Here is a 71,632-nt window from a genome sequence, read left to right on the forward strand (position 1 = left end):
TCACGGGTGTGAGGGGTGTGCGCGAGCGCATAATGCGTATGCGGGACATTGCGGCGCAGCTGAAAAGCTTAGAGGTGAGCCATGTTTGAGACCTTTCTTGTCCATTACATCTTGTGCACTTTACCTCATTAGTACGGTCCATATCCTATAACACACATAAAGATAAATGGTCCATTAATGAATTGATGACCATGTGTGTTCAAGAGGAGGAGAGACTGTTGATGGAGGAAGGTGAGAAAGTGAACCTAACGGTCCATGGCAAGAAGAGAAAACATGATACAAAGGGGAAGGGACCTGTGCCAGCTGAGCGGGTTATAAAGAAGAAGTCTACGTGTTCTTTCTGTAAAAAAAAAAAGGACACATGAAGAAAGACTGCATTAAGTTCAAAACCTGGCTCGAAAAGAAAGGTATCCCTTCTTTATTTGTCTGTTATGAATCCAATATGGTTAATATTAATTATAACACATGGTGGATTGATTCTGGTTCTACAATCTATGTTTCCAATACCTTGCAGGGTATGAAAAGCCTAAGGAAACCAATGGGAAGTGAACAGTTCATCTATTCCGGTAGTCGGATGCGTTCGCCTGTGGAAGCCATTGGGACGTGCAGTTTAGTGCTAGTAGTGGTTTTGTTTTGAAGTTGGAAAAGACTTTTTATGTTCCTAGTTTTTCCAAAAATTTAATTTCTGTATCGAGACTATCATGTTTGGGTTTTTCATTTCACTTTATGGATTCTAGTTTTGTTTTGGATTTTGAATCTAGAACCGTTGGTTGTGGTGAAATTAATGATGGTCTTTATTCAATCAAATTGAAAAACGACACTACTTTTGATTCACTGCATGTCACAGCTGGTTTAAAGCGATGTGTTATGAATGAGAACTCATATATGTTATGGCATCGTCGGTTGGGACATATCTCAATTGACAGAATTAAGAGATTAGTGAATGAAGGGATACTTGGTACCCTGGATTACACTGATTTTGAGACTTGTGTCAGTTGCATTAAAAGAAAACAAACTAACAAGTCCATAAAGGGTGCACAAAGGAGTTCGAATCTTTTGGAAATTATTCATACAGACATTTGTTGTCCAGACATGAATGCAAGTAGTCCGAGATACTTCATCACCTTTATTGACGATTATTCACGGTATATATATCTTTACTTACTTCATTCTAAGGATGAAGCTTTAGAAGCCTTTAAAGTTTGCAAGGCTGAAGTAGAGAAACAATGTGGAGAACAGATCAAAATCGTCAGATCTGATAGAGGTGGTGAGTACTATGGCAGATACACAGAAAATGGACAAGCTGCCGGTCCATTTGCTATATTTCTTCAAGAGAATGGGATTGTTGCCCAATACACTATGCCTGGTTTTCCGGACCAAAATGGTGTTTCAGAACGAAGAAATCGAACATTAATGGACATGGTAAGGAGTATGATGAGTAATGTGAAACTTCCTCAGTTCTTGTGGACTGAAGCACTAAAGACGGCTGCGTATATATTGAACCGGGTACCAACCAAGGCTGTCTCAAGGACACCTTTTGAATTATTTAAGGGTTGGAAGCCGAGTTTGCGACATATACGTGTTTGGGGATGCCCGTCTGAGGTAAGAATTTATAATCCACAAGAAAAGAAGCTAGATCCGAGGACTATTAGTGGGTATTTCATTGGATACACCGAAAAGTCCAAAGGATATAGATTCTATTGTCCATCTCATAGCACTAGAATTGTGGAATCAAGAAATGCGAAATTTCTCGAGAATGACTTAGTTGGTGGGAGTGATCGTTTTCCAGATACTCATTCTGAAAGAGATCACTATAATGATCAACCTACTGAGTCGAGTGATAGATTGATTGTCTTCCACGATCCTCAAGTTCCAACGCGTGTTAGACGATTAACTAATGAAGTTCCACAAACTGATGAAAATGGTCACGTAGATCAAGTTGTTAATGAGGAACATCAAGAAAATGTTGAACAACATGTTGTTGAATCAGTTGGTCAGCAAGTTCTTCATGATAATGATGAGACAACATTGAGAAGATCTACACGAGTCAGAAAATCAACTATTTCTAGTGACTTTATGGTGTATCTTCAAGAATCGGATTATGATATAAAAGCCGCAAATGATCCTGAAACGTTTTCACAAGCCATGAATTCTAAAGAATCCGATTTATGGCATGGTGCTATGAAAGACGAGATGGACTCTATGGCATCAAACAAGGTATGGGATCTTGTCGAGTTGCCTGATGGTGTAAAAGCCATTGGATGCAGATGGGTCTTCAAAACCAAAATAGACTCTGATGGCAACATCGAAAGACATAAAGTAAGACTTGTTGCTAAGGGATTCACTCAAAGGGAATGAATCGATTACATCGAGACGTTTTCTCCGGTATCTAAGAAAGATTCCCTCTGTGTGATCATGGCATTAGTAGCTCAGTTTGATTTTGAGTTACATCAAATGGATGTGAAAACAACATTCCTGAATGGTGATCTAGAGGAGAAGGTTTATATGAAACAACCTGAAGGATTTACCTCTAGTGGTGGAAAAAATTTAGTTTGTAAGCTTAATAAATCAATATATGGATTGAAGCAAGCCTCCCGTCAGTGGTATTTGAAATTTCATGATGTTATCTCTTCATTCGGCTTTGAAGAAAACTTCATGGATCACTGTACATACCAGAAGGTTAGTGGGAGTCATATTTGCTTCCTTGTGTTGTACGTGGATGACATTTTGCTTGCAACTAATGATAAAGGGATGTTATATGAGGTGAAACAATTTCTCTCAAGGAACTTTGATATGAAAGATATGGGAGAGGCATCTTATGTCATTGGCATTAAGATCCATAGAGATAGAAATCGAGGCATTTTGGGTTTGTCTCAAGAAGCCTATATCAAGAAAGTTCTAAAAAGATTTAATATGAAAGATTGTTCACCGAGTGTAGCTCCCATTGTGAAGGGCGACAGGCTTGATTTAAGTCAGTGTTCGAAAAATGACTTTGAAATGGAACACATGAGCAATACCCCTTATGCTTCAGCAGTAGGAAGTCTTATGTATGCTCAGGTTTGCACCAGACCTGACATAGCATATGCTGTTGGAGTATTAGGGAGATATCAGAGTAATCCAGGTGTTGACCACTGGAGAGCTGCAAAGAAAATGATGAGGTACCTTCAAGGTACGAAGGACTTCATGCTCATGTATAAACAAACTGATGTCCTGAAAGTGATTGGCTACTCCGATTCGGACAACGCTGGCTGCATTGACACTCGGAAATCCACATCGGGTTATATGTTCATGTTGGCTGGTGGAGCTATCTCTTGGAGAAGTGCGAAGCAGTCTATCACTGCTACTTCCACTATGGAGGCTGAGTTTGTTTCATGTTTCGAGGCTAGCTCGCATGGTGTATGGTTGAAGAGTTTCATATCCAAGCTTAGAGTCGTTGACTCTATTTCCAGACCGATTAAGTTGTACTGTGACAACTCTGCTGCGGTGTTTATGGCTAAAAACAATAAGAGTGGGAGTCGAAGTAAACACATCAACATCAAATATTTAGCCTTAAGAGAACGTGTCAAGGAAAATAAAGTGGTCATTGAACACGTAAATACATAGTTGATGCTTGCTGATCCCTTGACTAAAGGCATGCCACTAAAGAGTTTCAGGGATTACGTAGCAAGTATGGGACTTGATTCTACAATGTAGTTTGTTTGCACACATTGTTATTTGAGACTCTTATTCAGTTTGATGTTTTCTCGTTTTATTGTGCACATATTTGTTTATTATTGAGAAAACTCGCTTAAGTTTAACCCGGAATAAATATAAGATTTATTCATTAAGTTATGAATTTAGTTTGAAATGTTTGACATATTGTAATACATGGAAGATAACATTCATTTATAGAAGACCTACCGCCATGATTCGTATGTAAGGTTTCTCGTTATGTTGTGATGGTTTGAGTCGGCCAAGTGGGAGAATGTTAGTTTAATTAATTCATTAATCATATTTGAATTTTGATTATTTTGAATTATCTTGTATAATTAAACTAACCTAAAATTGTGGCCCACTTTTCTCCCATTAAGTCTATCACATTCAAAATATACGTGAGAAGTGCCAGAAAAATCGTGATGGACGATTTCTCTTTTTTATTATAAATACTCTCACATACTGGTTACTAAACCTACTCTCAGAAAATCAGAATACACCATCGCTATTTGAGAGCCAGGGTTTGGCAACATCGTCCTAGGGTTCCACGATCTGGTGCTATCTTCGGAGGTTTCCAAAATTTGGCAACATTCTCCCAAGGGTTCCAAAGCCTGACAACACCATCTTCCCACGGTTCCAATCTACTGTTCTTGAAGAAGATCCCAAGAACGATCCTAAGAACAAATCTAATTTTTAGCAATAGCTGGGGGTTTGTTTAAATTCCGCTTCCGCTAACATATTTGATTATATGTTTATTTTGTAATGTTCGAAAATTCCGAAATTATTGAATATATTAAAATACGTATTTTTTATAGCTTCAAAATAAAACATGTTTTTGGATTTCTACTTCACAAAAACATTATTATCTCAAGTGGGGAGCCAGTCGCTCGGCTATGAAGCCGGTCCCTTTACATAGACATAATAGACAGTTTTTTTGAAGTAGTTGAAATTGAATCGGCTGATGAAAAAAGATCGGATTGATAGAGGAGGATCACACCAAGTGCAACTGTGCATATTTGTTGTAAATAATACATAAATAAATTGTCTTGAAAATTTCGATGCAATTTTTTTAATTAAAAAATAATATATATAAAAAATCTTCGGAATTTTTGAGATTATTTTAATAATTAAATATAAATAATATATTATAAATTGCTTTGAAAATTCCGAGACCATTTATAATGGACTCGGAAAATTCCGAATCTTGTAGCAATAGTCACGGAATGGCTTCCGTGTCTTTTAAATTAAATAACATTATATAAAAAATTGTCTCGTAATTTTTGAAACTATTGAAATAAAAAATATTTAATATTATTTTTAATAACTTCAGAATTATTTCCGAAGCTTTTCTCTAAGCCGATTTCCAAATTTTTGGCAGTATTTTTAATGGAAATATTTGTGTAGATAAATATTGAATAAATATTAATAATTAAATATATTTTTTTTTTAATTTTCAAAATATAGTGTAAATGAGATAAAAATAACAGATGGAACCCAAAAAAAAAATAGAAATAAATATTTCTAAATTTAACGAGAGAAAGCAATGAACATTACACATGTTACTTTCGGATTCGACCGTGCAGTATGAGGAAAAACGGTGACTCAGAGAAAATAAATGTGTAACTATGATGTTCTGAAACAAAATATTTCTTCCTTTCCTTTATATTTTTAAATACATGGTGTGAGATTATGCTCAAACGGGGACAGGGAGGAACAATTTCTCCCACATACGTTGTATACATGGATATGATGAGTATATACTTCCCAGTTGAAGCATACAAATTGTAAAATTAAAAACTAAAATTTAAAATTGAATACTTAGATTGTGAGTTTGGGATTTGAATAGTAAAAATTTTGAATTTGAATAGTTGTATAATGTGATATAAATAGGAGTTGATGTGATGTTTTGAATGTAAAATTGATTTTTAGTATAATATAAAAAATATAAAATAAGTGTTTAATTTGATTTTTGGGGGAAAAAAATTGGATGAATATACAAACGAATGGATAAGAAAAAATTATATTCCCTCTTGACTTTTTTTTTTTTTATTTTTTGTCTGATGATTTTTTTTTTATTTTTAATAAATTTAATATATTAACAAATATAAATCAATTTAATTATAATTTTAATTTTTTTTATCACGTCCTCTTGCTACTTTTGTCCTCTTTTTATTTTTAATAAATTTATTCCTCTTAAATATATTTAAAAAAATCGATTTAATTATATTTCTAACTTAGATCAATTTAATCATATTTTTAACTTCTTACACTCTCATTCTCTTAAATATATTTTAAAAAATCGATTTAATTATATTTCTAACTTATAAAACAAATATAGATCAATTTAATTATATTTTTAACTTCTTACCCTAACTCTTTTATTTTTATTTTCTCGTTAATTAATAAATAAATATTCGATGGTAATTATAAATAAATAAATAAAATTTTATTATCGCATACATTTTCTTAGAAACATAGTCTTAAAAAAATTAAAATATCCATATAAAAAGTAATAAACTCATATAATAATTTATCAATCCACATAAAAAATTGTGTCAAACGTGTCTAACAAAAGAGGACATCCCTCTAACAAAAAAGCGCTTAAAAAAAATGTGTCAAACGTGTCCTAAAAAAAGAGGGCATCCCTCTTAACAAGAATAAAAATTAATATTTGGTGGATGTAGAAAGAAACATAAAAAATTGTAAAAATATTTATCTAAAATGAACCATAGATTTGGACACAATGTAAAGAACTAAGTGACATTGCACTAAAGAAACAACCACAGCCACAACCGGTACGGTACATACATTAAACAAACATAGTAGTAGTCCATGTCCATGTCCATCTCAAGATCATCATCATACACAAATTTCAAATTAACAAAGCACCACCACAATTTATTATTATGACATTACAATCCTCATCCTATCATTAATTCTCACTTCACCCCATCCCTTCATGTCCGCACGCCGCCGCCGCCGCCCTCCTGCGCCTTGCTCTTAATCGTCTCCCCGGCCTGCTTCGTCTTCTCCCCCATCATTTCTCCCATCTGCTTCGTCTTCTCCCCCACCGTCACCGTTGCCTCCTGCGCCCGCCGCCTCGCATACTCCAGCGGATCCTCGCCGGTCGCCCGCCGGAACGAATTCACCACCCACGAGAACGACGACAGTCCGGTCAACCCGAAAGCCCCCGACGTCAGGATTCCGGCAACCGCCCCGGCGAGGAGAATCGCCGCCGGCACCAGAACTGGGCTGAAGATCACAAATAGCGGGGTGGCCACCGCCAGCCCAATTAGGGTTCCGACCATGGTCACTCCGGCGAGCCCCAGAAGTGAGGCGCCGATTGGGAGGAACATCACTATCGCCAGAATCTGGCCGGCGGACGGACCGCCGCCGGCGCCCTTCTGCTGGAAGATGGCCGGCCTCACACCGCCCTCGTAGCGCGGCTGCGCCGTCACTTGGAGCTGCTGGTACGGACGGTCGCGCTCCGCCATGTCGATCGGAATTATCCTATGCAAGATATTAATTAATTACTATTTTTTTTAAAAAAAAAAAGTTATCGATATATTTTTGATGGAGGTGTGAAGAGAATTATGGAGGTGGAGCTTTAAAAAGAGAATCCACAGTGCAACGTGTTGAATTGCATGTTCAATTCAATCTGACGAGGCTTTGCATGAGGTACAAGTTGCACTATTTGCTGCCACAACATTATTTTCTTTAAAAAAATATAATAATCATATATATATCTTATTGGGCCTAGGAGGCCCAATAAAGAAGCCCGGCCCACTCCAGTTGATTGCTCCTCAAAAAGGATGGCGCGATCGTGGCCGTTGATCTAAAGGCGCCATACCCCAAATTCCAAACTTTGTCGAAAAAACACACAAATCTACGCCATCCATTTATTAGGTCAAGATTTTTCCCCAAAGGAATTCTTTCCCTCTAATAATAAAACCCCTCTTTCTTCAAATCCCAAATTCACATCTCCTTTTGCCGCCATCCATTGCAATAAATTAAAACTTTCTGCAATTTGCAAGATCCACCTTCAAATCAAATAGGATTTCTCATTTCTTCTTCTTCATTCTTCTCGCCATAAAATGGGGTTTTCGAAGAATCATCATCAAATCCAAATGGGGTTGAGCAAAGAGTCTGAAGAATGGGTTACAGCTGCTGCAATAAGGTCGCCATTGAAGCCGCTCAAGTCTGTAAGTAGAGACAGAGAAGAGGAGAATAACAATAACGTCGTCGACGAAGAAGCCACTACCCCGACGGCGCGTGGGTCGAGGATACCGGGAAAGCTGGCCTGCCCGCCGCCGCCGCGGAAGCGCCGCCCTGCTTCGAGCAAGTGGCACTACAATAATGGAGTAAGAGAGTTCTTTAACCCTCCGGACTTGGAATCAGTGTTCGTGTGCCACGCCGGCAGAGCCAACTAAATAATCCCTCCATTCTCTCAGGGCAGATATACAATCGATCATTCCTCCCTTTAATTTAATTTAGATTCTTATTACCAAGTTAAACTTAGGGTTTTCATTAATTAGTTAAGATCGTGTCATAGCTGTGTGGTATATTTCTTATATAAGTTCTTAGGCTTTCAATTCAATCTTCCACTGTTCTATAACAGATTAATTACTTCTATTTAATATATATTTTATTTTTTCTCGATGTTTGATTCTTTTTTTCCAATGCCATAGCCATCTATTCATGTTTGTCTGGGGTTGGAGTCCCGGGCGCTCCCAAGAATTAATCAATTCCAATTATTACATTACGCCACTAAAACCCTAAACACACCACAACCCAAAGAACCCATTTTGGGGTCCTTATGCAATAAGCAGACACAACACGTGCGTGCATAGAAATTGCTAATTCCGAAACACAAATAATTAATTTTAATTATTTATTTCTATTCAATCAGTAGATAATACTTATCATTCCTTGGGCACCAAGAACCAAGAATCAACTACACTGTATATATATATATATATATTAATGGCAGAAACCCCAACCAGCAGTGTGATTTTCCAGAATACATAAGCCCCGTAGAATCACACACCTCTCAATCCCATTGTAATAATAAATATATATGTACTAAAATTAAATAAGGTGAGGTTGGTGCTGGAAAATGAGAGAATCCTATGTGGGTTTCTGATCTCACAGAAATGTCGATATATGATGATGATGATGAAGAAGAAGAAGAAGAAAAGCTTTGGAATTATCGTATACTACAAAATTATAAATGTGTTGTAGTTAGTGCTGGACGTCAGTACACTACAGTGGTGATGAAAACGGATAATTATCACATATATATATATATGAATGTATGTATGTATATATAATCTGGTCTGGGACAGTACACCCAATAAGAATAACTGGATAAGGAAGAATCTTTAATTACATAATACAGAACGGTGCGATTATTACATTTAGATAAGAGTCTAGACTCTAGAGGGAGTCCATTGTTTTTATTTGTTGTCTTATTTTGGGGGAGTTTATTTTAGGGTGAGTTTTGGTTGGGGAATTGGATTAGATTTCTGTTATTTATCCTATTTCTTTGTTTTAAAAATATCAAATTAAATACTTATTTTTTATTTTTTATATTATTATAAAAATTAATTTTATATTCAAAATATCACATCAGCACCTATTTATATCACATCATACAACTATTCAAATTCAAAAATTTTACTATTCAAATCCCAACTTAAAATCCAAACCCTCGAACAAACACACCCTAATGATTTTGGAAAAATTTTGAGTTTTGATTTGGATTATAGTTAAATTTTAAAGACGAGTTTTGATTTTTGTGTTGTTTTAAGATTGTAAATTTGGATTGGGTTTTGGAGGTTTAATGTGTATTGATTTAAATTTAAGAAATCACTAAAAAAATAATAATAATAATAATAATAAAAATTGAAATTTAGTTTAAAAAAATGTAGCGAAAGGTAATAATTTTTAGCAAAAAAATTTTTGCGACGAAAGTTTCGTCGCCTATACCGTATTAGTAAAGATCATATGATTTTCGTAACAAAAAATAATTTTGTTGCTATGAAAATTAAGAAAAATGATTGTATGATTTTGTAACTAAAGTTCTTTTGCTATAAATTTAAAATTCATAACAAAACAATTTTAACATCAAAATCTATATGATTTTTTTTAGCCATGAAAAATAATTATGTAGTTAAAACTTTTTTGCTATGGAAATATAATTTTTTAGCAAAAAATATTAGCAATGAAATAAATTTTGTAGGACATAATTTGTTTTTAGCAATGAAATTAATTTTTTGCAGCTAAATGACACGTTATAACAAAAAAATATTTCGTAGTTAAAAATATTGTATAGCTAGTTAAATATTTTTTTAGTGAATTAATAATGGTGTGATTTGAATATTTATTTGTGATAATTAATTAATTAGAAGTAAATATTTATATTTTTTTATTATTGATAATATATAATATTGTATTATTTTAAAAATTACATATATATATATATTGTATTAAATTATATTTAATAAAACAACCAAACAATTAATTTGATGGAGTTTTGCTTGGTTTGGCACGCAATCCGAACCGTACACAGTGCCAAACTTCGAATCGGTGAAAAAAAAAAAAACACATCTTTTGTAAATTTAAAAAATAAAAATATATTCAATTAATTTTTTTAAAAACATCAAATAATTATTTATTTACTTTAAGTTATTAAATCAATTTATATTAATATCATATTAATAGTTATTTAAATTCAAATTTTTATTACTGAAAAATCTAAATACAAAGAATTATATTTATTCATAATTTTATTATTTATATTTTAACAAATAATAATCAATTTGTTATTATTTTTTGTATTTATCACATTATATATATATTTTTTTATCAAATTTTAACAAATTTTTTATAATATATATATATATATTTAATCTCTTATCTATATATTTCACTTTTACGTTAAAATATTATTATTTTTAATTGTCATGACCAATTAAAAAAACATAATTACAGATTTAGGCTCGTTTAGATATAGTTTGTGGAGTATTGTAATTTTTAAAATTTTTTAAAATAATAAAAAGTTAAAGCTATATTAATACGAATATCTTTAGAATTTTTGACCCGTCCTATCATAGATGATCCATTTTTTTTTTATTCATCCTACAAAAGATGATTCATTTCCATTTTTAGTAATTTTATCAATCTTAAATATATTTAATAAATATAAATCAATTTAATTATTTTTATTTAGTATTGCATATATTTTTTCTAAATATAATTTTTAAAATTTTTTAAAATACCAATAATATTATTTATATAAAAAATTAATAAACTAATATCAGAACTTATTATTAATAATTTTCTAATTTACAATAACTAAAAACTCGTGTCTCTAATAAACGGATTCATCCCTCGTGGGACGAAGGGAATACCTTTTACTAAAAATCGTATGAATACATTTTTTTTATAGATAATCTAAAATAGTAAAACTAGCTAAGTTTTTAAAAAATAAAGACATAATATAATTTTTTTGGTACTATTTTTCAAAAATTTCAAATATACTCCCTCCGTCCACGGATAAAGTATATATTTACTTTTGGCACGGAGTTTAAGAAATAATAATATTTTAATTATAGTAGGTAAGTAAAAGTAGTGTAATGACATTTTTGCTCTTACTTTTTTTTTATAAAAGTAATGATGTGATGTAAAGTAAGAGTATTTGTGTGAAAAAGTAGAGTATTTAATAAAATAGTTACTTTGTAATTGGACGTCCCAAAATAGAAATATGTATACTTTATATTTGGACGGAGGAAATATAAAAATTTAAAAATTTATGTCTATCAAAAAAAAAAAAAAAAAATTCTCCTCCATTAACGAAAGCATAGCCATATTAGTACTATTCCATGTGGGTTTTGCTTCATAGGATTCCTCTGACAGAGGTGGAAATTATTTATGGGTGCTATAAATATAAATATAAATATACTTATTTTACTGTCGGTATTAATTAGTTTTAACTGAGGCTGTTTCCTTGCAGGAAGCACCTACTGCTGTCACTTGGTCTCACTTTACTTGGCTTACCATTAAATAAATATGCATGCATACATCTATATCCATTTTTTTTATTTAAAAATTAAAAATTTAAAAATAAAATTGAATGGGATTAAAAAATGCTTTCATACAAATTTAATTTTAAATTTTGGAATTTGCTGCTTTGAAATTGGTTGAATGAATGAATGTGTTATGTGTGGTCTGCAATTGGGTGATTAAATAAATATTTATACTAATTTATTTTATTATGTTTTGAATCCACAAAAAAAATAAATATTTATATTTATATATATATATTTAGATCGTGATGAAAACTTTAGTGGGCGGGAAAGATTGGTGGATTTTTTTGGAGGTGCCGCTGAACCGTTGGAGTGGTGTGTCGGTTCCAGGAGTTGAGGTCCGGTTTGGCTTACACCATTCGTTAATGTGGGTCCCACAGAAGAAACTTCTCATGATTGGTGCATGTCTTCTGGGTCCCGGAGCAATAATCACCGACTTGTGAAATTTGAAACGGGTGGTGGATTTCGTATTTATTGTTTCCTTTGGGTGTGATTTTTGTGAGGATTTTATTATTTTAATTTTTTTTTATTATTTTTTTAAATAGTATTGAATTATATACTAATTTGTCTCATATATATAATGTTACAATTTTTTTTTTCTCATTCAAACATACTATGTTATTTTTTTAAAAAAATATTTTATTTTTTAATCATATTTTAAATTTTATAATTTATAATTTTATAATTTTTATTAAACTAATTAATTATTTCAATTTTAATCTATAATTATTTGTATTATATTTTAATTAATTTTATTAATATATTTTTAATTCTTTATTAATCATATCTTTTCTAAATTATCGTGTTTATAGTAACCCTAACACTATATATTGATGAGAATATTTATTTTTATTTATTATATTAAATTAAAATTTTAATTTTATAATTAAAATATTTCATCAATATATATATTTATATCATGTCAATCAATTATTTCAATTCAAAATTTTACCGTTAAAAAATAAAATTCAAAATCAAAACCCCCACTAATAAACACATCCTTATTTATTTTAGTGACTCAAGCCAATCTCTCTACACACAAATAAATGTATGCAGTTATTTTATTAAACTAGCTTAAAAATTGTTACTATGCAAAATAATAAATGAACAAAACATAGATTTACTGTAACATTAAATACTTACAGATAAATTTTATACTAGATTCAGGAGTAGCATATATAATTGGTGAGTAACTTTATACATCATCCATCTGTCTCAGTGTATTTTGTAAAATTTGTCCCACTTAAATATTACTCACTCTCTATCTCAAACAATGTGCAACGTTTTACTTTTAACACGGGTTTTTAGATAGATAGTATTAAGTAGGATAAATTAGAAATTAAGTGATATGATGGAGAGAAAAATATATATTTTATTTTTTTATTTGGATGATGTGAGGGGATAAAAGTGTGGGATAGAGATTAAGTATAATTAATTATTTCATATTTTAAAAATGTTTCAGGATGTTTGGGACATATCAAAAATGAAATATTGCAAGGTGTTCGTGATAGAGGGAATACTAATTTTCTATTATAGTAAAATAATTATATATATATAAATATAAAAATATCTCTAATTTTTACAAAATTATTATCTTTTGAATTTGCAATGACAAAAATACTAAATTCATATTACACTTTTTTTAATTAATAAAATAGTACACTCCCCCTCTACACATAAAATATACAATTACTTTTGGGGCGATATTTAAGAAATAATAGTATTTTAATTATAACGGGTAGTTAAAAGTAGTATAATTTTTACCTTTATTTTTTTGGTATAAAAGTAATGGTGTGATGTAAATTAGGGGTATTTGTGAAAAAAATGAGGTGTTTAATGAAATATTTACTTGTAATTGGATGTCCCAAAATAAAAACATCTATATTTTCTAATTGGACGAAAGGAGTATTATTTATTACTCTAATACTCCTTCCATCCCAATTGAAACTGTCCTAATCCAAATGAGTTTTTGGAATTTTATTGTAGATTAAAAAATAATGATGTTTTATTATAGCAGATGTGTGTATGAAATTTGACATTTTTGTCTTTAAGTTTATGTATAAAGTAATTGCAAGTATAATGATATATTTGTAATATAAATAAAAATTAAAGAATATTTTGATATTAATATATGATTAATTTTTCTAAATAGAAAATAAATATTTTGAATGAGAAAAACAAAAATAGTTAAAAAAATTATTTTAAATAGAGACAGAGAGAGTATGAAAAGACAAATGACTACTTTCAATTGAGATAAATGAAGTATAATACTCCCACCATCCCATAAGTAAGTATTTGTTTGCTTTTTGTATAGAGTTTAACGTATATATTGATATGTAGTAGAAATAAATAGAAATGACTAAAACAACATTTATTAATATTGTATAATATAAAAATAGTGACATTTGTATATATATATTAGAAGTAATCTACTTTCATCCCTTAACAAATTATCAACTTTTCGGTACTTGCTGAAATTCGGTGGATAATATTTTTATATACTACTTGCTCTCGGTTGATAATATTTTTATCCACCGAATTTCTGCAAGTACCAAAGGTAAGAGGACCAAACCAATGGCCCAAAGAAATGAGAGAGTCCAAAGTATTTTTAAACCCAAATAATGTAGTCCATAAGTTGAAATATGATACAAATCACGATTAGAACGTTGGAAGTGAAATAAAGGAATGTAAATTGAGAAAATAGCAAAAGAAAAAAAAGTGGATAACTGAAGAAAATTTGGATATAAAAGGAGACAAGAAACAATGAAGACAAGGAGAGAATATTGCAAAAAATATCTCATACTTATACTCTATTATCACTTTTATCCTGTATTTATCTCCCTAGCAAAATATATCCTACATGTTTACAAAAGTCGCTATTTATGTCCTTTGCCCGCTCGTGGAATTCACACCACGCGCCCTTACGCGCAATCACCCGCGGCCACGTGCGGCCAAAGGATAAAAATAACGACTTTTGCAAACATATGGGATATATTTTGCCAGCGAGATAAATACAGGATAAAAGTGATAATGGGGTATACGTGTGGAATATTTTTTGCAATATTGCCAAGACAAGGATGTCAACACAATACAATACAACCCATATTCCATAATCATATTTTTCTTTCTCTGTTTTTCTTTTTTCTTTCATTTTAATATTATATTCTTGTTCCTATATTTTGGCATTTATAATTCCTATAAAGTTATTGTCTTCATTCTTATTTAGGTGTTATTATTTTTTTTTCTGCTGTTTTATTTATGCTTCGATTATTTTCTGCCCTTATTTTCTCAATTTCATTCTTATTTTGGTTAAAAAAATTTAGATTATTATTGTATTATTTTTTAGCCTAATTTCATATACTATTGTCCGATATAATTTGATTTCGTGGCAATTAATTATTATATTTTTATTATGAATTTATTGCAGTTATTATCAATTGCGAGATAGTTCAAATATTTTCTTGAGGAAGCCGAGAAATTTAATTTACATCGATCGATAGGCCCAAATTTATTCGGTGATTCTTTGGGTGTACGAATTTCGCTACTATACATGGGATAAATCTTCTTGATAGGTCTATCTTCGCTACCACAAACTTTGGATAGTTTTGTGGTTAATGGCAATACATGTCCGATATTCATATGATTAATTGACACACTTCTATTATTTGTACCTTGCTGGTTATGCATGTTGGGGTTGAATGTCTATCTGGTTGTATAAGACTTTTTATATTATTTCTCGAGAGACATATTGTTTTGTCTTTTTTCGTGCTACTGAGGTCATCTCCAACCCATTACTTTATTTTGTAGCAGCTATAGTAAAAATTCAGTTGGTCTACAATCATTTTACTCCAACCATATTTCAATTTTTACTCTAAAAAATATATTCTTTTTTTATAGAACTTTTCATATTTATAATTACATCCTAACTTTAATTTATTTTTTCATTATCACTAAAAATATATAATTCATATTGTATTTATAAAATTATATGTCATTTTTTAAAAAATAGATTATATATTATTTTTTACAAAAAAAAATTATATATCACTTTCCAAAAAATAAAATTTTATATTAATTTTCAAAAAAAAATTATATATTACTTTTTTAAAAATAAAGTATATAAAACACCCCAAAACTAACAAAAATACACAAAATACTCCACCCCAAAAATGGAGTGGAGCTACAATGTTACTTCATTTTTGGAGTAACACTGTAGTTATCCAAAAAAATGGGGGAGAAAATGAGGTTGGGTTGAAGCTTCAACCCCTCAATTTTCAGGATGGTCTGATGATATTCAAGGGTATTATGAATAATGTCAATTGTTGTCAGATGGTTTTACTTGCTGCCAATATTAAATAATAGAACATTTAGATTGAAAGAATAAGAGAAACTCTTATACAATGCACAATATCACAAATATATATAAAATCAAATCTTACTTGTTCTATGATGAAGTTTTTCTTCAATGACTTATCATATATTTAAACGGACTAAATATAACGGAAAACAATGAGATAATCATAACACATGTATCATCAATTTTATGAAAATGAATGATTTAAATTGTATTTACTTGTATAATTTTGCTTTATTTACTCAATATATCATTGATGTTAAATCCATATTTTGTAGGTAATTTAGGTGAGAAACACTCGCCCTGTGCATCATGATGGGATTCATGCGGGATTGAGAGCACTTAATTAATTATTACTATTTTAATTTTAATGGTCAAATCATTTTAATTGCAAGTAGAAATACTAACATGTGTTTTATTTTAATGCATTTATAAAAAAAAAAAAGATATTTATTTAGCATGTCGGATTTTATATTTATATTATATAAGCCTTAACATCGCATTAGGCGGGTCGGCTCGGTAAAACCAATCCTTTAGTTCGATGTGGTGGTAATATTCTTGTTTGAGCCAACTGGGATATTATAGAAAAAGACCAAGCCTCTCATTCGAATGTAAAGGTGGAGGAGACAACGTCGGCGTTGAACAACTGAGTATGGATGAGGGGAGTTGGAGCAGCATGATGGGCAGCTCCGGACATGCCACATGGAAGCAGACTTGGATAAAAAGATAAAAAAAAATAATTTGTGATACCAACTTCGGATGCATAAGGAATGGAGGCTGAAGCGGGTACTTCCAGACAACAAGGTTGCCCCCGAACAACGACCTCTTCCGAAGGACTTTGTTAAAAGAAGCAACACTATATCAAAATTTATTTATTTATTTTTATATATACCTTTTGTTTATTTATTCTCTTTTTTTGTTTGACTTGGTATTGTGTTAGTTTCAAGAGTTTGTTCCTATTTTGTTAGCATTAGTTCATTTTTGTGAGTATGTTTGGTTCATCGAGTTTTCAAGGAGTTGATCACTCGATAAGTATCTTTCTCTCTTTGTTTTATTTTTTTTTATATAATAAGAACTTCAAGTTGCAGTAATTTGCACAAAAACCTCTCTACATTTATCTGTTTTGGTATGTTCTCAATCTGGTGTGTAAGCTTCCTATTTAGTTGTTTAACAATCTGGTATCAGAGCCAAATATGTCTGACATTCAAATAGTTGGAGGAATCAAGAAGCTTAACAACAATAATTATAATACATAGGCTACATGTATGAAGTCGTACTTGCAAGGGCAAGATCTCTGAGAGGTTGTGAAGGGAAACGAGATTGAGAAACCAAAAGATTATGTGAACGGTGCGGTTCGCAAGTGGAAAATAAAGGCTGGAAAAACTATGTTCTCTTTGAAGACCACGGTTGAAGATGATGTGTTGGAGCATATTTGGGATGCTGAAACTCCAAATGATGCATGAGAAACGTTGGCTACTCTTTTCTTTAAAAGGAACGATACGTGATTGCAATTGCTTGAAAGTGAGTTATTGTCCATTGCACAACGTGACACATCGTTCACTCAATACTCCCATAAAGTGAAGACAATGTGTCGTGAGATTTCAGAACTCGATCCTGAAAATCCAATTGGAGAAACCAGGATGAAGAAAATAATATGTTTTGCGACCGAAATTCAGGGGCTTCATTGTTGCAGTACAAGGATGGTTTACATAACCATCACTTGTTAAATTCAAGAACCTTCTTGCTGGTCAAGAAACATTGAGTATTCAAATGGGATGAGCTTTATTGAAAGACAATAAAGAAGCACTCTATGCCAATAAAAGAAAAGGAAACTCCAAGCAACACACAGTTGGTGAATTGAAAATTTATGATAGCAAAGAGAGACACCATAATGAGGGAAGCTCTCGTTAGAAGTTTCAACAAAATCGGCCTAACGGAAAGAAGTTCAAAGGAAAATGTTACAATTGCGGAAAGAAATGTCACATGGCAAGGGACTGCTGGTTAAAGAAAAAGAATATGGAAAGCAATGTTGCAGCCTCTAAAGTTGAAGAAGAATGGGATGCCGATGCGTGCTTAATCGTAGAAGAGGAAACGGCCTTCACGGAATCATCAAAATCGTGCAATTATGAGAAAGATTGGATAGTAGATTCTTGGTGTTCAAATCACATGATTGGAGATAAAGGAAAATTAGTGAATCTGTCCGACTACAAAGGAAACCGAGTTGTAGTGACGGCAAATAACACAAAATTACCAATAGCCCACATTGGTGATACCATGGTTCCCTCACAATGTAATACAAACCAGGTTTCATTCCAAGGTGTATATCATGTTTTAGGCATGAAAAAAAATCTCATGTTTGTAGCACAATTTACATCATCAGGGCATTTTGTATTGTTTGGTCCAAATGATGTAAAAGTGTATCGCAATGTCACGATGTCTGGAGAACCTGTTATGGAGGGGCGTCGACTAGAGTCGGTGTATGTGATGTTTGTAAAAATTGCATACATTGACAAGGCAAGGTCAAATGAAACTTTTGAGTTGTGGCATATGCGATTGAGGCATGTTAGTTATTCCAAGCTAGACATGATGATGAAAAAATTAATGGTAAGAGGGCTTCCCCAACTTGAATCGAAGGAAAATATTGTGTGTGAAGGGTGTCAATACGGCAAGACGCATCAGCTGCCATATGAAGAGTAAAAATTTAAAGCAAAGAATCCATTGGAATTAATCCATCGGAAAGGGTGGAAATGTTGTGATCCTAGAGGAGGAAAGTGCTATACATCACAAAATGTCGTGTTCGATTAGGCGTTTTCTTGGTGGTCGTCTGAACAGAAAGAACTATCCGATTCTATAAGCCTTAAAGATGAGGTAGAGTCTGCTCAATTCAGTTTATCATAAATGCAGATACAAAATCAAGTAATGATGGTGATATGGAAGAAATTCAGCCACAAAGTCCATGGAATTCTGGAGTATATCACCAATCAAGCTCAAAATCTGTGGATGATACAGATGAAGCACCGCCTTCGCTCCGAAGATTGACAAAAATTAAGTAGTTGAATCCCAAGTATGCAAATACAGCACTAATAGAGGCAAAATAGCATAAAATCCCCCTGTAATTTTTCAAATTTGCTAAAAACCCCCTATAGTTCGAAAATTCCAGAAAACCTATTCTTGGTTTTTGAAACATTGCATAAAAACCCCATTCCGTTAAGAATTAACTGCGGTTGTATGTCACGCGTCTGAAATGCGATTTTTTATTCATAAATTGATATATATTTGTGTGAAGTTACTAAAATACCCTCGTAATTTTATTAAATCTACCAATTTTCTCATCCACTTACTTCTAAGTTTTATCATGTATTTCTTTCCCCCTATGCTTTTGCAACATTTTAGAGTGCCCGCCGTCGTGAATTTAGTGTCACCAAAAATTACCGAAGAAACAGCCGCCAACGACGTTCAGCCTCGGCCGGAATCTGAATTCCGGCAACTTCAATTCCCCCAAAATCAGCAGATTTCGAAACTAGATCTATTGGCAAACACTATTTCGATAACCGGAATCAAAATTGACGACCTTCTCCACGTCGTCTTCAAACTCCGTTCATATTAAGCCTCCAGAAAAGAGGAAATTACAGCGGCAACCACCGAAGAGGCCGTTCAGAGAGATCCGAATAAGTGGGGTAAATGGGTCTCCGAGATCCAGGAACCCAACAAGCGCTCCAGGATCTTACACCTCCCCCGTTGCTGCCGCGTTGGCCTACGACACGGACGTCTTCCACCTCCGGGGTCCCTACACCTGCCTCAACTTTCCCGAGCGTGTGCTTGAGGATGTCGTTGCCAACGAGCCGCTCGATTTCTCCGATGCCGCCATCAGAAAGAAGGCGACGGAGGTGGGGTATGGGTCGACGCACTGTAGAGCACCGCCGCAGATGCCGCTTCAAAGCCGGGCGGTGGATCTGAGAGGTTTCAGGGCTCTATGTAATATGATTTGAGTGACTATCTAAGTTTAGAAAAGTCCAAGGAAAATTGAATCACCATTTTTTTTTATCTGTAATTGTGTTTCAATTTGTGTAATGAAATAAAATGAAATTAAATTAAATTAATGGAAAAGGGTTTGTCACACTATAAATGTAATTCACGATTAAAAGAAAAATAAATAAAAAAATAAGGAAGAAAAAAAAAAGAGTGGACAAATGGAAGAAAGAAGAGAAGGCAGAAGAGTCTAACAGAGAAAGGAATTGAGAGAAGAAAGAAGAAACAGAAGAGAGATAAAGTAGAGATAATATTAAAAAAAATATATATATAAGGGTATAATGGTCAATTGTGGTAAAATTTAACGTCCGTTAGTGAGATTTAGAGAGGAGGGCGACTGTGCAATATTTCATAAACCACAAGTAAGTTTTTTGCAATTTCGAACCATAGAGGGTTTTTAGCAAATTCGAAAAATCACAAGGAAATTTTATGCTATTTTTCCAATAATAGAAGAAGAAGTGGATGAACCACAAACTTTTGAAGAAACAACTTCAAGTTTTGCATGGATTAACGCCATGGAAAAATAAATTGACGCCTTAAAGAGAAATCAAACTTGGGAGATTGTGCCAAAACCTACCGACCTAACTCCAATCTCTTGTAAATGGATTTACAAAATCAAACGCCGAGCAAATGGTTCAGTGGATAGACACAAAGCTCATCTGGTTGCTCGAGGATTTTATCAGCAATATGGACTCGATTATGATGAAACATTTAGCCCAGTTGATAAACTTACAACAGTTCGGGTTTTGTTAGCACTTGCGGCTAATAAAGGTTGGAACTTGTGGCAATTGGATGTAAAGAATGCATTTCTTCGTGGTGAACTAGACAAGGATATCTACATGAATCAACCAAAAGGCTTTGAAGGGAAAAGCCATTCAGAACACGTCTGCAAGCTTCGAAAAATACTTTATGGTTTAAAGCAAGCACCGAGAACTTAGTACGGGAAAATTGCTGAATTTCTAATCTTTTGTGGTTTTTCTCTAACACCTTCAAATCATAGCCAATTTGTTAAAGCTAATGGACAAGGACTCGCCATTGTGCTAGTATTTGTCGATCATTTAATCATTACAGGTGACTTAGAAGAAGAAACCCAACAAATAAAGAAGAACTTGGAAATACACTTTCATATGAAGGAGCTGAGACAATTAAAATACTTTCTGGGTCTTGAGATTGATTATACAGATCAAGGAATATTTCTCCATCAACAGAAATACTCTATTGATTTGCTAAAAAATTTTGGAATATTTGAATGCAAGTCTTTTTCAACTCCGATTGAAGAAAATGCAAAGCTTTGCAGATATGATGGAAGACAACTAGAAGATGCAACAATGTATCGGAAATTGGTTGGCAGCCTAATCTACTTGACCTTGACTTGTCCAAATATCTCATTTGCAGTTGGGGTGATAAGCCAATACATGCAAAATCCAATGAAATCTCATTGGATGTTGTTCGGAAATTACTGAGATAAATAAAGCATTCAATGGGAAATGGTATATTGTATGGAAAAGTTAAAAATTGAACTATTTTGGGATTTTACGATTTCTTAGAGCAGCAACAGGCAATCGACGGTGTCATTGTTAACGACGGAAGCTGAGTATAAAACTGCAATAGTTGCAGCTCAAGAAAGTGCTTGACTTGTGGAACTCATGAAAAATCTGTACCAAAATTTTTTATGATGCAGTTCCTTTATATTGTGATAATCAATCAACACTCGGGTTGGCAGAAAATCCGTGTTTTCATGCAAGATCAAAACATGTGGAGGTGCAATATCATTTCATAAGAGAAAAAGTTCTAAAAGGAGAAGTGGATTTTAGGTACATCAACACTGAAAATCAAGAAGCAGGCATGTTCACAAAATGACTGTACAGAAAGAAGCTTGAAGACTTCTGTGGACGTATAGGCATGGTTAATAGAGATGATGTTGGTGTTGAGAGAGATGTTAAAAGAAGCAACACCTTATCAAAATTTATTTATTATTTTATATTTACCCTTTGTTTATTTATTCTATGTTTTTGTTTGACTTGGTATTGTGTTAGTTTCAAGAGTTTGTTCTTATTTTGTTGGCATTAGTTCCTTTTAGTGGATATGTTTGGTTCATCGTGTCTTCAAGAAGTTGATAACTCGACAAGTATCTTCCTCCCTTTGTTTTACTTTTTATATAATAAAAAGAACTTCAAGTTGTAGTAATTTGCACAAAAACTTCTCTGCATTTATATGTCTTGGTCTGTTCTCAATCTGGTGTGTAAGCTTCCTATTTTGACTGTTTAATAGACTTGACAGCTCCAACTTTGGAGGACGAACCTACGATTGAGACTCTTGTTGATGATGGAACTCAGAGGCCAGTCTCGATATTATAGCCAACGATCGAGACTTGAAGCGAGCCCCATGGTACGAAAATGACTTCAAGGTCGACGCCATTGATTTTTGCCAAAAACATCGAGATCCTTCAAACAAAACCTTCATACTTCCTAAGGGGACCCATATTAGCTCTTCGTTGAATTCGAAAGAGAATGAGCTATCGGACAGAACTATTGTTCAAGATAAAAAAATAAATTGCGGAAAAAACTGAAGAACCAGTTCAAGCATTCCAAAATACAATGAGCTGCTGTAATGAAATTTTCGTACAAAGAGCCGAGGTACCCTCAATATCTCATACAAATATATTGTGCTTTAAAATTTGATATCTTATATTAATTTTCGCCCTTATTTTTGCGGAGGATATTTGTTATTCACCAAATTTTGGCAAGTATCCAAGTTGGAGGACCAAACCGGTGGCCCAAAGAAAGAAGGGAGCCCAATGTATTTATTGGCCCAAATGATGTAGTTCATAAGTTCAAATCTTGTCATAATCACGATCAAAATGTGAGAAAAGATGTAAGAACCGGAGTAAAAGAATGTAAGTTGAGAAAATAGTGAAAGAAAGAAGTGAAAAATTGAAAAGAAAAAATGGATATAAAAGGAGGATGTAACCATGGAGACAAGGACCTCCAACACCACCCAATTCAAATTTCATAATGATATTTTTCTTTTCCATTTCCTTTTATTTTATTTTCTTTCTTTTTAATGTTCTATTCTTAGTGCTAGATTTTGGCATTTATAATTGGGTAAATTATATAACACCTTCTTGTATTTTAGTAAAAATGAACAGAACATTCTACATTTTATTTATTGCGTGAAACCCTCTTATGTTATTGTAAAGTTTGCAGGAAACACCCTTATTATATAAAACTGATGTTTGGTTCTAAATAAATACCTAAGTTACGCGTATTTTATACAAATAAAAAATGTAAAATATTTTAATAATTTTTTGAATAAAATAAATAAATAATAATTTTTTGGAGAGAAATTGTTATCTGATTTTTACAAAAACTATAAAATAAATAATTGATCAATTATTTATTTATTTATTTTATTCAAAAAAAATATTTAAAATATTTCACATTTTTTATTTGTATAAAATATGTGTAATTTAGGTCTTTATTTAGAACCAAATATTAATTTTGGACCATGAGAGTGTTTCATGCAAACTTTACATTAACATAAAGAGGTTTCACGCAATAAATAAAATATAGGGTGTTCTGTGCATTTTTACTAAAAACACGAAGGATGTTGTATAATTTACCCTTTATAATTCCTACATAGTAATTGTCTTTAATTTTGTTTTGCCATCAATTTTCTTCTACTGTATTACTAGCGTTTGAATCCGTGCACACATAATTAAAATATTTAAAAAATAATAAATGAAGTATAAATAATAACTACTTTAAAATAATGTTACATGTATGCTTAAATGTTAGTTTTCATTTGAAAAAATAAAAATAATTAACTATATTTATTATTAAAACTTATTTTTTACATTTAATTTTAATTTAACAGAGTAATAAATAATTATTTGTTTTAATTTTATATTGCAGATATTGAAATAAGTAAACTATTAATTTAAAATATTTAAAATTATTAGTAGATAATCATATAAGATTGATTCAAAATTGTAAAAATTGTAAAATATATCAAATAATTATATTTATTATAAATGTTATATTTCTACTTTCTATATATATTTCACAAATAACAAACTATATTTTATAAAATGTAACATAAAATAGAATTATTTCAAATTATTGAAATGAAAGAACAAAAATAAAAACCTAAAAATACAAATTTAATTTCAATTGAATCTATCATTAAAATTTATATTCAATTAATAAATATATAAATTTAATTTTAAATAACATATAATCAATTAATATCAAATAAAATATTTGAGTGATAAAAGTATATAAAGTATGATTAAAAAAATAAATAAAATAAAATAATCTTTATTAAATAAATATTGTTTATATTTTTTTTATTTAATATAATAAAATAATTTATATTAAATAAGAAAAAATTAATATTTTTAAAAAATTAATATTTAAAAATAATTAATATTATCTAATGTGTTTATATATTTATATTTTTATATAAATTGTTGTTTATCAATCTTAAAAATTAAAATGATTAGTCATAATTAATACTAAAAATAAAATAAATAAATTTAATTTTAATTATATTTTTTAAATCTGTTAAAAATCAAAATATACCAAAAATAAAAAATAAAATAAAAATTGAAAAATTACATAGAATAATATTATATTATCCAATATCTTTATATAACATAAATAAAAAATAAAATAAAATTTATATAGAAAAAATATAAAATATAATTATATTATTTAATATATCTTTATATGAATATTATATTTATATTTTATTGTATAAATATTATGTATTATTATTTTTTCTTTAATAGATAGTGATTTATCTGCAAAATAAATAAAATAGAAAATATCTACAAAATATATTAAAAATATTAATGGATATTATATGTTTACCTTATTCTCTTCTTATTCTTTACATCGTAATTTATCTGCAAAATAAAAAAAAAATATCTGCAAAATTTATTATAAATGAATATTATGTGTTACTTCTCTTTTCTTCAATAGATTGTGATTTATCTGCAAAATAAATAAAATATAAAATATTTACAAAATATATTAAAAATATTAATAGATATTCTATTAAATATATTAAAAATAAAATTTATCCTAAAAATAAAAGCAATTTTCTTGGAAAGAAGGCATTTGAAAATTTGAAAATAAATATAGTATCGGTTGAAGGGAGAGTCACCAAATCCTTGCCGAGAGTCCTAACTTTGTTTTAATTCAATCACTTCATTCAGAGAAAGAAATATGACACAAATAAGTCGTTTAAATTGAAAATTATTTACCACAACGAGAGAACTTCAGATGCAAATGCATCTTCACTCCACAGTCAGCATCATCAATGTCGAGAATTATATCACAAGAAAAAAACTAAATAAAACAAAGTAACAGTTAACAAATTGAAATAAAATAATTAACAATTAAATGTAGAAAAATCTGAAAATTGTTCTGAATTTCTGAGATGTATAAATAATAACATTTGAATTACCTTAATACAAATGTGTATTAATGGATTTCTTAAAAGTCAAATGGTTGAAAGCTAAATCTGAAACCTTGAAGAAACTAAAAAAACAGTAAAGAAATTGTAAAATTTGACTAAGAAACCGTATTTCTTTTTATTTTTTTAACACTGAATAATCTAAATTCTAAAATGCCAGGAATCAGGAAGGTAGGACTACACCCTTTGCTATAGATTTCTATTTTGATTATTTTCAGCTCTTATTTTTCCAATTTCATTCCTATTTTAGTTAAAATTTTCAGATTATTATTCTATATTTTCCATCCCAATTATGTATGAAAATATATAATTTGATTTTGTGGCCCAATAAATATTTTCTTGAAGGGGACAAAAAATACAATTTTCGTCAATTTCGACAGACCCAAATTCATTTGGCCGTCAACTAAAAATTAAGTGACAAGAAAAATATTAATGATAGATTTTTTTTTTTTATTTATGCATATTAGGGATGATATTTTGATAATAAAAGTAAGACTGAGAGTAGTGAAAATATTATATAAAACTACAAATAAAAATACGTTATTTATGTATAGCAATTATAAATAAAAAGGATATTTATTTATATGGAAGGGATAAAGTATAATCTATCATTTTTATCAATTAATAATATGTATAAATATTTTTATTTTAATATTTTATTAAGTACAATATTCTCAATATATTTCCAGTTTTATCTAGATAGTTTTAAAAGAAATTTGTATATTTGCTAATGTGATTTTTTTTATTAGGTCTAATTTGCAAGTTATTATATTTGACTAAGAATTTACTTAGGGTGTGTTTGTTTGGGGGTTTAGATTTTGAATTGAGATTTGAATAGTAAAATATTTGAACTTCAATAGTTGTATGATGCGATATAAATATATGTTGATGTGATGTTTTGAATGTAAAATTAATTTTTAGTAATATAAAAAATAAAAAATAGGTGTTTGATTTGATATTTTTTTTAAAAAAAATTGAATAAATAGCGAAAGTTTGAAAAAGTCTCTCAAACAAACACACCCTTAAAGTTCATTCAAAAAGTAACGGGGACAGATTCCAATATATATATATATATATATATATATGATATTTTTAATGAGAAGATAAGTGAATTTGTATAAGAGGAAAAATTCAATAATACCCTTGGATTTAATGCGTTGAGATAGTATTTTGGTAAATAAAAAAAAGAGAGGTAAATTGGTAATTTAATGAAAAATATATATAGGTTGTGTTGTTTTACTATAATTTTTACTGGTCAATTTTTATTTTTATTTTTAAAAAATCGCATCAATAATTATTTTTCTTTTTAATATTATACTATAAATTTATTTTACATTTAAAATATCACATCAAACTCTATTTATATTACATCAAATAACTATTTCAAAATCCAAACCCAAAAACTAAAACCCACAAACAAACACACCCATAGATTATAAATAAAAGTAAGATATTTTTAGTTGTTTGATCGGTCAAAAAATTTATTTAAGAGTGCGTTCAGTAATTAGCTGATAGTTTTTTTTTTTTTTTTTGTTAGCTGATTCAATTAGCTAGTTTGAGATTCAATTAGCGATTTTGATTTTTATTAAAGTATTTAGTAAAACAATTGTTTGACATTAACTGTTTATATATAAAATGACAATTAAAGATATTTATATGGTATTTCTTAAAATATTTATTTTGTTTATTTTAATTTAAAATTTTTGATATTTTTTTATTCATTATTGAAAATTATAAAAATATTATAAAATATCTATTTTTATTTTTTAATTTAAAAAAAATATTTTTATTAAAAAATAATAATAAATTTTTATTGAAATTGTATAAAATATAAGAGAATAAATCTTTCTTATAATCTTTTATTATTTTAATTATTGTTTATTACTAATTTATTCTATTTATTTATTTTAAATGTAAATTTTGTATAATAAAAATATATATAAATAAATTAATAATAATTTTCTTTTCTATTTGATTTAATTTTAATAAATATATATTTTATAAATAAAATTATTTATATATAATAATTAATAATAGTAATTATTTTAAATTTAAAAAATAATATTATAATTTAGTAAATAAAATATATTAAAATTAATTAATAAATATTGCAATAAAAAATATACTTATTATATGATGAAATAAATAAATTATTTTTAAGAATAAATAAGGAATAAAATAAGTAAATTGAAAAAGCTCTTTAAAAAGTTGGATATATTAGCTTTTTAAAAATTAATTTTTTTTTAAAAAAAAACTATTTCAAAAAGCTAATTTTACCAAACACGTAAATTATTTTTTTTTTACTGATCAAATTTTCCAAACACCCGTAAGTGTTTGGTAAATTAACTTTTTGAATTACCTTATTTACCCCAAAGACTGGTCAAACTTCCCAAATACCCCGTAACTATTTGGTAAATTAACTTTTTGAATTACCTTATTTGCTCCAGAAAACTAATTTTTGAAACATTGTAGCACATCCCAACATTTCAAAATAACTGTTTTACTTTAATTTTTTTTATTCATTATTTAACCCTTTTACACATTAATATATTTTTCATTATAGTATTTATTAATTATGTTAATATATATTTTTATTTGACTTTTAAATTTACTTTTGTAAATTTGATATAATTGAAATTATTATTAATTTATTTATATATACTAGTATATATTTTTTGTCAAATGATTTCTTTTTATTGATGAATATATTAGAACAAATTTATTTATTATTATAAATAATAAATTAATTAAATTTAACTTAATAAAATATATATCCAATTTCTCACAAAATATTTAAGAAATAAAATATATATTTTAATTTATTTTTTATAATTTTCAATAAGAAATAATAAAAAATCTGTAACTATATATTTTAAAAATAAAATACAAAATATCCTTAATCGTCATTTTACATATAAACAACTAATATTAAACCGACTATTTTACCAAACACGCTAATTGAATTAACTAGTTAAATAGCTAATTGAATCAGAACAACTGTCCAGCTAATTGCCCGCACACCCTAATGACAAGTGATATTTTATTTTTGTAATACTTATGAAGGAAAAAGAAAATACTATACAATACTTTATTTTATTTTTGTCAATTTACAGTTTGTGGCATGATACATACAAATACCTCTTATTATTAAAAAATAAATGCTCTGATGTTACGGATGAATCTTCGATGAAACATAATACCCTCCAAATTAAGTCCGACAAGACTAGGTGAATCATATGTATCAAGTGAACAATGATCTCACGGTTACACTTCCATCCCCGTCCCCTCACCATTGGACTACCCCTCGCGGGCTATATTTTTCTTGGACAATCATACAATAGAATTAGCTGTGAAAAAAAAAAAAAAAAGAAAAGAATGTTGTTGACAATCATTACTATGAACTTAGCTGTTACAGAAAAAAATAAATTGTTGTAGTCAAATGATCCACTGTGAACTTTTCTATGTCCAACGCCAACAGCCTGATCACTTGACCGAATCATCTCAAGAAGATTTTTACCACTAATTATATCAAGTTTACTTCTGCCCTATGTATGCATCACATCATACTCAAGAGAACTACTCTTTATCTTTTTTTGTTGAAGTGATATAATATATATATATATAACTAACTTCACTTCATCAGAATGTTAATCAAATTGGGAACAATAGTAACATGATATACTAGATTAAACTACCACATTGAATTTGGATTCACTACTCCAATTCCAATTCCAGTTCACTACCAAACTAGAAGTGAATCAGAGATCATTCTTCTCATCATCTAACAAAAAGACCAAATTACAAACACTATTGCAGCACAACTACTGCAATATAAATAAGCCAGAGAGTATGTATGTATATAATCAATCATTCATCCCATCCGAGAATCAAAACAAGCTTACACTACCGACGCTTGTACACACAAGGTTTCAACTCAGGCCATTTGATGTCCTTTGTTTTTCGTTTCCCCTGCAGTATCAAACCACAACAAGACTGTCTGTTAGTCATACCAAAAACAGTGAGCAAGATGAGCCGAGGAAGTCCCACCTTCTTCTGGAAGTAGAACAGCATGAACATTTTATTGGACAAGTCCTGCATCAAATGAGTAGCTTTTAGTGCATGATAAGCTCTCCAAGGAATCTATCTGGGAGGGAGCATATCGTAGCAAAAAAAAAAAAATATATATATATATATATATATATAGAATACACTACTTATGTACCTTGGATACTGAGGTAAATCCCAGTTCACATATGGCTCTCACGAACTTATCAGGGTCTGCTCCTCCTGTACTAGGGTCCAACCTGCTTTTTACTTCGGCTATTAGAAGCCACCCACTGCATAGAGCCCGTGATAACAGTCATTAATGGCAATCCAATGAAATTTGGAGAAGGAAAGGTTGTGTGTAACATAAATGCATACTGATCCTTGAGAACCCGGTTAGCTTCCTGAAGATAACTGGGGAAGTTTGTCCCCATGAGTGAGAGACAAAACACAGCAATATCTACCGAAGCAGTGTTGATGGGTGTCTGCACACCAAACAGAAACTTTTCATTGGGACATGAAGGTGCTCATTCCAATTAGATGTAATCCAAAGCTTAAATAGTTTTAAGATATCCGGCATTTACATACAATGCTCTTCGATCTTAGCAAGCAATATTGGACATATCACAAGCAATTACTGAAGGTAGTTAGTAGTTGCCAAAAGTTAAAGTAGATATAAAGGATTGAAAAGCGGACGACGTACATTGGACATATCACAAGCAATAACTGAAGGATCATTGGAGACAAGGTCAACGGAGAAAACTTTATTCCTCACGCTTTTAGCAAGCCGTGCATCACCTAAGTAAATTACAAGCAGATTTTTACGGTGACAAACAAAGCACAAGATTCTTTATCCAGGTAATGCTTAAACATACTCACCACAACCAAAATCTGCAACAACTAAAGAAGGGCTGCGGTCCTTTATCCATTTTATGATAACATCGTTAGGCTGCACAGGCCAACGTGACATCTGCTCCTGATATCCTGAATGATACTGGTGGTCGAACATTAGATTATTATACAGCGTGTGTATGATACACAACTCAATTCGTCATATATAAGGATAAACAGGACAGTCACATATAAGTCACCAGTTTTTCCATAGTATATAAGCCATGTGAAGGTCAGATCGCTTTACCACATTGAACAATGACGGGTCTTCTTTGAAATATTTCAGGGCATCATCTCCACTGCGTTCCAAACACATGAATTAAGAGACGATTCAATATGAATGGACAAATCAAGGCAGCTCAAACACGGTTCGTCACAGTAATTAAGAGAATAAACATAGAACGATGGATATAAATCGCAGATAACCCTAAAAATAAAAACATCAACCAAAGAGGCCAAGAAAGAAGACGAAAAATATAGGACACAGGAAGGTATTCGCACCTGCACGTGTAGAGCTTCTCATTGATCATACGGAAATAACCCCCCGATAGTTTAGCTTTCATCTGCCAAACCAACGATTCCAGAAAGAAAATCAGAATACTTGTTTGAATTATCATACTACATCGAGAGAGATGATGAAATCAGTTACTGGGACCTTGTCAAGGAACGATGCCGAGGATTTTGAGCCACTCTTAATCGACGAAGCCGAACCAGCAGATGTTTTAACAGGAGAAGCTTCCTTCTTCACCGCCAGGCTATTGGCAGTAGATTTTCCCATACGACGGCGACCGCCTCTCTTCCTCTTCCTGCTCCGCCGCTGCTCCGTCGCCATTCTGCAAAATCATATCAGTAGCAAAGGGCGGAGAGCCGAGCTTGTACATACATGACTGACCCTATGGCAACTTACTGGGCCGTATTAATAGCTAATGGGCCGATACCGTATGACTAAAGTAACAAAGCCCAAACAAGTAAAGTAGTTATAATAAATTGGGCCCAGTAAATATCCAATAAGATAACTTAAAAAGAGGAACGGAACAAAAACCTGCAACTGCTAGCACAAAAATAAATAAATTAATAAATAAAATTCATGTTTAACAAAACCCTGAAGAAATTCGATTTGTCCGAAAGCCAAGAGAAGACAAGACAAGAGAAGCCCCAATTATTGTTCATAAGTAGCAGTTTTAGGGGTAGGATCTACAACAAGAAACCTCACTAGAAAACAAGCAGGATGATGAAGAATATGGGGATGGATTAAAATGGCTGCTGCACATATTATATTAGTATGTATAATAATAATGCAGCTCATATAACCAACCACCTCTAGCTTATCTACCATCTCTCTCCCTCTCCCTATATATATATATGTATATGTGTATGTATGTATGTATGAGCCACTGATGATCATCAGCAAGACCAGCAGTGAAGCTCTTATAGATGCTAAAATGCCATAACTGAAATCATAAGGCATCCCATCAGATGTGGCCAAGAAGGACTTTCCGGGGATCGAGCTGTCCGCTGCAATAGCTTGAAGAGACAGTCGACAGCTCCTGACGGCCCTTCCACTCTTCAAAGGGTTTCAACACTATAGGAGTTTCGATAGCAGCAGAGTCCACGCGTAGCATTGTCTTGTAGTCTTCATCGCCCAAGTCTGGAAGTGCCTTCGCCACTTTGTCCCAAGGGTTCCAAACAGCTGCATTTCATCACTCTTCAGTTCAGTTCAGTTCAGTTCACATGGAATGACTGCAAATTTCTTGTAAAGTACAAGTAGGAAACGTAAAAAGGAACCTGCATCGCGCATCCCATCTTTGCGGAGTTCATAAGTTCTCTTCTTCTCATGGTCTATTATGGCTATTTTTGTGGGCGTGCTTAAATAGACCCTGTCAATCTATGAAGAGAAAGAAAATATAACCACGAGTGGTTAATAGAAGCATCGAATGTTGAAGACTTTTAGGTCCACAGAAAAACCAAAGTCAATTCTGCACGAGCAAGTAAACATGGGACAAAAATGCAATAAAATATATTACCTCACCGTCAAAAGTGATTGCATCTGCCTGTTCTGTATACCTTTCCCTCTGTAATAAATTATCAAAGTAATCCAGCGTCTCCAAGCCCTCAACACGAACTTCACTGCAAATCAAATGGGTATCGTGCAGTCGATCTAAGGGGGAGCATAGAACATCTAACAAATATACCAGCTACTGCATCTTTAAATGATTTGTCTGGTGATAGAAATTTGCCTTGATGCAAAATAAACTAGTTCATACCCTCCCAATTGAGTGTTTCAAGCAGGTATAGGTAAGAAAGGGTAATGATATAAAACTGCAGTCACAAAAATGGTGAAAAAAAAGGAAGAATGATGAGTGGTAGATTTAAGAGGTAAACCTGACATCAGACACCTTCAGGTAATTGCACAAAGCAAAAGTGAATGAGAAGGCCTTGTTGTCAGTATTTCGAACACGAGGGATCAAGGTGAGCTTGTGAGCACTCAAGGAAATACGCAGTCGCAACTCAAACCTGCAAACAGCGCAAGAAAAATGAAATATGAACAAACTTTATAAATGAAATCATTTACCAGACATCACCGAATTCTTTGGATTCTCACCTGTGTGGCCAGGTCTTCAGATCCTCATCTGTGGATTTTAGAATAATATCCACAGTGGATTGGTTGGTGGCAGGGGGTAGAGAGGAAGGGGAGTCATCCACTGACCACAACCTATTTCTTGCAAATCCATGTTGCTCAAGGGAACCAAAATGGGAAAACTGAATGCGCAGGGAACAGAAAGAATACATTCAACTGATGTAGAAACAAACACTTTTCTAGTTAAGTTAGAGAATGACCTGTGGAAAGCAAATTGGAATCCCACCCCTGACGAATTTTGGAGGCTGCGACTTCAACATTGCCTGTGACCCATGTTATACACATATCCGATGAGCAGGGCATGATGGAAAAAGCCATACCATAAAACACATACCCAGATATATACTGCTGAATAAGTATGCCCGACATTTTCATCCATTTAGTCCATTTTCTTGTAAACAAAAATCTATCTGTTTAGCATCAGACAACTAAAAATGCCATGCTAATTGCTTCAGAAAATTTCTATCTAGTTAGTCCATTTTTCTTGGAAACAAAAAGCTATCTGTTTTGCATCAGAAAACTTCAAAAGACAGTTCATTGAATCCAAAATTCTCAACCCATTTAGTACATTGTTGTTGTACGCAAAAGCTTATTTGCAAAGAAGACAACTGAAAACAGCTCACCCACTACATCAGAAATATCAAGACCTTTAATTCAAAACTATATCTTCCACATCAATTCAACTACAATCATTTTATGCAATCCCAAACCCGCACCTTTAGTAACAAAATATATGCATCCACATGTTCACAGAAAAAAAAAAAAAAAAGCAGATTAAAATACATGGAATCGAACAACTATTATTGTCATCTAAAAGATACAGATAACACTAGATGGTCAACAAAAACATTTTTACCTTACTGCTCATGAAGAGCATTTCTTGTCTTCTTTCATTCTTCCAGGAAATCACCTGCCCACCATACAAGAGCACCTGGCATGATCAATATATAATAATGGTTAGAGTATATTTCACTCTCCAATCCCCATCCATTAACACATGAAGCTCAATCAGCCCAAAATATAAAAGGGATTGCAGCAGGCTCAAACAATGCATTCTGAATTATAAAGCACAATTTTTACTAATATCTTTATGAATCATTTCTTTTAAGCAATTAATTAAAACTCCTCTTGGAAAAAAAAAATACATTGGTCTAATTTCGTAACAATTCATCTTCTTTATAGCAATAATCGATGATTGCACCTGAAAACCTAAAGATCAATTTTAAATTACAAAAAAAGGACAAATTTCATCGACTAATCCGTTATCGTTTAACATTAACATAAAAGAGAACAAAAACAAGGTTAAGAAACCCACAAACCTCGGCAGTCGAACCACCGGGCTCTGATAATATAATTCGATGCGATCCATCACCGTCCTGAATCACATTCGTCGAAGGCGTGCTCATCCTCAATTTCTCCCTCAAATAACTTTCAATTGGCAGCACCGTACCCTTTCTCCCACACGTTTGTGCACCAATAAATACCACAAAATTCAAGTAAGGAAAAATTATAGATCGATTAGTGGAGGTAAAAATTTGAAAGCGGCGGATTCCTTCGTACCTGAAACCTCCGGAAACTTCAATTATACGGACAAGAAAAACAAAAATCTGGAACCAGATACAACCGAATATCGATGTAGCCGATTGAAGAATTAAAGACTAGAAATCAATCATATACATTGAGCGCAAAAATATTGATGATCGAATCCAGTAATTAATATAATAAGGAATCGGTTTCGAGTTTGAAGAACAGGCCACCTACTTCTTCACCCCGTGAAGAATCTCCATTTTATCGACGAAAATGAAAATTCATTACTCTATTTATTTTTATTTCTTCTATCTCTGAGGTAAATAATAAAATATAATATAATAATATGTAAATCGTTTGTTACTAAAACAGCGCAATTGGGCCTTACGTATTAAATGGGCCTATTGTTTGGGCTTCATGGGCCTCACTGTCTTGAAATACTACAATCTGCTGTAAACGGGGATTTTGTTCCAGTTCGACGTCCGTACATGGTCTCTCGTGAATCACTCGTGAAGCTTTTCGAATCCTGTAGAAGAGGGAAATGCTTGAGCCAGCTGCATTCCGTGACGATCAGAGCAGGACTGACTGATGATATTTTGGTTGCATCGAAATTGGCTGAGTTGTACTCGAAATACACCTCGTTCCACAACGCTTGCAAGGTGTTCGCCGAAATTCCTCAGAGGAGCGGCCATGTCTGGAGCAGCATTCTCAGGTGTTACCTCGAAGAGAAAAGGTATAAGGAGATTCTGCTTATCTTTACTCATATGTTTCCGAATCAGAAACCGGATGCTTGCGCGACACGCGTCGCGCTACAAGCTTGCGCGGAGACGAAAGCATTTGGTTTGGGGAAGACGATACACGGCTTCGTGAAGAAGAAGAGTAATTTCAGCAGCAATTTGTTCATTGGAGCGTGCTTGATCAAAATGTATTCCAAATTTGGGGAAATGGATGATGCGCTGTGTGTGTTTCGAGAATATTCGAATCCGGATAAGGTCCTATGGACGGCAGCCATTGCAGGGTGCAAGCTGAACGGTGCACCAGCAATGGCCATCGAATTATTTGCACGAATGGTAAGGACTAAAGAGGTTGGGGTTGTGCCTGATTCGATCACCCTCAGCAGCGTCGTATCTGCCTGCACGCAGACGTCTGACTTGCGATCAGGTAGGAGTGTTCATGGCTATATGATCCGGACGGGTATGGACTATGACGGCTTGTCTTTGTCGAATTCGTTGCTGAGTTTATATGGGAAAACGGGTTCGGCGCGTTCTGCAGCCAAGTTATTTGAGAAGATGGAAGCTAAAGATGTGATATCATGGGGCTCGATGGTCGCCTGCTACGCCCATCACGGCAATGCTTTGGAAGCTCTCGATCTTTTTGATGATATGGTGGCTAAAGGAATCGAGCTCAATGCCGTCGTTTTGATCAGTGCATTGCAAGCATGTGAGGCTACATGTGATGTAGAGAGGGGTCGACGAATACATAAACTCGCTGTAAGGGAAGGGTTGGAATTCGATATATTGGTTGCCACCGCGCTGATCGACATGTACATGAGCTGCTGTGTACCCGACGATGCGATTCAAGTGTTCAATCGGATGTCTGAGATCGACGCAGTTTGCTTCTCTGCTCTGCTGCACGGATGTGTTCGCAACGGTAGGGCATATAAATCCCTTGTAGTGTTCCGGGATATGTTGGCCAATGATTTTCGACCCGATGTTTTTGATGCGGTGAAGGTTTTGACAGCATGTTCGGAGGTAGGAGTTCTTCAACAAACGAGTTGCGTCCATGGTTTCACGCTCAAGGGCAGCTTAAGTAACGATCCCCACATCATCGTCTCATTAATAGAATCTTATTCAAAATGCGGTAGCTTGGGCGACGCCATTGTAGTGTTCGAACATAAAATAGACAGAGATGTTGTTACCTGGAGTTCCATGGTTGCGGCGTATGGGCTTCATGGGAAAGGCCTGGAGGCTCTGGAGCTATTTCGTCAAATGATCGAGCATTCTTCTGTTACACCGAATGATGTATCTTTTGTTTCGATTTTATCTGCGTGCAGTCATGCCGGTCTAGTTAGGCAAGGCATCGACATATACAATCTTATGGTGAAGGACTATAAACTGCAACCAAACACAAAGCATTACGCGATAGTAGTCGACCTTCTTGGCCGGGCCGGTGAGCTAGACAAGGCCATGGCATTTATAGCTCAAATGCCGGGGCCTGTCGATGCCAACGTATGGGGAGCATTGCTTAATGCTTGCCGTATTTATCACAACACGGAGATGGGAGAATTCGTAGCAAAGAAACTGCTCGAATCAGATCCTTGTGAGGTTAGTCATTACATATTGTTGTCGAGCATGTATGCTGCAGACAAAAATTGGGTCGATGCAGCTCAAGTCCGAAACAAAGTCAGACACAAGGAATTGAAGGTTGTCTCAGGCCAAAGTGTAGTAGAAATAAGGGATAGAATCTGTACTTTCGTTGCCAATGACAGATCCCATCAAGATTTTGTGCAAATACATGAAATGCTAACATTACTAGAAGAGAAGATGGTGTATAACGATACCCATCAATTTAATTACCATGCTTAGTATGACCTGTAAAGCTGTAAAGAATAAATCTTGTCCTAGGGACTATAACTAGCATATGAAAAATCATTTGATCGATATAAAACACTCAATACCCAAGGCAAAATCTCAGAAATCTTGGTGCTAGACATCCTTACACATCTTCTTTTCTTTGTATCAGCTCGTGTACACTGATTTTTATTTGCATAATCGTGCATTCCCACAAAAAACATAGGGCATATAACTTTCCACCTTCTACAATACTTAGCAATGGCTTGTTTGTTTACCTGGCCTTTCGGTAGAACCCGTAGGCAACAGCCACAGCGGCCACAGCAGTAACCAAACCTACTGTTGTGAGGACACGGCGCTGCTCCAATTTCGCCGTCCAGCTTGAGAGCCCAGCCTTCTCCTTCTCGCCATTGTTTTCTTGGCAGCAACGGAACCCACTATTGCTACCCTGGCAGCAGGTTCCATTAGCTGCAAGCTCAGATACCTTGCCATTTTCAGGTTCTTTAGCATTTTGCGTCATTCCACCCCTGCAATAATTGTATCCAAATTTCAGTTTCCACGAATCGCAGTAGATCCTGAATGGCATAATACTACTCAGTTATTGAAGAAAATAAGGCGAAGGGGACCGATACCTCCAAATCCGGTCAATGATTTGTCCATTGACAATTTGTTTCTTGATCAAGTCAGGGACATCATTAGGTGTGACATACCCATACCTGCACAAAGGGGCAAGAATCATTCATATACCATCATGATTGAGATTTTTCAGATACCGTAGATGATATCCAAAAGATACAATATAGTAAGACTTGACACATATCCAGAATAAGTCCTTACCAATTACCATCAACTTTTCCATCACGTCCTGCACTAAAAATAATCACATTCCCCGCATACTTGTGTCCCCCAACATGTGAGCAAGCAGCCACAGTCACTTCCTCACCCAACTCCTTGTTCCCAATCTCCCTAAATTTTTCAACCAGAATAGGGCCACAGACACCACATCTGTTGTCACGTTTGCTATGAGCGCAAACAAATACATAGGAACCATCCAACTGCTCCGCCGATCTATGCCAAGGCAGCTCTTTAACGAGTACGTCTTCAACTAAGCTATCTATCTCTGAATCTTGCACACCCCTTCAGTAAACAAAGGAAAGGTGACTCATGACTCCATTGTGTAAATCATCATTCATTCGTTACTTACAAACCAAAATAACTTAATATATGATGCAAAAAAAATTAACAAACTCCAGGTTTGAAGCATTATTTAGAGCCAACAGTCACAGCACAGCAGATATTGAACTAAGTGGGAAACGTTTTCAGGTTTTTCCAGTTAAAAGCTGAAAGACTCTTCAGCATATAGGCCTTCACAAAACCAGCATAACAAGGTTTGCATACAGAAAATCCACTGACGTTCATAGATCAACTGTATTCATACCTATATATAACCATATCCGGGAAAATCAGTATATCTCCGCTCGACAAATTGGCCTCACGATATTCCTCAAATATGGTCATACGAGTCTGCAAATTTCAATAACATGGAAAATAATGTTAACCACCGACTATAAACAACTTAAACTGATGTGGCCATAAAGCTATTGTACTAAATAACATGAGTAAACAGATGTAAAACTGCCGGCCCAACGAGACAAAACTATCAACGATGGATAAGGCATCTAAAAAAATCATGAACAGGCCTTTTCTAGCTATGTATCTACTGCATGTATAGAAAAAATATATCTATATATATATATATATATACACATAGGTACCTGTGTTCTACAATTTGATTACTGTTAGCAAATAGCATGTTGAAAGTAAATCAACTTTTGTATTTGAAAGATAAGTGAGACATTCATTCAAGCTGCTTCTGTCTAGCAACAGAAACTAAACACAAGCAAAGCCCAAGCGTAATGGAGGAGCTCCATGGAAGAAGCTCATAACGTGCAGGTGAAGAATAACAACGACATAAAATTAACATTAAGATGCATCACAACCCAGCTTCCGCTGAAAAAACGATAAGCCTTCTCGGAGAACTGATATCAAACAGCAGAAAACCGAAACAAAATCAAATTCAAACCCCACTCCCAAAAATAACGCAAGCCGCTGAATTGTGCATACTTCCCAATCATCAAAACTATTTCCATCAATGTCTAACTACATGTAAAAACCGGAAAACTAATAATAATAACAACCAACAGTAAAAACACGCCGAAATGAGCCTCAATAGACCATCACGGACCTTAAGTTTGATTTCATCTTTACGAGCTTTGAGAGCAGCAGCAAACAATCTAGGGAACGAATCGTCGACGGAATCCTCAAGGCGTGGAGGCCAGGACTCTGCAGACCCATAGCAGAGGAACACGTGACGATCGTAGGGGTCAACGGTTCCAGCAAGTTTGCTCTGATACATCTCATCTCGGTCGAAGCCGTACTGGGCGATCATCTTCTCTTTGGTAACGATGTCGTCCGACTCTCCTGCCATGGTAGAGCGGCGAAGCGGTTGAGGAGTAAAATGAAGGAGGAAGCTGGAGGAGCGCGCAGAGAAATTTCTAAGATGATTTGTGGAGTAGGAGAAAGAGAAGAGAGATATACAAATAGCTGTGCCTGCCCTTGGGCACCGAATGCGCATCGTCCCCCAACCCAAGCCCTAGCCACCTACCCATATACTCCGTAGCTGGCTAGCTAACCTCAATCATAGACATTCGGGTATGTAAAAATCAGCTATGTAAATTACCTGACAGCTTGGACCTCAGGTCCTCTCTCAGTAACGTGGATTCTTACGGAGCCTGCTCATTCTCGCCGTCACCGACACTGTTAACTCGGAAGTAATTATTATTAGAGTAAAAATCATTTTTGTCTCATTCTAACATGGTAATAATCAATTTTAGTTTTATTTAAAAAAAATTATCAATTTTGATCTCATTCATCTTTTGAGTTATTCAACTGATCGTTTTAAAGCCAACACTGCCGTGTTCAGTCCTAATCAACCGATTTGAGAATAAAATTGATAAATTTTTATTTGAATTGGACCAAAATTGATAAATTTTTTTTGGAATGAAACTAAAATTGATAATTGTGGTATTCAACTAACAAAAATAATTTTTGCTCTTATTATTAATTAATAATAATTAAAAAGAATAATAGCGGACAAAATGTTCCTTGCACGCCAAGAGATGAGATATTTACTTGTTTCTTAATAGACAGGAGAATTATTTAGTTGGTAACTGAAAATCCATTAATTAAAATAAAAATCTAGTGAGAAAGCCAAATGGCACACGATAGACATACAAATAAAAATGTACATACATACATACATACATACATAGAGGTTCAAGATTGTTGAAGCAAATTCTCCAAATACAAGTTGAGAATGTATCTTCCAGTGGACAAGACATCAAGCCTTTGCTCACTGGGTTCATACTTCCCTCTCCGAAGCTGATACCGGTGCGTCACCGCCGATATCGTATACCCTCGCCCTTCGATCGTCACACTCTCCCCACACTGCAGGTTCTGCAATCAAAACCATCGGAAGTACGTGTAAGATGATCCAACAACAATCCCTGATTAATATAAAAATGTTACCGAAAAAGGAAAACCCGAGGAAAATATGTCAGTGTCTATTATTCAACAATAGTATGGGTATGGCATGAGTTCAAAGAAATTCATTCATTTTTCTACAAATACTACTTCACAAGCCAAGGGTGGTTGCCATAATGGGATTGAGCCACCAGGTAAGTGGTTTTTGTAGATTTTTGTAAACTACTACAACTAATTCTGAGCAGATGTCTGCAAGGATTTGTTGGAAAGAGATATCAAACAAATCTTTGACATTCAGTTGAGATTTTTGGTAATGCAGTGAAAATGCTCATTTCATTATTTCACCATGAGGTTGATGAAAGAAATGACAAAATATTTGCAACTTCTAATAAGAATATTAGGTACTGCCGATTTTCAGGAGCTAATATATCGAATGTTTTTTGAAGTAACTTTCTTAAGGCATGCAAATACAAGTAAAAACTTTGAAGCTTTTCTTTACATGTTCAATGCATCGCAGACTAGTAGAGGATCACAGTGATTTAATCAAGCTGATAATGTAGATGATAAGCCCTTGAACATATCAAATTCAATTTCTCAGTGGCTTTCTTTTTATGCATATAACTCCACTGATCATTTCAATAAATTGCTGACATACTTAATCTGCAAGACTGCAAGGCAATCAATCTATGATGTATGAACATAGTAGATATGTTTTCACCAGGATGATTTCATCCAAATCTTCATACTTCCTTCTTCACTAATTTCTTATTTAATTCTTCTTCTCATACATAGTTGTTTCACTTAAATAATCTATTATTAAGCAAATTACTATTGAAACTTATACCCATTTACTGTTGTAATCAACAATGTCACTGTAGCCTCTTCACATCAGCTATTTACATCAGCCAAATTATGTTCATGTCACAATGAACCAAATATTAAGCAGGGGAAAGGGGAAATGGCTATTGCCATCAAACTGAAATAGAAATTTCAAAATGAATAAGCATTCAAACCTATCAATGAGCATAAGATACAGACTAATACCGACAACAATGTAAGTATAATTGTCAAAATTCTCATCAACATATTTACCGGGGGAAAGCAACGAATGCCGAGGCTCTTCGGCGGAGGGGTAATTTCGATAACTTTGTAAGGAAAATTTTTTTGCCCTCCTCTCTCTTTGTCCTTCTTTCTGCAGAAAATTTGAAGCATCTGCAAATGTAATATCGCGCGAATCACTGCACGCTCTAAACTAGAAATCAATACTTGGATAAAAAACCAGAAACAAGCATACAAATTCCGATTTACACCTTCCGCGATGTCGGGAAGCTGGAAACGGTAGCCATTCTGACGCGAGCTGGTTATCTTTTCTCTTCCTGCTCAATTCAATTCAATCCAATTAATCCGTTTTCGCTCTCTGCGACTAGAGAAGCCAAACGAGATTTTTTTCGCCCTCTGGCTCTGAGATCCATTAGCTCAAAAAGTTAAAAGTCGTGTTCGTATTCGTGATGAATCCAGCGATTTCACCCAGAAAATGCGTATAATTTCTGTGGCTGTAATCTTTCCTCGTGGCATAATGAAAATTGGAACAGTAAGATACTGTTGGGCTTGCTCTTGCATAAACCATAGTAGAATAGTCACGGACCGAATCCGTGATCGGAGATAAAGAGAGAAAGAGCCAAAATTCGGAGGTTAGTCCGAAATTTTATGGATAAAATTAGAATTTGTACGAAGTAATTGGGGGATGGTAAATGGTAGATGGTAAGTGAGGATGGATAGATTATAGGTGATAGATGGTGGTTGGGTGATAATTGGATCTATTGGATCTTGACCATCCATTTCACAATGGACTTGTATGAATAAATGGTACTGCTCATTTGTAAATCATCAACTTGAGAGTAATAGCAAATGTTTTTTCTCACTCTTTTCCCACTCTATAATTCTTGAGCGTTCTTGATGGTGTTCGATGAAAGGTTGTACTAGCGACCTCTAAGTGTCCAGAAATTACTAGGCTGCATGAAAGGTGTTTGAGGAATAATTATGCGGTCCGTAACAAATGGTATCAGAGTTTTGTTCGAACCTAAGTCAATGAGGGATGCGATCCGCCTAAACTTATGCTTATTTAATTTCTTTTGACGCGAAGGTAGCTAGATATAGGAGAAACAAAAGAAAAAAAAAAAAATGCTAAGTGACTGCAATAATATTTAGAATAAAAAACATTAATTTTAATTAGACACGCATTTTTGTAATTTTCACACTATAAATTAATAGTAATTCTTTTACCAAAAAAAAAATATATTAAATCAAATATTCTTTTTTATAAAATATTATATTATAGACACTTTTTAGTTTTTACTACTTTTTTTTAATATTCCAAAAGTTTTTATATAAACAAAACTTATTTTTATATAGTATATTTATAATAAAATTACTATACATTACAAATAAAAATAATCAATTAAAGTATAGAGTACATAACATATGGAGTTTACCGGGTGCAAATCAACTCTCTAATCATATGAAATTAAAACTTACACTAAAAAATTAATTTCTTAAAATTTTGGGGTCTGTCGCTACAAGTGGCGGTTCCAACTTAACGAATATCAATGAGGGTAACACCAAGGGTGCCCATGAAGGAACACACACAGCCGGAGGAACAAGCATGGTGTCTCCGTTGATGTTACGTCGGAGTCAAGAGTTGAACGAGTGGAACAATTCTTGGATGGAAATTCTGAAAGGATCGACGAAGTCGATCAACATCTCGATGAGGTCGAGAAGGAGTTGCGTGAAGAGTTGATGAAGTCTCTTGCGGCGGGAGTAGACCAATGCCACAAAGGGGTGGAGATGGCAACGTGCCGTCTCGAGTTGGCCCGATGGGAGAAGGAGGTTGTGGTAGAGCCGTCCGTGATAGCTAAAATTTGTTGAAACATAATTTGTACATTTTCACAGGGAATTTATATTTGAAAATCAATGAGTGGCTGTTTATAGAAGGCATTCACGTATACTCTTTTTACTGGTAAGTTTTCAGGTCGAACACAGGAATTTTAAGTCATGAATTTCAAAACAAGTATAGATTATGAGAAAGCGGCGAAAAATGCAGTAAAGGACCCGCTCTGCAGCGGATCCAGATTTCTAGTCTAAGGAAAGCGATAAGTGAAAGCGGTAAAGAGTGAGCGGAGGCGAGCTGGGCGGAGGTGAGCGGTGAAGTGCCAGCGGTAACCGAGTGAACGAGAGATGATCGGATGCGATAACCGAGTGAACGAGCATGAGCGGATGCCGATTACCGAGTGAACGGGACATGGGCGGATGACACGATATGTATATATGTATATATGTAAGCGGTGGAGAGTGATGGAGAGATGTTGTGTCTGACTTGTCCGTTACTTAATGGCTAGGTTTTCCTGGATGTAATGAGCGAGCAATGTAAGTGTGTTAATGGAGGTATATGTATAATACGAAAGTGGTGGAAGGAGATAATGTAAATATATAAACTGAATTGTAAAAAATTCTTAACACTGGAATTTGACCTTAAGGGATTTACAACAATACTTCAATAACACCCAGAATTGGAATATTATAACAAAGAAACCCTACTGTCACTAGGAATTTCTGTGACCTAATAAACCACCGTCTATGCCCCATGAATTAGTGGCTTTACCCTTCTATCACATCTTTTTAATCAAAATTGAATTTAGAACAGTAGTTAATAGGTCGAAAAGGCTCCCGCGTACTTAACTACATTGAACTACCTTGAAAATGCTTTTGGCAAAAGACAAGGCTTAGATAATCAATTCTTCTCATGCTCTAAACCAGTGAAATAAAATTCTTTAAATTCAAATTTTATTTAAGTATGAAGAGAATGTGGAAGAAATATAGATGAAGAACTGAATGATATTTCGTTACTTACTAATAAAGCTGGAAATGATAAAACTAAAAAGCTGTAATTGAAAACAATAAGCTACTCTAAGAAAACGGTAAAGTCTTGGCCAAGGGAGAAGGGAAATCCCTACTCCCTTGGCCATTCACGTGGAGAACTCCCTTACAGGGTTGGAGCTCTCGAAGAACAGGAAAACAACTAGATTGCGCAGAAATTAATTGCTAAAATACTCCAGATCAAAGTATATGTACATAGAGATGTCTGACCATATTTATAGTAGGTGAAAAAGGAATAGTTGCAAGCAGTTGCAAAGTAGTTCCAACCACTAGACAGTTAGGCGGTTGATGACAGTTATTCTGTTGAAGCAGTTGTTGGCCATAACTCCTAGGGTGTCTGCTTCGTTTGCATAGGATAGTAAGGACTCAGATCTTCCTCGCTTTCCGGAGGGCTGGAGGGCATCAACTCAGCTAGGCTTGCTTGTGCTGGCTGGAAATAGAATGGTTGTACCGTTGCAGTTGGAACACTAAGTGAATATCTGCTGTCATTATGCAGCGGTGGGTGTCTAGACCGTCGCTTGCAAGTGGAAGAGACTGTCGATTGCGAGTGGTGGAAGCTACCGCTTGTCTCTCTTGCCGTAGTCATTTTTAGGTGATGCAGTGGTCGCTTGCGAGCGGAAGTGGCTACTGCTTGTGGCGTCTGCCTTAGCTTTTCTGGCACCAGGATACCTCTTAAGAATGGCAAAAATTGTTAATAATCTCAACAATGAACTCTGGATCATGCCAAGCGATATAGATCAATAATGTATGCCATTAACAAGTTATTATGATGGTTTTTTTTACAGAAATTCGAGTAATACACAGTTTTGTCAAGCTAAGAATATGCTCATATTTGGAGTCATAAATCTGCGATGCAAGATGAGCTTGCAACACTTAGACCGGAAATTTCGGAATTGCAAGCTTGTTGTCTGATTGGAGGAGTAGCGGTGGCACCTAGAGTAAAGGTGCCACCGGAGTACTACGTGGGAGTTCGGAGAAGTCGGGTAATTGATACATTTATTTTTTATGAGAAACGTTACCTTAACGCTATAGGTGTTGTGGGGGATGTAGCCAAAGTACACACGACATCATTATTCTTAAAAAACTTGGCGCTCATTTGGTTGAGGCGTAGGAGCGAACTTGCCCAAGATGGTGAGGCCATCATGACGTAGGCAATGTTCAAGTTCGAATTCAAGGCAGAGTTTGAACCGATGAGGGCTGAAAATGAGGTAAGGGCCAAGATCTGTTGGTTGACACACCGGGAATGGCATTTGAAAGAATATATTGATGAATATGCCAACTTACTACTTGAAATCCCATCGATGATGCGAGAAGAAGCATATTCGGGTTTACCAAAGGATTGAGGCCGTGGGCCAAGGGGCGGGTCGTGGATAAGTGCCCGGAAACTGTGAATGAAGCAATGAAATATGCTTCATGATTGATTGAGTTCCAACGGAGGGAACCGAACAAGAGTGATGACGGGTGGAGAATGATCTCGGACAAAAGTGGGGGAGATGCGCCGAGATTCACCCCACGACCATCCCGACCTGAAAGTGAACGTCAAACACCTAGGGTTGCAATGAGGGATTTTTCCAAACCGGGACCGAGGTATGAGGGTTGTTTTATTTGTCAATCAAAAGAATATTTTGCAAAGGATTGTCCGAACCGATCGACCGTTGCTGTGGTGACTGAAAAGACTAACCCGACGGAAGAACGAGTGGCGTGCATGAAAGTGGAGGGTGATGACAAAAACTATCGAGGATGGATGCACATGAATGTCGAGATCAATGGACGCTCGTACTTGTGTTTACTCGACTTGGGGGTGATTGCGAATTACATGAGCAAAGAAATAGCTCACGAGTTGGGTTTGCAATAAGTGTCGTTGAATGGCCAATTCAAGAGAGTAAATAGTGCATGGACACCTTTGATGAGAGTGGCAAAGGATGTGCCGATCCAAGTTGGAGATTAGAAAGGTACGGTTGATTTCAATGTTGCCCCTATTAACGAATATTTGGTGTTCTTAGGCATGAGATTCATCGAGCAAACCAAGTTAGCAATGATACCGCACGAGAAAAAATACACTATCATGGAGAGAAGCATGCCGTGCGATATCACCGTGTATCGGGAGAAGAAGTTGGCGCCAAAGCAACTCGAAAGATGATTGATGAAAAAAGATCCGATGTTTGCAGCTATCATTAGCAACGAGGATCTCCCGGGTGATGAGGTCAAGAAGGCCGTTGCGCCACCTAAGGAGTTGGAGGGTGTCCCCAAGGAATTCAAGGATGTAATGCCAAACGTGTTACCGAAGAGGTTACCACCTTGACAAGCGGTTGACCCCATTATCGACTTGGTGGAGGGTGCAAAATCGGTATCTCGACCACCATAACGGATGTCACTCGATGAAACGACCGAGTTAGGGAAACAATTGGGGAAACCTTTAGAAGCAAAGTTTGTTGTCCCGTCAAAAAGCCCTTTTGGTACACCGGTGCTCTTTCAACGGAAGAGGAATGGGATTTTTCGTATGTGCAATAACTACAGGGCGCAGAACAAGTTGACGGCGAGAAATAAGTACTTGGTATCTCTTGTTGCCGACTTGTTCGACCGATTGCAACCGGAGAATTAACTATCAAAGCTCGACCTTCGGAGGGTCACTATCAAGTCCGGATTCGGGAAGGTGACGAGCCAAAGACGACAATTACCCCGATTTGGAGTATGGCAGACCATGTCGGACACTTGCGGGGTGTGTTGCAAGCTCTACAAAAGAATCAACTATGTATCCGGAGAAAGTTCAGGACGGGCGAGGTCGGACTTTTGGGACACATCATGGGCAATGGGAGAATTCAGATAAAGTCGGGAAAGATCAAGGCGATCATGGAATGAGAGGCGCCCTAGTCACCAATGGAGAAAAAGGAAAGTACCAGGAAAAGCCCGTTCAAGATTGTGCTTGGTTTCCAACCAACGACTCCGAAGGATTTGGTGAGGGCGTACAAAGTACCGAGTCCACCGGTGTTCCACTTTGCCAAGGGTTGGCAGGATCAGGCGAAGGTGCCACGACTATATTTGGAGAAATCCCAAAGATAGAAGTGGGCAGACCGGAAACGGGTGTTTCGAAAATTTAAGAAGAGAAAATTACTGTTGGTAAAATTCTACTAACATGGGTGTGTACGAGGAGTGCACAAGGGGTCAATGAGACAATACGTAGGCCCGTTCCCAATCGTGGAGAAAGTAGGCGAGGTGGTGTACAAGGTGAAGCTACCCGAGGACTTGTCCCAACTTCACCCGGTGCACGGATGATTGAGACCTAGGTCGGAATATATCGACAAGAGCTCCACCCAAGATGCCGACGGTATTTGACAAAGTAGCAAAAGAGATATTGGCGGATCGATCAGTGCGCCACAAGAACCGTCCACCGTCAACGGAATACTTGGTGAGATGGAAAGGCTTGCCCGAGGGCGAGACGAGTTGGGAAATGGTGGAGAAACTTTGGCAATCGAGGACTTGGTGCATGAGTTCGAGGCATTAAGGACAATGCCTTCATCAAGTGGGGGAGAATGTCACGGACCGAATCTGTGACCGGAGATGACCGAGAGAATGAGCCAAAACCTGAAGGCTAATCCGAAACCTTGTGGATAAAACTAGAACTTGTATGGAGTAGTTAGGGGTTGGTAGATGGTAAGTGATAGATGATAGTTAGAGGTTGGTAAATGATAGGTAGTAGAAGGTAGGTGGGGGTTGGTAGATGGTAGGTGGTAGATGGTGGTTGGGAGATACTCTTAGCCATTGGATCGATTCAATCTTGACCGTCCATTTCACAATGGACTTGTATAAATAGGTGGTAGTGCTCATTTGTAAATCATCAAGTTGAGAGCAATTACAAGTGTTTTCCCTCACTACTTCCTCTCTACAATTCTTGAGCGTTCTTGATCGTGTTCTTGAAGGTGTTCGAGGAAAGGCTGTACTAGCAACCTCTAAGTGTTCGGAAGTTTCTAGGTCGCACGGAAGGTGTTCGAGAAACAACTGGGCAGTACGTGATAGAAGGATGGTTACAATCATACTATTCTATTTGTATTTGTGAACTATTTGAATATTTGATTTGCTATTTAATAAGTATCGAATATTAAAATGTTATTCATATTCGATTCGGAATAATATTTGAATTATTCTATTCGATTTGAATATTCGATTTGTTTTTTATGATTTTTTCTTGAAATCAAATATTTGATTCGTTATTTTTTTTATTATTATTTTTTAATTTGATTCAAAATTATTTTGATTAAAAATTTCATAAAAGTAGAAGAATTGAAAATATTTCATTAAAATGTTACTTCCTCCGTCGCACCTTATATGTTGAGTTTAACGTAGTACGAGAATTTAGATAAAGTATAATTTATCAATAATTAAGAAGTGTATTAATAAAAATAATTATAAATTAAGATTAAAATAACTAATTAATTTAATTAAGATTAAAAAAGATTTTATTATGAAAATTAAAATAGGCAAAATTGCGCATAATTGGTTTCGAAACTCAGCGTAAATCTCCTTTATTTTGAAAATTGCATGACACCCCCTTATATTTTAAAAAATGTTGCATGAAACTCCATCACCATAAAACCTACCTTTAAAGTATAAGAGACCGTCATGCAATCTTTAAATATAGGGAGATTTTACGTTGAATTTCCAAAACACCTAGGAGTTACGAGCAATTTTACCTTTAAAATAAAATTAAACTATATTCATTTTTTCTAAAAAAAATCGACAAATAAGGTGGAGCGAACGAAAAAAATAGTGAACAAATAAGGTGAAAGAAAAAAGTATCATACTACCATTTATCAAATTTATCAAAATAACATTAAATTTTTTTTTCATCCACCATTCAAAAAATTCATCAAAATTAGGGATGACAAGGGTTCGGGTACAGGTCGGATCTAATCGTACTCGAACCCGACCCGAATACACATTGTTGGACTTGATTATATCATATCCGACTCGAACAATGCCCGACAAGACCTGATGGATCCTATAGATCCGAAAAAACTCTTATAACTCTTAAATTTTAACTTAAAATTGGACTTAAATCCAACATATATTAAAATTTATGTATTTTATTCAAAACATTTATAATAAAATAATAAAAAAATGAACAAATTAAACTAAAATATATTTTTAATATAATTTATATTATTAAAAATTATTATATATATAATTAATATATTAATCGGATCCGGGTTGAGAGTTGGGTCCAATTCGACTTAGACCGACTTGATACCCGAATAATTGGACCAGATTTTAAATAAATGAGTCAGGGATGGGGTTTACATAGACCCATTAAAATCCCTAATCAAAATAATATTTTAAGTTCATATATCCACTATTCACAAAATTCTTTTAAATAACAGTTCAAGTTCATATAAATAATCAAAATAAAACATATCAAAAACTAATAATAATAATAATAATAATAATAAAACTGTTATCAAAGTCATGAAAATGAATCTGCAACTAGACAAGTATCCATCATCCATCAACTTTTGCAAATTGATATAAAATAGACTCTTCTTCATTCTATGAAACTAAAAATTAAATTAAAATAAAATATGAATTTATATAAATATTAATATATGCAATCACTTAATTTTAAAATTCATAAAACTTAGGGTTTGTTCTTCCATAATTTTTCATAAATATATTTTTCCTAAAAAATATTAATATATTAACACTCTTATTATTTTTATATTATTTACATAATTTTTTTTTTCAAACAATTTCACTAAACAAATTCACCCTAAATGTTTCATACTTTATGATTCTATAAATTTGACTTTGCTTACTTCCACCGGCCATAAAAAAAAAAAAATGAATATATGCAATCACATATATATATATATATATCAATTTAAAAACAAAACTTACATTTGTCATAATTAGTTTTTTTTTTATTCCATTAAGTTGGCAAACCTAATATGTTCCACAAATCAATATTTCGAACATATCCAAGGATAACTTTGAACGATAAGGATCTAGCACTCAAATTTCTACATTGAATGTAGTCTCTGATGCCACTGTACTAATAGGAGTATCTAACACATCACGAGCTAACTTCAATAAAACTTTGAATTTCAATTCTTGAGATTTCCACCAAGCTAAAACATCAAAATCGGTAGATACACTAACATCTTCATCTTGACATCTATAAACACCCTTCTCCAAATAGATATTCAAATTTGATTTAAAAGGTCCATCAATCTCAGCAACATTCAAATAATCATCAAACATAAATAAACAAGAGGGAATCAAATTTCCATGAGATGAAAATTTTACAACAGATAATAATATCCTTATGAGATTTCGCATAATCAGCTTCAACATACTCAAAGTACAAGTTATAAAATGCATCACGAAGCTTCATCACATTGGTACGTGCATAATTCTCATCGTATATTCTACTAAAAACAAACTCAACTAACCTCATTTTAAATTTAGAATCAAGTATTGCTCCAATAGCCACTAGAAGGTGGCAACATTCTCAATATTTTCCAAATGCTTGCTTCATCTTATGAATCATCACTCTAATGAACTCGTCAATGTGATTCTTTTTATCATTCAAGACATGTTTGACTTTTCAAATAACAAAAAGATAAATATTTGAAGTATGATAATCAACTCCAAAATAACACGAGTAGCTTATAAAATCTTTAATATGTCAATAACATCCTTCAGATTATTCCAATCATCAAGATTAAGACAACAATTGTACGCATACTCTATTTGTTGAAATATAGGTAATGCATCCTTAAATCTAAATGGCTAACTAGCATCTCATATGTAGACTTCAAACGAGTTGGACAATAAATTATCAACTTTTTAAGCGATAGTCTCAAATGCACGACATCAAAAATTTTTCTTAACCTAGACTCTGAATGACATATAAATTGATACTCCCTCTGTCATGTAAATTTATGTTCATTTGATTGGGCACGACTTTTAGAAAAAGTGGGTAAAAATAGAATTTTTTTTTCTTTTTTGGTAAAGGAATGGTAGAAAAGTGGTATTTTTTTTACTAAAAACGAAAACGAGAATAAGTTTGAATAACAACCAGAAAAGAAAAGTGGAAATAAATTTGGATGATAGAGGAAGTACTATTTTGACATCTTTAATGACATGTTTAATTTCATAAAGAACATCTTGAACTAAAGAATTCAATATATGTGTAGTGTATCGAACATGAAACAACTATCCTTCCAACGGCAACTTACGACTTTTAGAAAATATTTTTTTAGCAATTCGAATTGTCGCATCATTATTGGAGTCATTGTTCACAGAGATAGTAAAAACTTTATGTTCTATCCCTCGTTTATTCGTACTCTTTATAAGTCCATCATAGATATCAACACCTAAAAAAAATGTCAATAATATATAATTATTGTTAGTAAGTATGATAAAAATATTTATATTTGTATTTACGTAAATTTTTATATTGTCCGTATGCGGAGGAGGGAGAGTAAAAAAACTAAGAAGTATTTTTGGCATTGTCAATCTAAATTTTACAAAATTGCCGTAACACACGTATAAGAAATATTTTGTATTTTTTACTTTCAGCTGTATGTATTTAAAGAAATCTTGTTGACATCTTTCACCACCAAATGTAACCTTATTTATAAATTCAAATTTAAAATTTTAATTTATCTTTTATTTTAAGTCATTGTCATTTATTTCTATTTTGAATTTAAATTTGAATTGCTTAGAAGAGTATTTAAATTCGTACCTTAAGACTGTTGGGGATATGGAGGAAGTAAAGTATTGATGAATTACCCTTGATGAAGAGAAATTGGGAAACACATTGTTCTTCTTATTTCGGATCCTAACAATATATCACAGCAGATCGTGATTTGAATATCAAATAGCTTCAACCAAAGCGAATCAAATGGAAATGAAAGGTACGCTCATCAATGAAGAGAATGAGGTTATCTACATACGGAACAAAAAGTTTTGTTTAAGTTTCAAGAGTTGCAGCTATTAATGAAGTATGGGATGAGAAGAGTGTTGTTGATATTATTGAGAATGGAAGAGGTGAAAACTAATGTGTGGCTTAATATTCCAAAAAAAAAAAAAATAACATAAGGTGAGGAAGAAATTACAAAAACCATAACATTCACTGTCACTACAAAAAAATAGTATATTTGTAACGGAATTCTGTTCGTAAAGTTCACGTAGCTAACGTAATTCCATCTCAAATTCCGTCTCTAATATCATTAGTAAAAATCTTGTTACAAAATTGATATTTTTTTGTAGTGACTATGTGAAATCAGAATTGCCTTCATCCCCACAACAGTTGTCTGCTCCTCCATTAAATCCTCCCTTCTGCAAAGAAATACGCTTACAGTGCCATGCCATGACCAATACATCATCGGTTCCAAAAAAGGTCCAAAGTGCAAGTTTGAGATAAAGAGAAGACAACTATGCACATGGGCAATAGAGAAAACTAAACTACGGCGAGGGATGAAAAACCATGCAAAAAATTAACATTTTTTCCTCTATTGAAACTATATAGTTTTCTTCTGTATTGAAACAGATGGAGACTGAGAAAATAAACACAGGGATCAATAAGAAACACAAAAACTCATGAAGGATACAGAAGAGGATACAGTTGTGGATAAATCTCAAACACCTGCAAGACTGCTTGCTGCCATATTTAGTGAATAAACATAAACAAAAACAAAGGAATCGGGTTTATTAAAAGATAAGAATAGAAGAATTCAAGAGAACTTTGGCCAAGAAAGCTTACCACCAGTTGCCATACGGCTGCATAAATTTTCAAGCTGACAGTTGTAACGGAATAGCTAATATGTCTATGTTGATACCATCACCTACTCCCAGTCACCAGAGACTGTTGTGAAGTTCACCATAAAAACCATGTGACTCTGAAGGATTTGTATCGATCATCAAACTCCTGGGGCTCAGGATGAGAACTTCTACTCCCCATTGTTTTACTTCTCTGTTTTCTTGTCTGTCCTGACGAGCAGCATCTGCATCTCTTCTCCTTGTTTCCCCATGCTTTCTATAATCTTCCCAGCTCTCTCTTTTATGAGAACTTGGGGCATGGTCTTCTCTTTCACTTTTATGATGATATCACTCACGCTTATCTCTGTGTTTGTGATGGTTACGCTCGCTCGCGTAATTTGTTTCTTTTTTTGGATTGATCTTTGAGGAGAACCTTCTCTGGCCTCTGTGTACTCATGCTTGTCTCTACCATGCATCCGCTCTCTCAAAATATTTTTATTTGTTTTTCCATCTTGATCGTTTATCTTACCCTTTGCATTGAAATCTTTATGCAAATAATATGAACTCAAATCCTGTCTTGGCACCATGATTTCATCCTTGAGGCCCTCCGAATAATGACGAGAACTGTGGTTACTCCAGTAATCAAGCGATTTGTCCCTGTTTGTTTCAGGTATCCTAGATTTTCCTCTTGATCGAGAAACACCAGAAGCATTTGCTTGTGCATTCAAATCATCAGATGCCATTGATTCAGTCATCTCCTCAGTTTTTGATATGTCAGCAATACCTACAGCTTGCTTGATTTCATCTGTATATTCCTTTATAATATCCCTCATTAGCCCACAAATTTCAGATAACTAAGACTGCAGTAAATATAATACTCAACCAACTTAATAATTGTTGAACTGACATGATTGATTGGTGTTTTGTGTTTTAGCAGTGAAGGAATACTAATTACTAGGATCACCATGTCAAATCAAATGCACCTTACCTCTAAAGGATTACGTTTCACTTTCTTTCCAGGATATGACATCCTCCGGCGCTGGTAATCTCTCTCCTCGGCTAATAATTCCTCCCTGCTCTTCACTATATTCGTGTCCTAAATCATTTTGAAGATATTTAGCAGACCTTTGAAGAACATCGACAGTATAATTATGGTATAGGTGCGGTGATATTATAAACTATTATAATAACAGATTATCAGTGGTAATAACACAAGGCGGTGGCATTCATTTTGTCTCCATGTCTGAAATTTCACTTCCCAAGTTTTAAATGGAGTTATGCGTTTTCGCCGTTCGAGGCCTCACCCAACGAGCCCCTCGATACTAAATAATTAGTTGCCCACTCCTTAACTTGGTGGATTGGCCACACCCTTTAATCCTATTGTTTGTTTTGTTGATGAGGGCGAGACCGAGAGAGGGTGAGGGAGAGAAGAGAGATTCTGCGGGTTTTCCGGTGAATAATTCTGTTGAGAGTTCAAACATTTCCGATGGCCAATTCTGGTGGGCGTCAAAGCTTGGTGTGAAGATGCCGACCTCACATTGAGCTGTGGTTACCTCGGGCGAATATTGCACCAAGGATCTGAGCCGAAGTCCGCTGTCTTTCTCGCCGGTGAAAGATCAGAGAAGTTACAGTCGTCGGAAGCAACGCAAGCTATCGCCGGAGTTGGGGCTATTCGACAGAGGTGCGCTGTGCGCCGGAGCAGACTGTAGAGCCGCGGCTGCCCTTGGAGTCGCTGAAGGAGAACTGTCGCCAGAGGATGCTGCCGAGTCAGAGTCACCGCTGCTGTCGATCGATTTTTTGTTCAACAAAAGCATAAGCTGTGAAATTCTGGAATGAAGAAGACAAACAGAGATTTCCATTTCAATTCATTCTTTGGCTCCGTCTGTTTGCGTTTGTTTTCTAATTCCAATTTATGCCTTTTATTAATATGTGATAAATTTTATTTTGATTTAATTCGTTTCCGCTAATATTAATTGATTCGTATTTTTATATACCAAGTTTGTTTGATAAATTCAAAAGGATTCGGGAATAAATTTACAGTACAATTCAACCAGGATTCATAGTAAGAAGAAACTTTCACAACACAATTTATTACAAGCACAACAAAACTCTTGTTCCATGAAACAAAACGAGAAACTTTAAGAAAATATGCATATGTATGCCAAACAAAAATATAAACTTTAAATATCACAATTAGCTTCTTAGACCACTCAGAACAAAAGGATGCCAAAGACTAGGGAAGACAACAAAGTCAGTGACCCTACAGGTACACTGCACCTGCATCATCTCGCATAGGGATGTCTCATTGGAAATAAATAAATGCATAGAAATATATATATTACCCACTCCGTCCAGATACCGTATCTGCTACACTGTAAATACAGTATTTTATAGGAGGGGTATAATTAATAGATAATTAAGAATGTATTAGTGAAAATAATTATCCTATAATATAAATAATTATAAATTAAAATTAAGATAAGTTTAATTAAAATTAAAAAAAAAATTTAAAAATTTAAAATGAGATTAAAGTGTGTAATCATTTTCCAAAAAAGAAAAGTGAAATGGTATGTGAAACGACAAAAACGACAACGTGAACATGATATCTGAGAAGAAGAGAGTATATAATAACGGCGACAAATGAGTCCTATATTAAAAATAAAAGACACTCGTCAAGAATGCGCCCAGCAATGTTGGAGCGCAAAAATTTAAAGACTTATGATAAACAGGAAATGAACCATATTATTGAAAATTTATTTAACTTCTGCATCAGCGCATGTTATTTAAAAAATTTATCATATCAATTGATTTCATAAAGATAGTAAATAAGATAAATTATATTGATTGCTATAATATATATATATATATGCATGCATAATGATAAATATTTTTTTTCACATGACATATAATATTACTTAATTAGTATTACTTAAATAAACATTTAATTATATCTTAAATTGATAAATAAAATATTAATTCGGCAAATCTGAGAAAACTACCTTTGCCATAAAAAATATTATCATTCAATCCCTATTACAATTACAAATAAAGTTTTGTAATATAAATAATTATAAATTAAGGTTAATATAACTAATTAGTTTAATTAAAACTAAAAAAAATTGAATTAAAAATTTTAAAATGATATTAAAGTGTATAATTATTTAAAAAAAAAATGACATGGAATGTGGGACGGACAGAAACGACAATATGGGACAGAGGGAGGGAGTATAATCTTTGCAAATAACTCTCCATTTCTATTTTCCTATTATTACCCTTACTATATGTGAAAATACAAAATTATCCTTATCTTTTTCCTCTCCAATTCTCTTCTAATTACTGTATTTTCTCAAGATCATTTCTGAAAAATCCTTTTAAATGCTAAAGATAGTGAAAATAATATTTACCAAATCGTTTTGAAGGAAAAGAAAAAATATGGAGAGGAACATAGTTATACTCTCTAAAATAAATCTCCAAAATTTTTATTTTTATTAGGTCAAACTCTCCATTTTCTCAAATTATATAAATCCAACACTAATGATGATTTCTTACCGTGATAGTATTCTAGATGTGATTAAATTTCTCAATTATCTGGGATTTGATAGCACCAAATTAGTAATTAGTTTTTTGATGTGCAAATAATCCCGCGTATATTTGACGGTTGTTTCTTAGTAAGTTTTTTTTTTTCAATACAGTTATCTCTCAATTTATTTGATTGCATTTGCTCAAATCTGAAAAAAGAAAAAAATATCATTTCCATCACACAATTCTAAAATTGGATAATATTATGTAATTTCTAATTTTAATTGAATAAAAATTTTTGTAATATTTTTGTTTAGGACCTATGATATGGCCGCAACAATATTAAAAATGTATAATTGAATAGGTTAAATCTAATCTATAATCTCTACAGTTTGATCGAATTGCATATAAATCATACAATCAATTGTTTTGTTCTATTGGTGGATATGCATATCTTACTGCACGAGTTTATTGCACATAGGTATTGACTAATATTAATAAAGTATGCATCATGTATATAAAAGTATACTTAATCAATACATGGGTATATAAGGATCAATAGGATCTATCTTCAAAATGTGCAAAATTAATTGATTTTCAATGACATTCCTATCGGTATATTAACACATAATGTTGGTAAAATATATTTATTTCAATAAAATTTCGATAAAAAAGCAACAACCACCCGATCCTTACTAAATGAAATACAAAAAACTATGGTATTGAAACAACATTATAAAAAGACGTATAATTGAACAAATGACCAAATATCTCTAATGATTATGTACAACTGATTTTGTCAATATTTTTATGGAATTATTAAAATAACCTCTTTTATTTTTATGCACGTATATTACACGATCAACTATTTTGTTCTACTGAAGTATATAGATATTAAATACGAATATCTAAGTGTCTTCCATAAGTATATATTTATCATTCAAGTACATACAAATCCGCAACTATAGTTTGTATGTTATAAACGAAGGTATATACTAGAAAGTTTAGATTGTATATCATGTTTATATATATATATATATATATATTATCAATGCATAGATATATATATGGATGCACTCAAAGTTCCTACAACAACGGAGAATTTTCTAAATGAGTTCCTACAGTTTGGATTATTATGTTCCTATTATGTGGAAAAAACTCAAAGTTCTAATAGTAGATCACAACCCGTTATTTCAAGTAAGTACTACATTTGTCTTATGTTACTTATATGAGAACGAATTTAAATTGCATCAACTGTTAAATATTCCTGTAGTAGCGGAAGTGTAGCATAGTAATGAAAAATATTTTAACTAATTTCTCTATAATTTCATTTACTATCCACAAGTAGATATTGAACATTTATTGTATAAGTATGGTGATGTTTTCCTATTGGATTATTGTAAACGTGTACTCTTTGTATTTTAATATTCGCCAGAAATTGGTGAGAATACTATCATGTTAAATTCATCCCCTGTTGTCACTAACAAGGGGGTATATGATACCCAAGATGATCAATTACTCAAGTAGGGGTTTCCTAGGCATAATTATGTGTACACAAAGTATTTGATATTATACTATAGGTACATAACTAGCAAATCATGACATAAGTATAGTGCATGTAGATATGTGCTTGTGTGTACCGAGTATAAACACGGACAATAAAGGTATCTATATTGATATCTAAGGTATTAGTTGCAAAATATCAAGTATTCATAAATATAGTTGATTTCTTACAATGTCGGTCAATCCTGTAAGAGATGAGACATAAAAGAACTAGGTGAGAGCATGTTATCCTCTATTATACTATGATGAAAAGTTCAACAAATGTTGAACCACTTGCAATGTCATTATGGTTGACATTAAAGCTATTTATATGTCCAATGTTAGTGTTTGAATTTTAGTTTTTAGATATGGACAATGCAAGACGCTAACGAATATAAATTGCAACATTGGTAGAATGATCATCAATGTGAATTGGATTGGAAAAAAAAGTTGTGAGTACAATGTAAACACGTATGCGCGTATATATTTTAATTTTGAGTATTTATTTAGGAATACTACAACTATATTTTTAAAAATATATATGTGGTTGAAAGCAAACCAATTGCACACATCCACTAGAAAATAACATCTTAGGAATACTTTAATGAATGAACGGTAAGCAAAAACGTAATGTTTTATCTTTTGTAAACAGTCTCGTACAATTATTGAGTATATGAAAAGCATACATGAGCATATTTATTTCTTTTGGGAGTATCTTGTTGGCAGTTAGGGGGTATGTCGTGGTCAGTCATTCATATTTTCTACGAGTTTATAAAAGTGTCATGCTACCTTCAAACCATTCACAGAAGCGACAACAAATAATCGGTGGGCTATTGTACCATATGCACGGACAAGTACATGTATTTTATTCATTTTTTACTATTCAATCCTAAAAACCAAAATAATTTCGAATAAATTTAACGAGATCATCAATTCAATATAGAAACTTATATACCATATATATGTTAGGAATCGAATTTTACGCGTCATTTGGAGGACCTTCTAATACAAAAAAATTTATCAAAATAAACAAATAATAATAATAAGTGTGGATTTTTTTTTCTAATAGAAATAATGCTATGTTTTTATTTCAAAAGAAAAATAAATAAATATTTACAATATTTAATCATTGATGTTGTTATAATTCGTTGTTATGTAATGTTTTAAAATTATAAGAACTTGAAAAATAGTACTCCCTCCGTCATGTAAATTTATATCAATTTGACCCGGTATGGGTTTTAAGAAAAGTAGGTAAAAATAGAGAATTTCTTTTTATGGTAAAGAAAAAGAAGAAAACATGGTATTTTAACTAAAAAGGGTAACGAGAATAAGTTTGAATGACAACTAAAAAAGAAACTGAGAATAAGTTTGGATGAGAGAGAGTATTAATCATACAAATATAAATTACTAACTTACCGAAACGACCAGGACAAACAACCCAACCGCACTGTGACATTTTGTTGTTGCCGAAAGGTAGAATTGCAGATTCAGTAAAAGTATGTGTCAATGATCTCACATTTGATCGATTGATCAAAAAACAATTTGATTATGTCGTTAGAATAAACGAACACCAGCCTAAGTTCTCACACAGTTTCCCTAAAAATAAACATAGTTAATTGATAACAATCAACCAATTGGAATATAAAAAACGCGCCTTGTGATGGTGACAAAATGAGTTGTTGATTCTTTTTTGCCATTTTTAGGTAAAATCGATTGATAGAGTTTGAATATTTTGTAGAGACTACAAGAGAAGATATGAGTCTTTCGATTGAAAATTGTGGGCAGCAATTTCCTTCTTCACACACATTGTATAATGTATCTTTAATTGTTCCTTTCTATTTTTCTTTTAAAAAATAAAAATAAAAACCAAGGTACGCATAAAATAAATATAGGTATTTCAGACGAATAATTGAGGTAGAGCGGGTTGTTATATAAGTATACAAAAGAATATTGAAAGTATTATAATATATTTTAAGAGTATATAATAAGTACACTATGTAAATTAATAGCAAAATATAAAATAGGAACTGATAATCAATCAAATATGTAAAACAAGGAGTGTAGACTAATCTTTTTAAAACATGGACTAAATTAAAACTTAATAATACTGACAGAGAGCGCATAACAAGTCTAATTTCCAAATCATATGCTATTAATAGTGATCTATACTTTACTTTTTTGTTATAGCAGCCTTAATAGTTACAATACATTATTTAATATACATAGATATATACATATGTGGGTGTGTGTCAAGCTTTTTATTTTGGGGGGAGGGGGGGTAATATTATCCTTATCAGTAGCACCTATAGAAGACGTGGAAGCACCCCACAAATTTCTATCACTAACAAACAACCACTAAAAAAGTAAAACATACCCCCTCCGTCCTTTGGGGGGGAAAATATTATCTTCCTAAGTCGCAAACTTACAGTGGAAGTGGAAGCACTCACTCATTGCTATCACTAATAAACAACTACTAAAAAAAATAAAATATGCTCCCTCCGGTCTTTTAAATGTATGCTCACTTCCATTGAGGAAGTAACTAACAATTTCTCACTAAAAACTTTGGCAAATTGAATTAGAAAGTTGGCTATTTCACATTACAGAAAAAGGAGAGAAGCATAACGTATCATTAATAATTATAGGGTAGAAACTATACTATCATGAGAAATAAAAAATCAACATTCTTTGCAAATACTATGTTTCCAACTAAGTTTTATGTATTAGATGCAATCATCCAACTAATTCCTCGTTTCTCCATTTTTTTACCGACGAAGCGAATCTCACTTCTTCATTTTTCACTCCCGCTGCCTCCCCACCGCCGTCGACCGCCGAGGTCAGCCATTGACAACCTCGCGTCTAAGGCCAGCCCGAACACTGCCGTCGCTGCTCCTAAAATTTCTGCAACTCCGCCGCCATGTCGATCCCCTTCTTCCTCCCCTTTCTTCTTCCTTCCATTCCTAAAGTATTTGAGGTGATTTTTTTGATTAATTTGTGTTAGGATTCTAATTTCTGCATTGTTGGTGTCATTTGATTTTTTAATACGGTGGTGGGTGGTGGATGTAGGGTTAAGAAAATACAAATCTTTATTTCTATTTTATATGGATTTTACATTTGGTTAGTTTAATTTGTAATATGCTATATTGTTTCAATTTTAACAGAAGATTTAAAATTTTAACATTATAAGATTAGTTTTATAATATTATTGGTGGCTGGAAGATAATGTCGCCAGCAGATTAAATTTTTTTATTTTTTCTCTTTAATATCTGAAATTTTGTGTGTAGTATCATCATGCTAAAATATATAGTTGGTATTGAGAACTACCATATATTATATCTAGTTGAACTAGTTTGAGAATCTACAATTAAATCCCCCCATAAAAAGATCTCGATTTACTGCATAAATATTATGCTTTTATAAGGATAATAAATTTGTGTATTGTTATTATTTTCATTTCAATTATATTATTTTCAGATTATGTTTTCATATCGAGATAGATTGTCCGACCCTACTAACGATCGATTGCTTCATCTTCAATAGACACATCGTTCTGAACGTATTTGGAATGGTGAGTTGATTGATCATAAATTTAGTCTTGTTTGTCCCGAAAGACAAATTGGTTGTTAATATACCATGTCGCCACCCTTCATTGTAGGCAAGTGTCCATTTACTCTTCTCGATTTTCATAAGTCAATCATAAGCTGCCAGCTTCAAAAGCTAGATTGCCGCTAATGTTTCGTTAAACTCTAACGGATCAATGGATGCTCCTGCCCTCCAACACATATATTTCAATCTTACATCTTTAATTTTTTGGTTGAAGTTAGAGCATATATGCCGAATGAAAAATCGATGTTGACCACGAGGTGGGTGAAATGCAAGAATACGATCAACTGTATTTGTGATTCCAACATGTCTATCTGAAATTAGACATGTATGATATCTATCCTGCACAATATACCTGCATACACAATAATCAAATAAATATCATTACTAGAATTTTCAAAGATATATATATTTTACAACTTAATATATTAAATTACCTGTTTACTAGATAGAGAAACCACATCCAAGATTCAGTATTCTCTGCATCAACAATGGCAAAGGCTAATGACAACACATGATGGTTGGCATCTATAGTAGCAGCAATCAACATAACATGCTTGTATTTTGCATATAAATGAGTCTCATCCATACTAATCACATTCTGACCATGACGGTATGCCTTAGTACAAGGTCCGAATGCCCAAAATACATATCCTAATGTGTATTTCTCTTGATATGTTGCTTCTACATGGGCCCACTCAACAATTGTATTTGGTATGTACTTTTGAAGTGTCTTCAAATAAGTTGGAAGTTTTGTACCGAACTCTCTCATGTCCCGTAAACATGCTAAATTGCACGTTTTAATCCATGTCATGCCTTTGAATAAGATATATCAAAACCATATTCTATTTTCACTGCTCTTTTCACATTCGCTAGCTCATATGCTGGATTTCTACTAACAAATCCCTTCAACAAATCCGCTATCATGTTAACATCCAAGTTGCTATGCTCCAAGGACGCATCATCCGGAATACACGTGTGATCAAGCATCACCATAATAAGTTGCCAACGTTCCAAGTGTGGCTTATATGATGCAGTCACACCCCACCCACAATAATTTTTTCCATAATGCTTACATTTTACCCTAAAAACTGTACGGGTGCTCTTTGTCACCGTATATTCTCTCCCGGCAACTCGCACTAAGTAATCTTTTATAGCCATTTGCATTTGTTTTTTTATCATCGAATGTCATCCCAAAAATCAGAACAACATTATTTTTTGTGTACACATTCCATTTGCAAGTAGGAGTAACGTATGTATCTTTAGAAACTCCTCCCTAGGCAAATTCTGAAAAAATTCAGTCAAGCGATGTTCAATCTCACCCCCTGTTCGATTTCGGTAGTAATATTCCATTTCAGTTGGAAAATGCTTAGCGAACCATTCTTTCGTTAAGAGTTCCGCGCTTTCCCTCTTTCTCTTTGGCGGCGCCGCGAAAGAGCTTTACAAGCGGCATTGCCGGATTATCGGTTCAAAAAATGGAATATGTTCCGCTCCTCCCTATGGTACGTATTTTGTGATATCTCAATGACCTTATATTTGGCCATTCTGCAACACCAGCATTTTCTCTGTTATCATTTTTTTCCCCTGTTATTTTATCATCTGATTCTGACAGTGATTCTGGCTCACTACATTCATCTTCACCGATTCCTTCACAATCTGCATCTAATATTAGTAAATCATCACTTGTTGGATCATGTACTCTGTTGTAATCCACACTAGGAGCATCAACAATTGCATTTTCAGAATTTCTTTGGAAAATAATTCCAAACACTTGTAATCATTGGTTGAATTCAAGAAATGCTCAAGATTAACCGCAGTGATGGTAATTAACCTCGATTTCTGAATACCATAGCCATGCGTAGAATTGTATGGAGTTTTCAAAATAATAGAATATTGATCGTTGATCTTTTCGGTCGCATAAAAAATAACACCTTCTAAATTTTCAAGTGTACTATTAAGTCCAATAAAAGTCATATATTTTGGATCACAGTCATATTCTGTTATGCCAGAATTGTGAATAATATTCTCATCCCAATATAATAAAATATCAATATTGCTATTGACACCGGACATCTGTTCAAAAAATAATAATAATAAAATATTAATGCTACATTCATAAACAAACACATAAAATTATATAAAAAAATATAAAAAAAATTATAAATTTCATATTGAAATTATCAATACAAAATAAATAAACAAGAAAATAATAAAACACAATAAATATATAATGCATCATATTTTATAAGTATATGGAAAATTTTCTAACATTTTATAAAACTAACAAAATATTCTAAATCCATCAAAATTTTTATTTTAATAATACATAAAATTTAAATGAATAAATATAATAAATATTCAAAAAAAAAAAAAAAAAGCTTACCGAGGAGGATGAAGTTGTCGAGAAAATACTTATCGTGTGAAATATTGTGATATAATGAATGAAGGAAAGAAAGAGGTTATCATATATCATATATATATATATATAAGAGCTTATTGTGGACCCTATTTTTCTTTAAAATTTTACAATTTTTCAATCTCATAATTTTAAAATTTTTTTCTTAACACGAGCAAAAGTCCATCTTCTTGAAATAAGTTTTTGAATAAATTTTCATGGATGAATTATCCAATTTGGTAGCAAAAATTTATCTCCTTCCTTTACTTCTTTTTAAAATTTATATTTTATTAAATAATCTATTTTTTGTATAATTCTTGAGCTGTGGTGTTGTTTTTTTTTTAAATTTAATTTATGGCATAAATAAAGAAAATTTTTCTGTTCTTTCATTTATACTCAATTTTTATTAATTATATTTTTTGAATTGTTGTATAATTTTTTAGAAACAAAATCTTTTTGCTGGAAAAGATTGCCACCGGGAGCAGGAGCAGAACTCCGTCTTCTTAAAGTAACTTTTTGAATGAATTTAAGTTTTTGAATAAATTTTTATGGATGAATGAATTATCCAATTTGGTAACAAAAATTTATCTCCTTTCTTTACTTTTTTTTTTTTTTTAATTTATATTTTATTAAATATTTATTTTTTTATATAATATTTTAGTCATATTTTTTTATGGTATAAGCAAAATCTTTCTACCATAAAGCCATCAGAGCAGAAGTCCATTTTTTTTAAAGTAAAATTTTTTAAAAATTTAAATTTTTGAATAAATCTTCATATTATCCTACGTGGTAGCAAAAATTTATCTCATTAGCTTTACTTTTTAAATTTTAAATTTTATTAAATAATTTATTCTAAATAAATTTAGACCTATCTTCATCTTCTAACATTGAAAAATAATTTGTCAAAAGAATAATCCAAGAACAATCCATAAATTTTTTTAAATCGTAGGAATTTTTTTAAAGAGTATTACATCTATATTTAATAATTACTAATAATAGTAAAACTTTAGAAGTAATTCTTTAATAAATTTTCATGGATAAGATCCAATTTGGTAGCAAATATTTATCTTCTTCCTACAATATAAATTATTTTTATTTATTTTAGTTTAATTTTATTTTAGATAGAAAGATAACGATCAAGTTTTGAAAAAACTTGCTCGGTCGAGATGTCGAAGACAAGTACGAATGAAGTAATACAATAGGACCAGACATTCTGAACTGAGAGCTATTGTTCAGAATATTGATTTGGAATTTCATGCTTATAATATTACGAATGAAAGTGTTTTATATCCTAATCCACAAAGAAGCGGGAGGAGACAAAGACGAACACATTGTTCAAATCGACAATCACTCAGTCGAAGGCAAAATGGTATGAATTAATAATATGTTATGCATTAAAATAATATTTTATTTATTATGTCGTATGTATAATATTTTCATTTTTTATAAGATTATTATTTTCAAAATAGTATTTTTAATTAAAATATATATTGTGTAAGTTAATAATATATTGTATATATATTTACAGGTAGAAATGATAATCCATAAACAAACAGGAGAGGACAAAGACGAATCCACGGTACAAATTCACAATCACACAATCAAGGCAAAATGGTATGAATTACTTTATCAATTATTATTTATTAATAAGATAAAACTGCTTTATACTTGTTATACCGAAAATATTGTACCACCTTTAGTTAAAGAACATCAACAAAAAAAATACAAATTTGGTGATCGAAAATAATATTATTGATCAAGGTAATAATATATTAAATATATTTATCATATAATGGATGTTGCAAACAAAATTATATTTTTACTTAAAATAAACTTTATCATATTTATTATTTTCAAAATATCTCAACTACAGATTTACAGGTGTATTTTTTATTAAAATCTATATTGTATAGGTTAATAATATATTGTATATATATTTACAGGTATGGATGAAAGTCGTTTATATCGTAATCCACAAAGAAGGAGGAGAGGACAAAGATGAATGTGTGGTTCAAATCGACAATCACACAATCGAAGGCAAAATTGTATGAATTATATTATCAATTAATATTAACGAAGAACATGAAATACCGCTTTAGTAATAATCTGATATGACATTAAAAATAATATTTTACTTATTATACTAATGAATAAATATTTGTATTCTTATTAGATGAAAATATTGTACCACCCTCCGTTGAAGGACATCGACAAAAAAATACAAATTTGGGAATCGAATTTAGTATTGCCGATCAAGGTAATAATAAATTAAATATATTTATCAATTTAATATGTTTTTACAAAACAATTTATATTTTTAGTTAAGATAAACTTATCACTTTTATTTATTTTGCATTGTTAGTATCAACTTACATTTATTTAATATAAACAATTTTATTTGAATATGAATAATTTATTGATTTTGTTAAGAGTAATTTAATTTTCGTAATTCATTATTAATTTAATTATAAATATACTTATTAATAAATATTTGTATTTTTTTAGATGGAGATAGATAGAGTAAATTGCAAAAAATTTTCCACACTTATACTCTATTATCACTTTTTTCCTATATTTATCTCCCTGGCAAAATATATCCCACATGTTTACAAAAGTCGTTATTTATGTCTTTTTTTCGCGCGTGAAATTCACACCACGCGTCTTTACGCGCAATCACGCGCGGCCACGCGCAGGCAAATGATAGAAATAGCGAATTTTGAAAACATGTGAGATATATTTTGCCAGAGAGATAAATACAGGACAAAAGTGATAATGAGGTATACATGTGGGATAGTTTTTGCAATTTTCCCGAGATAGATATATTGTACCATCTTCCGTTCAAGAACATCATCAAGAAAATATAAATTTTAAGATCACAAATAATATTGTGGATTAAGGTAATATTATATTAAATACATTTATCATTTATTATACCTTTACAAAGAATATATATTTTACTTATCATAAACTTATTATGTTATTTTATTTTTACATTGTTAGTATCAATGTATATTTATTTAATAGAATAAATCTTTATTCGAATATAACCATAATTTATAGTTTATTGATTTTGTTAAAAGTAGTTTTAATTAATCATAATCGTATTCATTGTATAATAATTATATATATATTATGTTATATATATTTTTAATCAATTATAAAATTACTATGATGAAATTATATATACATATATACTATATAAATAACAAAAGAAAATTAGGTTGTATTTAATTATAAATTTTCACCCGTTTATCCTTACAATTTTTTTCTACCAAATATATTAAATCAAATATTTATTTGAAAATAACTATAATTTATTGATTTTTTTAAAAGTAATTTTAATTAATATTTTATATGTTTTTTAATCAATTTTATATTAGTATGAATAAATTATACACACATATATATATATAATATAAATAAATATATAAATAAATTTAGGTTGTATTTGATTTTAACTTTTTTTCTATCAATAATATTAAATCAAATTTTTATTATTTTTATTTAATTATTTAAAATTTAAACCAAAGCCCATAATCAAATACATTTTAGTTTGAAAATTATAATCGTACATACATATATATACACGAGATGAAATAAACTATATTAAAATAATAATAAAAGCATTAAATAATAGTATAAGATTATATAGTTTTTTAAACATCTCAAATATGATTTACGCTTTCTTTTTACTTGCATATATTTATATAATATTATAGTTTTATCGTTATTTTTAGTCGAATGTGTGTATATACATATTTCATTTTTTTTACTGTTGTATTTATTTATTTATTAAAATTTATTTTGTGTAGATTAACAATATATTTATAGGTAATTCAATGAATATTTATGAAGATAATAATAACGAATCAACTGATATGCATGTAATTCATCAAGACGATGAAGGTACAAACTTAAATGATATACTTCATTTACATATAGTTGTTATTTTAATAATTATAATTATTATTTTTAAGATGATGAAATAATTATATCATCCATTATAGAAGAACATCATCAAGCGGCAAATACAAGTATTGCAGATATTATAATCTAAAATAATCATTTGTTGAATTAAGATTTTTGTTTGATATTTATTAAAATTCTTATTTTCATAAAATTTGTATGAATAGTATATTTAACGAAAGTTTTGAATAATGAAATATATATATTATTATTATTGTTTAAATACTTGCATTTGTTTAATAAATCAATTTATATTTGAATATGAATATAATTTATTGATTTTGTTAAGAGTAATTTTGATGTTTGTATTTCATTATTAATTTTAATTATAAAGATACTAATTAATAAATATTTGTATTCTTATTAGATGAAGATATTGTACCACCTTCCGTTGAAGAACATCGCCAAGAACACACAAATTTGGGGATCGCAAATAATATTATGGATCAAGGTAATAATATATTAAATATATTTATTATTTAATATGTGTTTATATAATTTATATTTTTACTTAATATAAACTTATCATGTTTATTTTTTTTTTATTGTTAGTATCAACTTATATTTATTTAATATAATCAATTTTATTTAGCTCTAATAGCACTTGTGATCAACATATAAACAACTTCCATTTGTCTTTATGTTTTTTTTATATTAAAATTTTCATTAAACTTCAATACTATTTTTCTTTTAGTTATACCTCGAATAATGCTCACTTGTGCTACAACAACATCAATTTTAAGTGAAAGAATTATTATTTGTCAGTTCTATGGCGCATTTATGTGGTTTGAAGAAAAACTTATTCGTAATCCTAAAGAAACTCTCAAGTTTGGCTTATGTTGTAACAGTGTCTTTGTTGTCAAATCCTCCAGATTATTTAGATGGTCTACCAAAAGATTGTAGTTTATGAAAAATATCAGATCATTTGATTCGATCTTTAGTTTCACATCAATGGGTGGAAAAATTAATAGATCAGTTCAAGATGGGAGGGGACCATTTTGTTATAAAATTTATGAGAGAATTTTCACTTAATTGGATCATTGGTTCCCTCTATAGGAGAGCATAATAATTTTGTTCATTTGTACAATTGTGACACTGAGAATGAAGTGAGCAATCGACTATCTATCTTAGGAAAAGATAAGTGTACTCCTGAAATTTCTTCTATAGTTGATTGAGGGTTTTAAAAATTATGTTGGATGATGTGAACCCTTATGTTCAAGTTTTCCGTTCTGCGAGAGATGCATTACAACGTGATAGTGGCATTGATTTACGTGTAAGAATTCTGAATAACAAAGATAATCAACAGTACACAATTCCTTCTACGAATGAGATTGCCGTTTTGATTATTGGTCAAGATAGAAATATCGTACAAAGTCAAGATATCATTGTCTGCAAAACAGATGGATATCTAAAGCGTATTAATTAGACTCATTCTTCTTATATTCCATTACAATATCCATTACTTTTTCCACATGGGAGTGATGGGTGGAGAGATGGGATTCCTTACAAAGTGTTGGGAAACATGAAAGATGAAGATGTTTCAATGCAAGAATTTTGGGCATTTCGCTTCCAACACAGATCAATGGAAGGTACAACTCTTCTACGAGGCGGACGTTTGTTTCAACAACTTGCAGTGGATTGTAATTTTGCAATTGAACAACACCGTTTGAATTATATAAAGACACATCAAGCTAAATTGCATGCGAATTTATATCATGGTCTCACTGATGTTGTTGTTGCTGGGATACAGATACTAATGCGGTGGGAATGAGGATAATTCTACCATCTTCATTTACTGGAGGTCCTCGAAATATGTTGCAACATTATCATGATGCTTTAGCAATATGTAGATCAATTGGATCTCCCGATTTTTTTATTACATTCACGTGCAATCCAAAGTGGGTAGAAATTTCCAGAGATTTATCAAAATTTCCAAATCAACGTACAGAAGATCGTCCTGATCTACTAGCAAGAGTATTCAGGATTAAACACAAAGAAATGTTACGTCTGTTGAAAGATAAAATTTTCTTTGGACAAGCAATTTCAGGTATATTACAATTTAATTTATATGTTTTAAATAATTCCAATATTTATAAAAAAATAGTTACTTATTAATGTTTATATACAACAGATGTTCATGTTATTGAGTTTCAAAAACGAGGATTGCCCCATTTGCATATTACGTTGACTCTTCAAGATGGATTTAAACCAATCACTCCCAAAGAAATTGATAGGTATATATGTGCTGAAATTCCTGATAAGAATGTCGACTCACTTGCCTATAATATTGTTACAAGACAAATGGTACATGAACCATGTGGAGTATAAAATCCCAATGCTCCGTGTATGGTGGATGGAAAGTGTAGTAAGCATTATCCAAAGAAGTTTTATCCACATACTATGATAGATGAAAATGGATTTGTTTCGTACAGACGTAGATGTGATCCTTCAAAGAAATTTTCTGTAAAAGGTGTCAAGATGGACAATCATTGGATTGTTCCATACAATCGAGACCTGCTTGTGTTGTTCAATGCTCACATAAACGTAGAGAAGTGCACATCTCCTAAATTGATGAAGTACATGTACAAATACATGTGTAAGGGACAGATCGGGCAATTGTTTCTCTTGGGAGAAATGTTAAAGATGCAATGAACAATGAGCAAAGACACAAAAGAATTGTGAAGTCAAACATATGTAGATTGTCGTTACATATCAACAATTGAAGCTTGCTGGAGAATTTATAAATTTGAACTTCAGAAGCATTCCCCAGCAGTTGAACGTTTTCAGTTTTATTTGCGAAATCAACAGTTTGTAGTATTTCATGAAGAGATAGTTTGGTCAATGTTGTAGATCGTGTCGGTGTTCAACATACAATGTTGACTAGATGGTTTGAAGCCAACAAAAACAATGTTGCTGCACGAAGGCTAACTCATGTGAATTTCACTTCTGAATGGGTTTGGAGACAAAATAGAAAAGAATGAGTTAGTAGACAAAAGGGTAGGAGTATTTGGAGACTTCCATATGCACATCCAGGTTCAGAGGAGAAATATTACTTGCGGATGT

At 32.5% G+C, this 71,632-nt stretch overlaps 8 protein-coding genes across 15 annotated transcripts; 2 read left to right on the plus strand and 6 right to left on the minus strand.

Annotated features, from left to right (window-relative positions):
- Positions 1–6,439: 6,439 nt before the first annotated feature.
- Positions 6,440–7,284, minus strand: LOC127240584 (oleosin H1-like). Its single transcript, XM_051259328.1, has one exon. The coding sequence runs from the start codon at positions 7,185–7,187 to the stop codon at positions 6,651–6,653; it is 537 nt and encodes a 178-aa protein (XP_051115285.1). The 5' UTR covers positions 7,188–7,284; the 3' UTR covers positions 6,440–6,650.
- An 80-nt stretch (positions 7,285–7,364) lies between these two features.
- Positions 7,365–8,396, plus strand: LOC127240585 (cyclin-dependent protein kinase inhibitor SMR6-like). The gene has a single exon (XM_051259329.1). It carries the CDS (start codon positions 7,788–7,790, stop codon positions 8,121–8,123), a length of 336 nt encoding a protein of 111 aa, XP_051115286.1. The 5' UTR covers positions 7,365–7,787; the 3' UTR covers positions 8,124–8,396.
- A 20,334-nt stretch (positions 8,397–28,730) lies between these two features.
- On the minus strand, positions 28,731–31,457 carry LOC127240157 (ribosomal RNA-processing protein 8). 2 transcript variants are annotated; one of them, XM_051258658.1, is made up of 10 exons: positions 31,235–31,457; positions 31,081–31,142; positions 30,827–30,878; positions 30,568–30,682; positions 30,392–30,486; positions 30,067–30,173; positions 29,867–29,981; positions 29,692–29,736; positions 29,547–29,613; positions 28,731–28,991 (listed from the first exon to the last, which is right to left on the minus strand). In XM_051258658.1, the coding sequence occupies exons 1-9, from the start codon at positions 31,409–31,411 to the stop codon at positions 29,548–29,550; spliced, it is 834 nt and encodes a 277-aa protein (XP_051114615.1). In that variant the 5' UTR covers positions 31,412–31,457; the 3' UTR covers positions 28,731–28,991; position 29,547. The 2 variants fall into 2 exon arrangements, with proteins under 2 accessions (XP_051114615.1, XP_051114614.1); XM_051258657.1 differs by lacking the exon at positions 28,731–28,991 and having other exon boundaries at positions 29,280–29,613; positions 31,235–31,456.
- A 173-nt stretch (positions 31,458–31,630) lies between these two features.
- Positions 31,631–34,984, minus strand: LOC127240156 (putative glucose-6-phosphate 1-epimerase). The gene is made up of 9 exons (XM_051258656.1): positions 34,778–34,984; positions 34,537–34,668; positions 34,074–34,148; positions 33,418–33,480; positions 33,182–33,339; positions 32,962–33,093; positions 32,604–32,706; positions 32,365–32,464; positions 31,631–32,269 (listed from the first exon to the last, which is right to left on the minus strand). The coding sequence occupies exons 2-9, from the start codon at positions 34,621–34,623 to the stop codon at positions 32,052–32,054; spliced, it is 936 nt and encodes a 311-aa protein (XP_051114613.1). The 5' UTR covers positions 34,624–34,668; positions 34,778–34,984; the 3' UTR covers positions 31,631–32,051.
- A 20-nt stretch (positions 34,985–35,004) lies between these two features.
- On the plus strand, positions 35,005–37,593 carry LOC127240154 (putative pentatricopeptide repeat-containing protein At3g01580). The gene has a single exon (XM_051258651.1). The coding sequence runs from the start codon at positions 35,140–35,142 to the stop codon at positions 37,327–37,329; it is 2,190 nt and encodes a 729-aa protein (XP_051114608.1). The 5' UTR covers positions 35,005–35,139; the 3' UTR covers positions 37,330–37,593.
- LOC127240155 (altered inheritance of mitochondria protein 32-like) lies at positions 36,575–39,985 on the minus strand. Of its 3 annotated transcripts, none has more exons than XM_051258653.1 (7): positions 39,560–39,985; positions 38,753–38,838; positions 38,152–38,451; positions 37,947–38,030; positions 37,593–37,841; positions 36,898–37,102; positions 36,575–36,787 (listed from the first exon to the last, which is right to left on the minus strand). In XM_051258653.1, the coding sequence occupies exons 1-6, from the start codon at positions 39,947–39,949 to the stop codon at positions 37,054–37,056; spliced, it is 1,158 nt and encodes a 385-aa protein (XP_051114610.1). In that variant the 5' UTR covers positions 39,950–39,985; the 3' UTR covers positions 36,575–36,787; positions 36,898–37,053. The 3 variants fall into 3 exon arrangements, with proteins under 3 accessions (XP_051114610.1, XP_051114611.1, XP_051114612.1); XM_051258654.1 differs by having other exon boundaries at positions 36,883–37,102; XM_051258655.1 differs by lacking the exon at positions 36,898–37,102 and having other exon boundaries at positions 39,560–39,984.
- Positions 39,986–40,461: 476 nt separating this feature from the next.
- LOC127240118 (uncharacterized) lies at positions 40,462–42,365 on the minus strand. Of its 2 annotated transcripts, none has more exons than XM_051258592.1 (3): positions 42,168–42,365; positions 41,950–42,069; positions 40,462–40,830 (listed from the first exon to the last, which is right to left on the minus strand). In XM_051258592.1, exons 1-3 carry the CDS (start codon positions 42,201–42,203, stop codon positions 40,651–40,653), a joined length of 336 nt encoding a protein of 111 aa, XP_051114549.1. In that variant the 5' UTR covers positions 42,204–42,365; the 3' UTR covers positions 40,462–40,650. The 2 variants fall into 2 exon arrangements, with proteins under 2 accessions (XP_051114549.1, XP_051114550.1); XM_051258593.1 differs by having other exon boundaries at positions 42,152–42,352.
- A 10,544-nt stretch (positions 42,366–52,909) lies between these two features.
- Positions 52,910–55,504, minus strand: LOC127240159 (uncharacterized). Of its 4 annotated transcripts, XR_007836303.1 has the most exons (3): positions 54,536–55,504; positions 53,552–54,362; positions 52,910–53,442 (listed from the first exon to the last, which is right to left on the minus strand). XR_007836303.1 is itself a non-coding variant. In XM_051258663.1 (2 exons), the coding sequence occupies exon 2, from the start codon at positions 54,300–54,302 to the stop codon at positions 53,754–53,756; it is 549 nt and encodes a 182-aa protein (XP_051114620.1). In that variant the 5' UTR covers positions 54,303–54,352; positions 54,536–55,504; the 3' UTR covers positions 52,910–53,753. The 4 variants fall into 4 exon arrangements, 3 of the variants coding, with proteins under 3 accessions (XP_051114620.1, XP_051114617.1, XP_051114619.1); XM_051258663.1 differs by having other exon boundaries at positions 52,910–54,352; XM_051258660.1 differs by having other exon boundaries at positions 52,910–54,362.
- Between the last annotated feature and the right edge of the window lie 16,128 nt (positions 55,505–71,632).

The sequence above is a fragment of the Andrographis paniculata genome, unplaced genomic scaffold, assembly GCF_009805555.1.
Source record: "Andrographis paniculata isolate CXL003 unplaced genomic scaffold, ASM980555v1 Contig79END, whole genome shotgun sequence".
Lineage (NCBI taxonomy): Eukaryota > Viridiplantae > Streptophyta > Magnoliopsida > Lamiales > Acanthaceae > Andrographis > Andrographis paniculata.

What these genes read in the sequence shown, in the direction of transcription:
- LOC127240156 (XM_051258656.1), bottom strand. Translation starts at nt 34,623, where the DNA reads ATGAGCACGCCTTCGACGAATGTGATTCAGGACGGTGATGGATCGCAT. An exon ending in CTGAAGACCTGGCCACACAG is followed by an intron (nt 33,094 to 33,181) that starts GTGAGAATCCAA and finishes CGCTGTTTGCAG; the next exon opens with GTTTGAGTTGCGACTGCGTA. An exon ending in AGATGGGATGCGCGATGCAG is followed by an intron (nt 32,270 to 32,364) that starts GTTCCTTTTTAC and finishes GATGAAATGCAG; the next exon opens with CTGTTTGGAACCCTTGGGAC.
- LOC127240157 (XM_051258658.1), bottom strand. Translation starts at nt 31,411, where the DNA reads ATGGCGACGGAGCAGCGGCGGAGCAGGAAGAGGAAGAGAGGCGGTCGC. An exon ending in CGGCATCGTTCCTTGACAAG is followed by an intron (nt 31,143 to 31,234) that starts GTCCCAGTAACT and finishes TTGGTTTGGCAG; the next exon opens with ATGAAAGCTAAACTATCGGG. An exon ending in GAGAAGCTCTACACGTGCAG is followed by an intron (nt 30,879 to 31,080) that starts GTGCGAATACCT and finishes TTTGGAACGCAG; the next exon opens with TGGAGATGATGCCCTGAAAT.
- LOC127240159 (XM_051258660.1), bottom strand. Translation starts at nt 54,577, where the DNA reads ATGTCATATCCTGGAAAGAAAGTGAAACGTAATCCTTTAGAG. An exon ending in TGAAACGTAATCCTTTAGAG is followed by an intron (nt 54,363 to 54,535) that starts GTAAGGTGCATT and finishes GATATTATAAAG; the next exon opens with GAATATACAGATGAAATCAA.
- LOC127240118 (XM_051258592.1), bottom strand. Translation starts at nt 42,203, where the DNA reads ATGGCTACCGTTTCCAGCTTCCCGACATCGCGGAAG. An exon ending in GCTTCCCGACATCGCGGAAG is followed by an intron (nt 42,070 to 42,167) that starts GTGTAAATCGGA and finishes TTACATTTGCAG; the next exon opens with ATGCTTCAAATTTTCTGCAG. An exon ending in GCATTCGTTGCTTTCCCCCG is followed by an intron (nt 40,831 to 41,949) that starts GTAAATATGTTG and finishes TTTTGATTGCAG; the next exon opens with AACCTGCAGTGTGGGGAGAG.
- LOC127240154 (XM_051258651.1), top strand. Translation starts at nt 35,140, where the DNA reads ATGGGCCTATTGTTTGGGCTTCATGGGCCTCACTGTCTTGAAATACTA.
- LOC127240585 (XM_051259329.1), top strand. Translation starts at nt 7,788, where the DNA reads ATGGGGTTTTCGAAGAATCATCATCAAATCCAAATGGGGTTGAGCAAA.
- LOC127240155 (XM_051258653.1), bottom strand. Translation starts at nt 39,949, where the DNA reads ATGCGCATTCGGTGCCCAAGGGCAGGCACAGCTATTTGTATATCTCTC. An exon ending in AAGATGAAATCAAACTTAAG is followed by an intron (nt 38,839 to 39,559) that starts GTCCGTGATGGT and finishes TGAAATTTGCAG; the next exon opens with ACTCGTATGACCATATTTGA. An exon ending in ATCATTGACCGGATTTGGAG is followed by an intron (nt 37,842 to 37,946) that starts GTATCGGTCCCC and finishes CAATTATTGCAG; the next exon opens with GGGTGGAATGACGCAAAATG.
- LOC127240584 (XM_051259328.1), bottom strand. Translation starts at nt 7,187, where the DNA reads ATGGCGGAGCGCGACCGTCCGTACCAGCAGCTCCAAGTGACGGCGCAG.